Source organism: Solanum verrucosum, unplaced genomic scaffold (genome assembly GCF_900185275.1).
Source record: "Solanum verrucosum unplaced genomic scaffold, falcon-dt-bn FXZP01000153.1, whole genome shotgun sequence".
Lineage (NCBI taxonomy): Eukaryota > Viridiplantae > Streptophyta > Magnoliopsida > Solanales > Solanaceae > Solanum > Solanum verrucosum.
In genome coordinates this window covers 1231526-1303614 of record NW_026020426.1, presented here as the reverse complement: position 1 = coordinate 1303614, position 72089 = coordinate 1231526, and the positions used below count along the sequence as shown (strand labels likewise).

Genomic DNA, 72089 nt, shown 5'->3' with positions numbered 1-72089 from the left:
CCTTAAGCTCTAGCAATATTGGATCACTGTCTTGCTTTTTCCTTAACTTCTAATACTAAAGAAGATTCTTCCCCATTCTGAACCATTACACCACCATCTGATATGCTCATAAGACGAACTCCTAGGCGAGCAAGTCTGTGAACATCCTTTGCTAGCTCTCTCCTTTCTTCCTCAACATGTGCTACACTACCCATAGATAGTCTGCTAAGGGCATCTGCTACAAACATTTGCCTTACCAGGGTGGTAATGCACACTCATATCATAATCATTGAGGAACTCTAGCCATCTTCTCTGGCGAAGATTCAACTCTTTCTGGGTGAACACATATTGAAGGCTTTATGGTCTGTGAACACATCTACATGAACACCATACAAGTAGTGTCTCCAAATCTTTAGTGCAAACACCACTACTGGAAGCTCGAGGTCATGAGTTGGATAGTTCTTCTCATGCACCTTAAGTTGTCTGGAAGCATAAACTATAACTTACCTCGCTGCATCAACACACAACCTAGGCCGACCCTGGATGCATCACAATAGATCACATAACTATCTGAACCCTCTGGTAGAGTCAAGACAGGAGTTGTAGTCAACCTAGTTTTCAATTCTGTGAAGCTTTTCTCACAATCATCTGACCACTGAAACTTGACCATCTTCTGAGTCAACATAGTCAATGGTGAGGCTATGGATGAAAATCCTTCCACAAACCTTCTGTAATAACCTGCTAGACCTAAGAAACTTTTGATATCTATAGCAGAGGTAGGTCTAGGCCATTGTTTCACTGCTTCTATCTTCTGGGAATCTACTCGAATTCCTTCACTAGACACAATATGCCCAAGGAAGGCAACTGATTGTAACCAAAACTCGCACTTGTTAAATTTTGCAAATATCTGGCGATCTTTGAGAGCTTGCAGAACAACTCTCAAATGACTCGCATGTTCTTCCTCATTCCTAGAATAAATGAGGATATCATCAATAAAGACGATAACGAACAAGTCCAAGTACTGCTTGAACACTATGTTCATCAAATCCATGAAAGCTACAGGAGCATTGCTTAGTCCAAATGACATAACTACAAATTCGTAATGACCATATCGAGTTCTGAAGGCTGTCTTCAGAATGTCACTATCTCTGACTCTAAGCTGATGATAACCTGATCTGAGGTCTATCTTTGAGAAATGACTAGCACCCTGAAGTTGGTCAAACAAGTCATCAATTCTGGGGATAGGATACTTATTCTTGATTGTGACTTTGTTCAACTGCCTATAGTCAATACACATTCTGAGAGAACCATCTTTCTTCTTCACGAACAACACTGGTGCACCCCATGGTGAAATACTGGGTCTGATGAAGCCCTTATCTAGAAGGTCTTTCAACTGCTCTTTCAATTCCTTAAGCTCAGCTGGAGCCATTCTATAAGGAGGAATAGAGATAGGCTGGGTATCTGGAAGGAGATCAATTCCAAAGTCGATTTCCCTTCCGGGAGGAACTCCGGGAAGATCTTCTAGAAACACTTCTGGAAACTCATTGACTACGGGGATTGATTCAAGAGTTGGGGTTTCGAAGCTAGAATCCTTAACCCGAACTAGATGATAGAGATAACCCTTAGAGATCATCAATCTGGCCTTAAAATAAGAAATGAATCGACCCATAGGCGCTAAGCTACTACCCTTCCATTCTAGGATTGGTTCGTCTGGAAACTGAAAATGAACAATCCTAGTTCTACAATCGACTGAGGCATAACAGGAATGTAACCAATCCATGACTAGAATGACATCGAAGTCTACCATTTCTAACTCTACAAGATCTACTGAGGTGACTTTCTGAGAGACTGTGACAGGGCAATTTCTGTATACCCATCTAGCTATAACTGGGTCACCGACTGGAGTAGAGACTGAGAAGGGTTCTGAGAGAGTTTCTGGGCTAACACTAAATTGGACTGCTATGAAAGGAGTCATAAAAGCTAAAATAGCCCCTGAATCTTTCCGTTGAGTGTACCATATGTGAGTCACACCCTTAAGCTGGTAGGATGCCAACTCAACCCTACCATTATCAGTCACTTGAATCACTCTAAAGATTTTCTTAACCTCATCAATGAAGTTTTGTGGGTCTTCACCAACTTGTGACCCTAAAACTCAGGCGGATTCATCCTTATAAAAATCTCAAACTCTAGCTGCCACTAATCCACCAGTTCTATTAGTAGGAACTGGAACATGCTGATTGTTCTCGTTGGTCATACCTGAGCCAAAAGCTGAATTGGCATTTCGAAACTCTGCATTCGAAACATCCTGATCTGGGACTAGAGGAATTGCGTTAGCATTGCGTGCATTAGCATTCCTTGCCTAAGCTCTTTGAGTAGGCATGATCTTAAACGCATAAGGATGGATTAGAAACGAGATCATACCAATGCACGATAAGAATATCAAGAAAGTGAAGTTTTCCTAAAATCACTTTGTAACCTCCCTCTCATTAGATGTGGTGCACTTCACACCCATGAAAAGGACTCTAGTTAGTGCGGCTTTTCAGACATCCTAGGACACTTAAAACTAATGCTCTGATACCAAGTTTGTCACGCCCTGAGCTACCCCCGAGATGCGGACACGGGACCTAGGACCACAATTGATCCCAAGCTAACCCTGCTAGCATGATCATGAGCATACTAAAGATAATAAACTGATGCGGAAGCTAATTCATAAATAAACTGAAAAGATGGGGAATACCCATATACTATAACTGAATATATCAAATCTGAGAGTTTAATACAAAAGAAATATCAAACTCAAAATACTAAGTTGAATCTAACTATGTCTGAAATAAGCCTTTAAACTGACTAGAAATGTTGGGACATGCCCCAACTAGGTCTAGCAAAACTGAAACTAAAGACTAAAAGCGATAAAGATAAACATGTCACTGGTCCTCGAAGAATGAGGACTCACCACTGATGTTGCTGAACTGAAGATCGGGAATCGATCTAAGCGTAATCTGGTGCTGAGAACCTGAACCTACATCACGAGAAGATGTAGCGCACGTATGCGTCAGTATTTGAAAGGTACTAAGCATGCATGATAGAGTAAAGCTGAAATAACATATAACTGAACAAAGCAATAAAGCAATGAAATAATCTGAACATGATATAGATACTGAATAACATGCTAAGACTGAATACTGACTGTACTGAAATATGGTCAATGCAAAAGAGTCTAACTGAACTGTGGGAGCTACTAATAACCGACATAAAACCACATGAGCTAAATGTGGAGTCCGATGTATACGCCCCATCGAGAGGACCCAATATACCCTGCCAGAGGTATAAAGGCATGTTGGCGTGATCACTAAACTGATGTTGCCCACAGAGGGGACTTACACCTACGTGGCTCGTAGTTCTGGGACTATATGGGTACGCTGAACCCTAGTCCAACTCGGTATTATGCTACTCCCAATGAATTGAGTGATTAACTGGTTATGACTGAATTTTTGTTAATACTGGATAGCTCGAAACTAAACATGCAAACTGAGAATGTAACAATTAATCTGATAATGATGCATTCATAAACTGAGGCATGTAAAACTGAATACTGAAATATCTAATCTAGCATGTGTAATTTAAGAACTAAACAAATACATAACTAGGGTTCTGAAATTTATGCGATAAACTGAGCAATAACATGATAATCTGATTTGGAATATTTAAATAACTAATTCATGATGATCTGCTGTAATTCTAGAAACCCTAAGTCTGTTCATAATCATGGAATCAAGAAACTGACTGAATTCTAGGGACCCAATGGGCGAAAGGAACCCACTAGTGAAATCCCACATACCTGGTGACAAATTCCACTAAAAAATCTTTCGATTTCGGGGCTGGAAATGATGGAACCTTGCTGCGTTCTTGAACTAGGGTACTTGACCTTTTTCTCCTCTCTTGATTCTAATTTTCTAAGATTTTGATTAATGAATTGACTTGGATAAGTTCTAGTTATGTTTCTAGGCTTAAATTGATTAAAACCTCTTGATTTAGGGTTTAAACGACGTATCTAAGGGGTTAAACGAAATAGGAAAAGAACAAAAGACCCCTGAATTAACTGTTGTCGGAGTGACTGACGGACTGGACTGACGGGCCGTCATTCAATCGACGGTCCAGGTATGTGTGATTTCACTAGTGGATTCCTTTCGCCCATTGGGTCCCTAGAATTCAGTCAGTTTCTTGATTTCATGATTATGAACAGACCTAGGGTTTCTAGAATTTGAACAGATCATCATGAATTAGTTATTTAAATGTTCCAAATCAGATTATCATGTTATTGCTCAGTTTATCACATGAATTTCAGAACCCTAGCTATGTATTTCTTTAGTTCTTGAATTACACATGCTAGGTCAGATATTTCAGTATTCAGTTATACATGCCTCAGTTTATGAATGCATCATTATCAGATTAGTTGTTGCATTCTCAGTTTGTATGTTCAGTTCTAGCTATCCAGTAACTTATAGAAATTCAGTCATAATCTATTAATTACTTAATCCATTGGGAGTAGCATAATACTGAGTTGGACTAGGGTTCAGCGTACCCATATAGTCCCAGAACTACGAGCCATGTAGGTGTAAGTCCCCCCTGTGGGCAACATCAGTTTAGTGATCAGCCAGCATGAATTTACCTCTGGCAGGGTATAGTGGGTCCTCTCGATGGGGCGTATACATCGGACTCCACATTTAGCTCATGTGGTTTTATGTCGGTTATTAGTAGCTCCCACAGTTCAGTCAGACTCTATTGCATTGAGCACATTTACAGTACAGTCAGTATTTAGTCAACATGTTATAAATTGGTCATTGCATCAGTTAGCTCAGTATTCAGTATTTTCAGTATCTCTATCATGTTCAGATTATTTCATTGCTTTATTGCTTTGTTGAGTTATATGTTATTTCAGCTTTACTCTATCCTGGATACTCAGTACCCTTCAAGTACTGACGCATACGTGCGCTACATCTTCTCGTGATGTAGGTTCAGGTTCTCAGCATCCAGATCACGCTTAGATCGATTCCCGATCTTCAGTTCAGCAGCATCAGTGGTGAGTCCTCATTCTTCGTGGACTAGTGACATGTTTATCTTTATCGCTTTTATTCTTTAGTTTAAGTTTTGCTAGATCTAGTTGGGGCATGTCCCAACATTTCTAGTCAGTATAGAGGCTTATTTCAGACATAGTTAGATTCAACTTAGTGTTTTGAGTTTGATATTTCTTTTGTATTAAACTCTCAGATTTGATATATTCAGTTATAGTATATGAGTATTCCCCATCTTTTCAGATTTATTTATGATTTAGATTCCGCATCAGTTTATTATCTTTAGTATGCTCATGATCATGCCAGCAGGGTTAGCTTGGGATCACTTGTGGTCCTAGGTCCCGTGTCCGCGTCTCAGGGGTAGCTCGGGGCGTGACAATTATCTATCTAACCATAGGTCATGGGACACATAATTCATTTTGTGCTAAGAGTTATGACCATCTGAAGTTGACTTGACCAAAATTTTCATCTAACTGACTGCTGACCCTCACTTACGGTCAGACCTACAGACCGTGCATCGAATGACAGTCTGTGTTGGTCGACCGTAGTTTGTGTCAGAGGCTGGGTAAAGAAGTCTCAATCCACGGACCGTGGTCTGATCTACGGACCGTGGGTCTGTCCGTGAGTCGGGACTTAGCCAATTTTCTGAGCTGGTTTGGGGAGAGGTTGCAGTGGTGAATCACGGACCACCAGCACGGGCCGTGGTCTGACCTACGGTCTGTGGATGGTGACTGTAAGTTGCACCTACAACTTCTCAAAATCTGCATTTTTGGCCTGATTCGAATACGGGGTGTTACAGGTGATAGACTTGTCTCCCGAACGCGGCCCCGACGAGTCTCCAGAGTACCACCCAATGCCATATTATGATGGGAATGATGATGCCCCAACCTGGCCATAGATTTGTCGCTCTTCTTTGAACTCGTTTTAAGCTCCTCAAAGTGCCATGTGGTCTATCCCTCTTGTATGCCTTATGGCCCCCCGTACTTTCATTTCTTAGGTTTCTGATTACCTACCTCAATGTAACATCCAACACTACCCTAATCAATGAAGCTATGTTTGCTCCAAAATCTAAAATGTGTTTAAATGGATCATTTGTTATCAAACTAATTGCAACGTAGGTCAACCTCAGGCAAAAAGAGGTTCTATATTAGGACGCTTTTCGAATGTCGCCAAATTGGTGTATATATGTGTTAAACTTACATATTTGTTACATCTTTCAATATTTCCCAAACTAACATAGTTTTCCTTTTTCTTTGTTTTCTTTTCTTTTTCAACATTTATCCCCAAAGTATGTTGATTTGTGTCGACTTGCAAACTGGCTGACTCACGATACAACCTTCGATCAAAAGGAAAGATGACTGATAAAGACAAGTTCAACGTTGTTGCAAGCATAATGATACCTATTGAGAACCCCGTAGGTTCTCGGAGCATGATGGACATCCAAAATGAAGAGAAAATGGCTCGCATAGAGCAAGAACTCGAGATCTTGAGGGAAGAATTACGCCAAGTGCGAGACTTGGCCAAACTGTCAGCTACCACTTTCCCTACTTTCAAGACGCCTATCTACTTCGGAAAGGCTGACTTGCCTTCTGCCGACTTGCCAAATCAGCCAGAACAAACTCAACACGCTCCCGCTCACGGTCGAGTTCCACAAGCTTCTCCAATCGCAGTTAGGACCATTCCCGACCCTACCATACCTACAATGCAGCAGATACTTGGGGCACATGTTGTCGCTCCCTATGAGCCACATGTTCAACCGGTATATGCCGCTGGAGCTCCTACCTTCACTATCCCAGCAGTGGTTAATGTACCATATGATGTCGATCAATATGCAGAAATAGAGAAAGATACCCAGCTGAAAGAAGATGCATCGATAAATTCCCAGCTTCAGGGCCTAAGAAAGGCATTGAAAAGCTTACAAGTTACTAGAGGAACGGAGAGTCTAGATTATGATGACTTGTGCATCTATCCAGACATTGACATGTCGGTAGGGTACAAACCACCGAAGTTTGACATGTTCGATGGAAAAGGTGACCCTCACGCACATTTAAGGGCATACTGTGACAAGTTAGTCGGTGCAGGGAGAAATGAGAAGTTAAGGATGAGGTTGTTCATCCGGAGTCTGTCAGGAAAAGCATTGACCTGGTATATGTTCTAGGACCCTCGAAAATGGCGTGATTGGCAGGAAATGACTGAGGACTTCATGAATCGCTTCAGATTCAATACTAAAATTGCTGCTGACAGATTCTCATTGACCAACATACAGAAGAAGCCATCAGAGAATTTCCAAGAGTAAGCACGACATTGGAGAACCGAAGCCACAAGGGTGCAACCACCACTAGATGAGAGTGATCTCTCGAAGTACTTTATTCAAGCTCAAGAAGGTGTCTACTTTGACAAAATGATGTCAATAATGGGGCAGAAGTTTGCAGAACTGGTCAAGATGGGAGACTTCATAGAAGAAGGTGTCAAATATGGGAAGATTCAGTCTATGGTCGCATTGCAACCTACAAGTAGGGCCATACAATCGAGTTCCATTGGTGGTATCAAAAAGAAAAGGGAGGATATTTCAGTTGTCACTTACCAACAATGAGGATCGTCCCATCAATACCCCAGTAATCCCCAAATCGTTGTGCATACTTCATACATCCCATACCCAGTATATAATACCCAACCACACTATAATCCACCCCGAGCACCAGCATACCAAAATCCTCCAAGATTATATGTCCTTGTCCAAGCACCAATCCACCAAAATAGACCAGCATATGAACCGAGGCAACATCCAAATCTTGAAGCTATAAATGCTCACACTTACACACCGATTGCCAAACCCTACGCCCAATTGTTTGAGAGTTTGAGGATAGCGGGAGTGCTGCAACCAATTTTGATGGAAACAAGTGATGCGCTTACCACTCGGGAATCCAAACAGACGACACAGAAGATTGTTAAGGTTTGAAGAACCAGATCGAGTCTTTGATCACAAGAGGAGTAATCAAATGCACTACAGCGCCTCCCAATGTGAACAACAACCCCTTGCCAAACCATGAGAATCGGGAAGTCAACATGGTTACTCTAGATGAAGAATATGGGGGGCTTGATTGTCCAGACATAGATGAACTAGATGCCATGACATCTTTGGCGCAACCTGTTATCACTGTTCAACTAAGGGAACCTCTGACTGTTCAAACATATCTCATGAGAGTTGTAGTGACCACTCTAATCACTAGAAAGCCTGAATATGACACCAAAGCAGTCCCATGGGACTATTGAGTGCCCGCCAAGGGAAATATGATCGACACTGTCGTGGCTCAAGGGATGACTAGGTCGGGGAGGTGTTATTCCCCAGAGGATCTAAATCATAGAGCTCTTGGAAAAGAATAGAATCCAAAGAAGAATGTTACTGATGTTGAAGCTGTGGGATTTTGGAAGAAGATGCAGCCTAAAGACTATTCAGTCGAAGAGCAGCTGAAGAAGACACATGCCCACATATCTATTTTGCCTTTACTAATGAGTTCTGAAGCTCATAGGAATGCTTTAATGGAAGTATTGAACAGAGTAAATGTTCCAAAAGAGACCACAACTGAAACCTTAGCTTCAACGATTGGAAGAATAGTGGAAGCTAATAAGATTTCTTTCCATGATGATGAGTTGCTTGCAGAAGGGGCTAGGCACAACAAAGTGCTTCAATGTTGTGATAAGATTGTGACTCGAGTTCTAATTGATGGTGGTTCTGGATGTAACATATGTCCTTTCACCACTTTGAGGGATTTAGGTGTTAATATGGGAGAGATGAGGGAAAGTCGTGTGAAAGTTAGAGCTTTTGATAAATCGCAAATAAATGTCATTGAAGAGATCTATCTCACATTGCAGGTGGGGCCGGCTGAATTCTCCATCCTATTTCAAGTGATAGATGTATCATCCAACTACAACTTGTTGCTAGGAAGACCATGGGTTCACATGGCAAGAGCAGTTCCTTCCATTCTTCACCAATGTGTAAAAATTTAGTAGGGTCGCACTACAGTTACCATCCACGGAGAGCTCAGTCACCCCATCCTTTCTGTTAATTATATCCCAGTCGCTGACGAGTTAGACGGAGCCACCTTTCACACTTTGGAAATTATGCAAGCTATAAGGGTCGGTGAGGAAGCAGAGACAGGTAATACAAAGTTGTCAAGTGCAGTGAAAATGGTTGCGTCAGAGATATTAAAGTATGGATATCAGCCTAAGAATGGACTTGGACCTAAGTCTAATGGCATAGTTGAGCCGATCTAGCTGAAGCATCGGAGAGGCACCAACGGACTCAGATATGAGTCTGCCTCGGGAAGAGACTGTCATGGGTCAAGCGATACAATCTTTGTACCAGAACAAGCTTTGATTCTAGATCAAACTGGCATTGATGACATCGTAGAAGGAATAGGCAATTTGTTCGTGGCCATGGCTGGAGAAGAGAAAGAGATAAGTCTCAACAAGTTGACCATTCATGATGCCGAACCTGGAGAAATCTTGTAGAATTTGACCATCTGCCTATCCTTGTTTCAACCAGAGTCCTGGTAGTGTGGAAAAGTAGTCTTAATTTTAAAATTCTCATGATCAAATTGAGGCTTGAATCAAGCCTAATCTTTTGTTGCTTGCCTCTTCTAAAAACTAGAATGCTTTGAAATAAAAAGTCTTTATTTTTCTGTAAAAAGTTTCTCTTTATTTTAAATATCTATTTATTTTTACTTACCTTTTGCACTTTTCAGCGCTCATATTAATAAAAATCTTCGTTCAACGGTTGTGACGTGTAACAAATCTACCGAGCAAGGTGAAAGTGATGAACAAGATCACGAAGAGTATGATAAGAGCATGATGCCTGAAAATCTACCACATGAGATTGAACAAGTTGAAAGTCAGAAGAAACGCAATATGGATGAAACAGAGGTGGTCAACTTAGGAAATGAGGATATCGTTAAGGAAACACAAGTCAGCATACATTTGGAGGTTGAAAGAAAACAAGAGTTAATAGAGTTGCTTAAGCAGTACATCGGCGTATTTGCTTGGCCTTATGATGACATGCCAGGATTAAGCACTGATATTTTCTCACACAAATTACCAACTGATCCCATTTGTCTACCCATTAAGCAAAAGACAAGAAAATTCAAGCTATATTTGAGTTTAAGGATCAAGGAGGAGGTAACTAAGAAAATTGAAGTGAACGTTATGAGGGTTACAATTTACCCCACATAGTTAGCCAATATTGTGCATGTGCCAAACAAGAATGGAAAGATCAGAATATGTGTGGACTATCGAGATCTCAACAGAGCAAGTCCTAAGGATGACTTCCCTCTTCCAAATATTCATATAATCATAGATAATTGTGCAAAACATGAGTTGCAATCATTTGTCTATTGCTTTGCAGGATATCACCAAATCCTGATGGATGAAGATGATGCAGAAAAGACAGCATTTATCACTCCATGGGGAGTGTATTGCTACAGGGTAATGCCATTTGGTATAAAAAATGTCGGTGCAACCTACATGAGGGCCATGGCTACACTTTTTCACAACATGATCCACAAGGAAATTGAAGTGTACGTGGATGATGTCGTTATCAAATCCAAAAGAAGTTCAGACCACTTGGATGACTTACGAAAGTTCTTTGAGAGGTTGCGTTAGTATAATCTGAAGTTGAATCCAACAAAGTATGTATTTGGAGTACCTGCGGGAAAACTATTGGGATTCATCGTTAGCAAGAAAGGCATAGAGTTGGATCCATCAATGATAAAGGCAATCCAAGATACCTCCACCCAAGACTAGGAAGGATGTGATGAGTTTCTTGGGAATACTGAATTACATCAGTCGCTTCATAGTTCAATCCATAGTGATCTGTGAACCTATATTCAAATTACTGAAGAAGGATGATGCCACGAAATGGACAGAGGAATGCCAAAAGGCTTTCGATAGAATCAAATAATACTTGTCCAACCCACCAGTATTGGTCCCACCAGAGCCTGGAAAGCCTTTGTTATTGTATCTATCTGTTATGGATAATGCATTTGGATGTGTATTAAGGAAGCATGATGAGACAGGTAGAAGAGAGCAAGTTATTTACTATTTGAGTAAGAAGTTCACACCATACGAGGCAAGATACACCTTGTTGGAACGAACATGTTGCGCTTTGACTTGGATTGCGCAAAAAATTAGGCATTACCTGTCTGCATACACCACGTACTTGATCTTAAGAATTGATCCACTCAAGTACATCTCTCAGAAACCAATGTCTACAAGTAAGCTGGCAAAGTGGCAAATTTTGTTGAGCGAGTTTGATATCGTGTATGTGACACAGAAGGCCATCAAAGGACAAGCCCTGGCTGATCACCTCACAGAAAACCCGGTGGACCAGGATTACAAGACACTCATGACCTACTTCCATGATGAAGAGGTTTTGTTTGTAGGAGAAGACATATCAGAGTCGTATGATGGATGGAGGATGTTCTTTGATGGAGCATCAAACTCTATTGGAGTTGGAATAAGAGCAGTCTTCATTTCGGAAACAGGTTAGCATTACCCAATCTCACCTAAGATTAGGTTCTACTGTACCAATAACATGGTGGAATATGAAGCTTGTATTCTCGGACTTAGGATGGCCATCAACATGAACATTAAAGAACTTTTGGTGATAGGAGATTCTGATTTATTGGTTCATCAGGTGCAAGGAGAATGGACCACTAAGAATGTCAAGATCCTGCCTTATTTGCATTACATTAAAGAGTTGAGTAGGAGATTCACAAGGATTGAGTTCAAGCATGTCCCTCGAGCTCAAAATGAGTTTGCCGATGCTTTGGCAACTTTGTCCTCGATGATTCAACACCCAGACAAGAATTACATCAACCCTATCGATATAGAGATACATGATCAACATGCATACTGTTTTCATGTAGATGAGGAACTGGATGGAAAACCCTGGTACTATGACATCAAAAGATTGATAGAAGCACAAGAATATCCTGAAGATGCCACAAGTAAGCAGAAACAGACTTTGAGAAGGATGTCCAATCATTTCTTCCTTAATGGAGAAATCATATATAGGAGAACTTCAGATTTAGGATTGTTGAGGTGTGTCGACGCCGCAGAAGCGACAAGGATTTTGGAAGAAATACATGCAGGAACATGTGGACCTCACATGAATGGGTTCACTTTGGCAAAGAAGATTTTAAGAGCTGGATATTTTTGGATGACCATGGAGAGAGACAGCATCTGGTATGTGCAAAAGTGTCATCAATGTCAAGTGCATGGATATTTTATACGGGTTCCACCGAATGAGCTCAATGCGATGGGTTCCCCTTGGCCATTTGCCGCTTGGGGCATGGATGTTATTGGACCCATAGAGCCTCCCGCATCAAATGCACATCGTTTCATTCTGGTGGCTATCGATTATTTCACAAAATGGGTTGAAGATTCGACATACAAGGCAGTGACAAAGAAGGTGGTAGCAGACTTTGTTCGCAACAATCTAGTTTGTCGGTTTGGAATTCCAGAATCAATCATAACAGATAATGCAGCCAACCTCAACAACGATCTTATGAGGGAAACTTATGAAAGGTTCAAGATTGCTCATCGAAATTCCACAGTTTACCGGCCACAGATGAATAGAGCAATTGAGGCTGCAAATAAGAATATCAAGAAGATTTTAAGGAAAATAGTGGACAGTAACAGGCAATGACATGAGAAGCTACCATATGTTTTACTCGGTTATTGCACCATAATCAGAACATCAACTGGGGTAACTCCTTATATGTTGGTTTATGGTTCGGAGGCAGTAATACCTGTCGAGGTAGAAATACCATCTTTAAGGATTATCCAAGAGGTTGGTCTGGACGATGCAAAATGGATACGTAGCAAGCATGAACAACTTATGCTCAATGATGAAAAGAGGATGGACGCGGTTTGTCATGGACAACTCTATCAGAACAGAATGACCAAAGCATTCAACAAGAAAGTCAAACCTCGACAGTTCACACTAAGGCAATTAGTATTGAAGAAGATCTTTTCTCACCAAGAAGAAGTCAAAGGGAAATTTGCACCAAATTGGCCCCTACATGGTTCATAGAGTACTCTCTAGAGAAACTGTAATCTTAGCAGAAATGGACGGCAGAGTGAGCACAAAGCCAATCAATTCAGACGCCATCAAGATATACTACATCTGAAGACTTTAAGATTAGCGCTTATTTATGGTACTTTTGCATTTGTGATGTAACACAACTACGTCTAGACTTGACTTCCCACGACGGGGTACGTAGGAAACCCATATCGGATCCAATCTTCCTTAGAAAATCCAAAATCATCATTTCCATGTATTTAGAACTATGCTTGACCTAAATTCCCTCGGTGGGATACGTAGGCAATCCTTGTCAAATTCGGTCCCTTACATTTTTGTTTTTTCAATTGTATTTGAACTACGTCCTGACCTAATTCCTCTCGAATACGTAGGCAGCCTGAGTCAGGCCCGATCATTCCATTTTATATTTTCCCCTTTTCATATTGTATTTGAACTACATCCTGACCTGATTCCGCTTGGATACGTAGGCAGCCTAAGTTAGGCTCGATCATTGCATTACATGTTTCTTACTTTTCCTCATATTTTTCACTTTCCTTTAGTATTTGAACTATGTCCTGACCTGATTCCGTTTGGATACGTAGGTAGTCTGAGTCAGGCTTGGTCATTGCACTACGTGTTTCTTACTTTTCCTTCATATTTTTCACTTTTCTATTGTATCTGAACTACGTTATGACCTGATTTCGCTTGGATACGTAGGCAGCCTGAGTCAGGCCCGGTCATTCCATTGCATATTTTTCACTTTCTATTGTATTGAACTACGTTACGACCTGATTCCACTTGGATAAGTAGGCAGCTTGTGTCAAGCTCGGTCATTGCATTACATACTTCTATTTCTCCCACTTGTATTCAAACTACGTTACGATTTGATTCCTATTTTGGGGATACGTAGGTAGCATGAGTCAGGCTCGATCAATGCACTGCATAATTTCCATTTTTTTCTCACCCTTAGGAAGCACTTCATCATAGTTAGTGTAACCTCATAATATGAAGAATCTCGATCGTCGCAGTGTCTGCAAAAGAGCTAGAGAAGCTTCATCAGGAGGGTAAAAGCTACAAGAAGACTATTTGGATATAGTCAACAGAATGGAAAACTCGATCAACTTCGGAACATGTCATAACCTAAAAACAAATGATAAAGAATTACTATATATATGCATACCTAATATATACATAGTATACTTATTTTCTAGAAAAACAATCTAATTATTTTCAAAAGATTTTTTTTCTACTCTTCCACCTACCAAGTCTCTAGGTTAAGAAACTATGTGCAGGCTAAGAAAATTTCGAGGGATTCTAGTGACGAGGCTTCAGTCCGCGAGTTGATACAAATCAACACCCCCCCTCCCAAACTAAAAAAAATTCTTTGAGCGCAGGAACACAAGAATCAAGAAAATAACATCAAGTCTCGGGGCACGACCGGAGGCGCCATTCGACTTCTACAATCATGAGCCAAAATACTCTTTCCCTACTTTATTTCCTGAATGTACTTCAACTTGCATCTTATATCTAAGAACATTTCATTTTTTGTAGGGCACGCTCAAGATCCAGACCAATTACTGAAGAGAGGGACCCCTCGTAGGAAAATAAGATAGTTAGCTTTCTGTCAAAAATAACTCCACCTACTGGAGCTTGTAATGTAACCTCATCAATAACTCCACCGATCAGAGGCTGTACATAGCAAACATCGTCGAACTCTGCCAACCGGAGGCTGTACATAGAAAACATCGATCGAATTCCGCCGATCGGAGCCTGTACATAAGCAAAAGAAGCAACACTCCGCCAATCGGAGACTAACATTGTAGCGATGGCACCGAAGCTCCACCGCTCGGGGGCATGCAAGCATAGCGACGTTGTCATACGCTAACCATAATATGTTACATTACAAGCTTTACACAGTTGGATACAGGCTTTTACATTACAACAGCCCCGCCAAGTGGAGGTCCACATTACAAGTTTTACACAGCCGGATACAGGCTTTTACATTACAACGGCCCCGCCAGTCGAGGGCCTTTACATTACAAGTTACTTTACCTACATCACATTCACAACACAAAAAAAGGGACATCAACAATTGTTTGAACATCTACACTCTACTCTTTACATTACAATTTCAATTCATAATTTTTTGAACCGCAATAGGTACTTTTCACCTTTTTACATGTTTTGCAAGACAACGCATTTCAACGAGGAACTCCCTCTAAGCAGCAAACTAGGGAAAGTCAGTGCAATGTCAAGCATCACTAGCTACGTCAAGGATTCACTTTCAAAACTTAACTCGACTCGATCTTCAAAAATTCAGATTTAAATTTCACTTATAGATCTTTCATGTCTCAGTTCATTATAACTCAAAATTGGGGAAGTCTTTTTGAAAATTCATCTCTCTACCATGAGTCTTTAGTAGAAACTGCTACGAGACATTTCTCATTCGAGTTTCTTTAGAACTATCCCATCCCTCTATTCGTGCCAATCTCTTCATACCTCACCACCAAAAAAAAAATCAGTATCACCATAATTCGACACTGGGCAAATTTTAATCAAAATTTGCTATGCTCCTACACTCTCGAATTACATATGGCCTGATTTCTCATGAAACCTGAGATATGTAGGCAACTCAGAATCCAGAGTTCGGCCATAACTCCATAAACATTCCTTTCCAAGTTTTGCTCAAGGTGTATTTTGGTGGGTCGCCTAAAATTGGATTGTGTCAGTATTTCTTTGTCCACGTCTTCTTTACTCTCTTCCATGGACAAAGAAAGGGGCAAGTTGTTGACACCCAATTTTGGCTCTCCACATTTATTTAACTAAAATAATAATAATAATAATAATAATAATAGAATATATATATATATATATATATATATATATATATATATATATATATATGTTATGAAATTTTTGTAGGAGTACGAAAAAGATTTTTAATTATTTATTTTATTTGGTAAATTTATTTCATAAATACTATTTTTGATATTAAAAAAATTAAATATATTATATAAATATTACTACTTACTTTCTCATTTTTAAATTTCACGTCAAACAAATATTTTTTCTTAAGGGTTAACTCGATTTTTCTAATTAAATATAATTTCTATTATTGCGATAAATATTTTTCAACATTTTTTTAAAAAGTTAGGAAAGCTTAATTAATTAATAAGTTACTAATTTATATTAATTTTATTTGTAGAATGACTAATTTTATCAAATAAGCTAGTCTTGCAAAATAATTGTTTTTAATTTAATAAATTATGGTTATTTAATAAAGAAGGGTTATAATTTAAATGGACTTAATTTGAGAAAAATTTGGCAATCCAATTTATTTTAATTCAGCCAATTTGCACGTGCCACATAAGAAGCACTTGGATTGTGCTTCTTCAGATTCGATCACAACCGTCCGATTTAATCTAAGGGCCAATTTAATTCAACATTTTTCTATATTATTTATTTAACTCTTGATTAATTTTTGACCGTCCGATCAAACGATCAGACGGCCCAAAATAACCAAAGACCTTTCTTCTCCTAAATAGACTCTACCACCGCCCCTACGCTTTTCTTTTCCCAGAATCAGCCGCCCACGCCGCTTCCTCTTCCCCAAAACAACGCCTCAAGCTCCTCTCCCACCTTCTTCCTCAGAACATCTTCTCTATAGACCTAGGCTCCTCTCCCATCACTTCTTCCTCTGACCCTACACTAGCATCACCGCCCATGGCCTCCCCCACGTGATCCCCCATCTCCCTGTCAGAAAATCGGCTCTGCGTCGCCCAAAAATGCCCCAACAGTCACTCAACACTCTCAAATTGACCTGAAAAGGTCGATTCTTGAGAGATTTTTCTTCCTCTTCATGATTACTTTGTCGTTTCCTCTAAGATTTTTGTTTCCAAGAATTCAAATTTTGAATTATTGGAGCCCCTAATTGACTATAAAATGAGGACTTCGGTCCTCATTCAAAGATCATCCATCAACGTCCAAAAACAATCCAGGAACGAGCAAGAAAATCCAATAATCAATTGAGAATCACAAAATATCTTGGCTTAGTTTCTTTTACTTCTATGCTTTTTCGTTTGGCTTCGAGTTTGAGTTGAGGTTAGAATCTTGACAAAACGTTCCTAGTTTGCTGCTCAACACAAGGTAAAAATTCTTCTTCTCACTTATTTTATCATCTTGTTGTCATATGGTTCAGTCCTTTGAAGAAACGATTGGATGTCCTCTGTTTTCTGATATTCATCTCTTGTTTCTCTGAGAGTTTGGGATAACGAATGATATGTTTCCCTCTTGATCCCATTTGTTTTAGCATTTGGTCGTTTTTTTTGTAACCTAAGATAATGGTCTGTGCAAATTTCTTTATTTTTAGCACATAATCTGATTTGCTTCATGTCATTCATACTGGTATGTGTTACATTCAACTAATAAAAAATTGTAATTGACTTTCATGAGGCAAAAATTCCCAATTCGACATAATCAAGTGCCAAGATGATTAAAGTTCATATTGGAGTTTATACTTATCTCATCTAAACCATGTAAAAGTTTTTCTTTACATTTTTGTTGTTCTTGCACATTCTTGTTGAGTTGTTGTACTGTTGTGTAGTAATCCTAAATCAAGGTGTTTGTTTTCTTTCTTTTTTTTCTCTAAGTAAGAATACGAATGCATTCGCTGGCAGTTTCTCGTCTCTCGTATTAATTTCGCTTTTGTAGGTTCCAGCTTCCCACTCCATGTTGTAATCAATGTGTCCCGCCTCTTGATTCTTGGTTGTTCGTGTATTCTTGGTCTTAATTTTCTGAAGTAGTTTAAAAAGGTTTAGAAGTACATCTACCATATCGAGTGTTCAGTTCATGATTTGTTTTTCTTCCCTTGAATATTTTTAGCAAAAGAGGTAAAGTTTTGGAGCAAAATTTGGTTTACTATCAACATATAACTTCTCTGTTTGCAATCTTTTTATTGTGTTAATATTGTTATGCCTCAAACTTCCCATCTTATTGTGAGTTAATGTGCTGATTTGGTTGTTAAAAACAACAATAGACAACCTTTACTTGCATTCTTAAACTAGCAAAAAATGGCTTCCTAGTGTAATGGATTGTTATGGTTTGATTTTAGTTAATTTAAGTTAAATAATGTTACTTCCATGTCTCTTCAATTCCAAAGGTACAGTTTCTCTAATTGAATTTCAAAGGTTTCTGCTTCTAGGGATCCATGTGCTCACTAAATAATGGTTTTTTTTTTTGTTTCTTCAATGAAGTGTCTCTATTTCTCTAAGTGATATAGTGCTTACTGGCGCCAGAATGCTTTCAACTATGCCTTCAAAATTAGAATAGAACCATATAGGTTGGAACTTTGAAGTGTGATTAATTGTCTTGTTCATAGATCAATAAAATTCTATTCCAATATGTTTTGGAAGGTCCAGTGAGATGCCCCACTTGATTAATTGTGCACTTTGGCCGAAGAATGAGCGTCCTTTTTGTTTCCTTTAAACTCAAACTTCTACTAATATGTATATATATTTTATCAATTTAGTTTTGGCATGCTTGATCATTAGATTAAGTTACTAATCTTTATCTCTTTATTTTTTTTATGTTTCATGTACAATCGGAGAGCTAGAGTTTCTACTTTGGAACTCATTTTGGCCTAAAATATTAGGCCAACAGCAATTAGGATCATCGCAACTCTTGGAGTCTCGCAAATTAGGAGTCCAATGTTTTCTTAGCCTTTCTTTCGTTGTCCTACCTATGTTGTTTTGATATGTTGGCTAACCTTTACTTACAAGTTTTTGATATATTGCTTGTCTTTTATTTCGAAGATTATTTATCTGAGCTAATAATATTTATTTATGAATTTAGTTGAAACACTTTTAGAACAAATGATACAAAAAACATTTTCTTAAAAATGGGTTAGCATTTTTATTTATAGCATAATTTCAGGCCTTTTAAGTGAAAAGATGGGGCTTATAGTTTAAAAAGTTTTCCAAATGAAGTTTCAAAAGGGTTAAAATAATTTTCATTTAGGCCTACTCATGGCTTAGGACCTCCAAATAAATTTGAAACTAATTAAAAGGCTAGAATAATTACCTTTAGAAATTACTTATGTCTAAGATATTTACCTTTAGACATACATACTTTTTAAGAAAATAAGTAGGAAAGTAGGCTTATATATTTAACAAAAAATAAATAAATATAACTATAGAATAAGGCTCAATAGTTAGGTCTATTTTTATACTCTTTACATCACCCCTTTATAAAATATATTGACTATTTTTATAAAAAAAATCAAACATTGCTAAAAACATTTTTTTAACATGTTATTTCAAATTTTAGATATGTCAACAGGTTCAAATACAAGGTACATAGATACATAAGTCATACATATAAAGGTATATACTCTATATTTTTCTCTACATAACCTATTATTATCTACTATCTCTTCTACTAATATTATTTATTTATTTATAATTTATAAATTCTTACACTTAAATATACATATTACTTTACTACATATAATCTATCGTCAATTTATCTATACATGTAAATAAATAATAAGTGTTCACATGTTTATATATACTACACTTTATAATAAATATATTTAAGATCACGAACTTTTATATAATATTTTAACATTTAATATCATTATTATTTATTTCATTAAACTTTATTCTTCACACATACTACTCTATATATTTAAACCAGATTATAATCTTATTTTTATTTTTACGTTTTAATTCTATATATAAATAAAACGACAAATTTTCATATCATTTAAATTCAACATTTATTTTGGATACATTTATATAAGACACGTCTATATTTTTCAACATATAAATTTATCATACATTTTAGTACATTTATTTATTTATTTATTACTGTATGATAAACATACTACTAATAATTTTATAGACATATATACATCATACCTTGTATTTTACTCTTTTCTTAAAATAATAAAATTTACTTACCATTGATTTTTATAGAAAAAAATAAATAAACAAGTTTTCCTAATTATATTTTCCTAAATTGAGTTTAAGGACTATATTCGGATAGGCTCTGAGGGATGCCTAACACCTTCCCCTCGAGTAACCAAAACTCTTACTCAGAATCTCACTAGTTTCGCAAATAAAAACAGAGTTTACATTTACATACTTAAAAAATAGTTTCCTAATTTTTTCCTTAAAATTTAAGTGGTGACTCTAAAACAAAAACAAAAATTATTTTCCAAAAATCAGAGTGTCGGCCATATTATGTTGTGAACTGTTTCGGCTAGTTCGAAATAGAGGTGTGACACACCTCTCTTCTTTCCCCCAACAGATTCAGGAAGTAGCGATATCCCCATGGAACAACCCGATGGAGGAGCAAGAAGAGAACCAGGACAACAGGACGGAGGAGGGTCTGAACTTGAATATACCAACCCATGTAGCATCATCCTCACAGGTACCACCTCACCCCGTCCCCCCCTATCCCCCTTAGTCGTAGGTCCAATCATAGAACCAAATCCAAGTATGCAGGAACTAGAAGAAACGATGGAATTGATGAGGGAAACACGAACAGAGATATGGGTTTTAAAAGAGGTTAAAGTAATGTTATTCAAAACAATTCGAAAAAAAGTGCATCCTACTTTGTCCTCCAAATTTAAGAAAAGCATCTATAGACATACGAGCCCCCCGCTCAACGGGGATAGGGAACTTTATTGTGGTAGTGAATCCAACTTTGAGGGTTTGGACACCCTTGAACGAGAGGCCAGTAACAATGATAGTCCCACCCAACTAGAATAGATCAATGAACTTAATAATCTTGAATTGTAGGGGCAGTAATAATCAAGATTTTCGTAGAAACTTCAGGTCATTAATAGATTGGCATAAACCTCCACTAGTTGCTCTAGTAGAAACAAAAATGAGCGATCATCAGGTACTTATAGATGAATATCCATTCACTAACATGATCCAAGTTCCATCTGTTGGAAACTCTGGAGGTCTGGTCATTCTGTGGGACGATAGCATTCTGGAAGTGTACAATATCACAACCTCAGGGTAGGATATTCATGCTACGGTGAAGGTACGTACTACTAATGACTTTTGGCTATTTAGTTGTATTTATGCTAGTACATGTAGAAGCACGAGGAATATATTATGGAATAACCTGAAAAGAATAAAAAATACTTATAACGGTTGTTGGTTAATAGGGGGTGATTTTAACGAATTAATGAGTAGCTCTGACAAGTCCAGGGGTAGACCGGCAAATAGATCCTGAATGATTGACTTTTGGGATACAATAAACCATTGCGAGCTCATCGATCTAGGTTTTAAAGGGGGGAAATACACGTGGCTAAATAAAAGGTTTAGGGACAAAGGGAAGCTTATTCTAGAACGACTTGACCATTACCTAGCAAATAATGAATGGCTCCAAAAATTCCCAAATGCCTAAGTAAGTCATCTCCCACGTACCCACTCAGATTACTGCCCCTTGCTCCTATCTCTATTCCAAAATAATCAAAAACGTCGTCACAACATATTTCGTTTTGAATCAATGTGGACGACTCATCCCGAACTAAGGAACATCATTCAGGACTGTTGGGTCAAACACCAGAATATAAGAGATGCAATTCCTGATTTCGAAATAACAATCTCCAAATGGAACAAACAAACCTTTGGGAATATCTTCTATAAAAAAAAAGTAACCTACTAAGGAGAATCGAAGGTATCCAAAACTCAGACAGATATAAATCGAGTACTTTCCTTATAAATCTGGAGTAGGAATTAACTCAAGAGTTTAACCAAGTGTTAAAGCAAGAAGAAGATTTCTGGAAACTAAAATCCAGAGTTAATTGTTTAAACGATGGAGACTCAAATACTATATTCTTCCATATAACTACCTTAAATAGAAGAAGGAGAAGCAAAATAGTAGCGCTAGAAAATGAATTTGGAGTGTGGACTTATGACCTCCCTGGTCTGCTAACCATTACACTTAAATTCTTTGATAAACTATTCCGCTCCTCACATGAAATAGCCCCATACACTGTAAATGCTATGCTAGTCAAAAATAACTTTATAATTCCAAAGAGTATGGGGGACACTCCCACGATAGAGGAAATAAAACAAGCAGTGTTTTCCTTCCAACCCTTCAAAGCCCCAGGACCAGACGGGTTACATCCTTTCTTCTACCAAAAGTATTGGGACATAGTGGGTAAGTCATTCATAACTCTATGTGAATAAGCATTTCAGGAAGAAAAAATGCCTAAGGATATTACCCAAGCACATGTTTGCTTGATACCCAAAGTTAAGGGAGCTAACACCTTAAAATATTATAGGCCTATTATTCTATGTAACACCACATATAAGACCATTACAAAGATTATAGCAAACAGACTTAAATCAATAATGAATGAGCTGATAGGACCCTACCAATCGAACTTCCTCCAAAAAAGACAAGCCACATATAATGCGATAATAGTCCAGGAGGTCATATCATATTTCCAAAGAATGAGAGGTAAAAAGGCAAACATGATGATCAAAATCGACCTAGAAAAGGCTTTTGATAAAGTTGAGTGGTCCTTCATCCGCAAAACACTTATATTTTTTAACCTTCCAACAAACCTTATTAATCTTATCAGGTCATGCGTTTCTTCTAGTAGTGTTGCGATACTAGTGAATGGAGATTGCACTGACTTTTTTTAGCCTTCTAGAGGTATTAGACAAGGGGATCCTATGTCCCCTTACATATTCATTCTCTGCATGGAAATGCTCTCCAGATAGATTGAATCGGAAGTTAGAAAAAATAATTGGAAACCAATTAAAGTTGCAAGAAGAGGGCCTTCTTTGTCCCATCTATTCTTTGTAGATGATTTAATACTTATGAGTAGAGCAGACAGCAAAAATGCTGCAACCATTAATAAAGTGTTAGCTAAATTCTGTGAGAAATCAGGGCAATCAATTAACTACTCTAAATCAAAGCTTATCTTCTCCAAACACTGTGGTAAAGAGCTGAAAAGCAACATATCCAGTACTCTAAGCATTAAGAAAAGTACCTATTTTGGTAAATACCTGGGTTTTCCAATCTTTACAAAAAGTCCGACTTTGAGTGATTACCAATTCATAATAGACAATCTCAGCCAAAAACTAGTGGGATGGAAAACAAAATTCTTAAACATTGCAGGTCGAACCACACTTGCTATGGCATGCTTAAATAACATCCCCATGCATATTATGCAATATGTTAAGCTCCCAACTGCAATTACCAAAAAAATCGACCAAATACAGAGGAACTTGATATGGGGATCCACTAGAGATAAAAGGAAACTACATATGATCGATTGGAAAACACTTACAAATAAAAAAGCTGACGGAGGTTTGGGTGCCTAAAGGGCTGAAGTGAAAAATAATGCCCTACTGGCAAAACTAGCTTGGAGGGCGTACAACAATAGCTCCTCTCCATGGGCAGCCCTATTAATTAATAAATACTCCCCACAAGGGATTAAAACAACCAATATAATTAGAAAGAACAACAATTATAGTAGGACATGGAAAGGGCTAAGCAATGGATGGGAAGTTTGTATGAGAGGACTTAAATGGTCGATAGGGAAAGGGGAAACAACAGTTCTGTGGTATGATAGGTTGTTAGATAATGGTAGCACTCTGAGGGAAGCTATACAAGGCCCCCTGACGGAAGCAGAGAATATTATGAGAGTTATGGATATACTAACTACTAATGGTACATGGAACCTCAACAAAATATCATTCGAGTTACCATGTTCCATTACAAATCAGATTCATGGAGTATACATACCAGTTACAACAGGAGTCAAGGATAGGATATCGCGGTACCCAAATCCCAAAGGGACACTGACGACTAACTCTGTATATCATTTTGCTTCTAAATAATCAAAAGAAGCAAGAGGATGGAGAAAATTTGGTCGCTGAAATGCCCCAACAAGATTAAATTCATTCTTTGGCAATGTTATTTTTGTTACGAACCAGAAACTATAAGACATATTTTCCTTAATTTCCCAAACGTACAGAAGTTCTGGGAAGCCATTGGTCTTGGGAGCACCATAAGGAAAATCAAAAACACTCATGAGCCTTGCTGGTTGGAAGCCATTAATAGTGAAGATTTCATAGTTACCAAGAATCTCCAATGGAAACAACCATTTCCTTTCTACATGTGGAATATATGGTTATTAAGGAATGACAACTATTACAACCGCAAGAAAAACAACATCAACCTTAAAACTCCCTAAATACCTTAGCTTAACCAACTCTCATAAGGTAACAACTAGGAATATAACGATCCAAGTTGGGTGGAAGCCACCCGAAGTAAAATTTAAGCTCAATACTGACGGATCAATGAACACGCCGACTGGCATAGGAGGAATAGGAGGCGTGATAAGGGACAACCACTGATACTGGGTAATAGGTTTAATGGGATCTCTAACAACAACAACACCTATCATAACTGAAATTTCAGCCTTCGTGAAAGGGCTAAGAGTGGATAAACTACACAATCTAACACCGATAGAAATATCCATAGATTGCAAAGAGGTGATCCAATATCTAAAAGTTGATCATCCGTCATACTCTAATATATTATCTGAGGGATCTAATCAAGCAGCTAGGGAGGCCTCCTGTGCAGCATAGCTATCGAGAAGAGAACAAAGTGGCAGATATTCTAGCTAAGGAGGGTGCGAAGTTGAAGAAGACCAATTCTATTTTGATATTATCAGTTCCACCCTTGTTTGCTGTAAAATATCTAGAAGCAGACAAGGCTGGAACTCTTTTTGTTAGGCGTTTATCACCCACTAGTATAAATACTAAGTGTAATCAGTCCCCTCCCCTAACTACACATGATAGCTATAACCATGCGATGCCACTATTTTGTACTGATGCATATTAATCTATAATATATTATTATCGTTTTGTACCAAAAAAAAAAAAAACTAGTTCTCAGTAGGCATCATAGGTCAATCGAGCTTAAGTAGTTATTATATCGAATAAATAATGCTAAAGAAATCTTGCAAAGAAGAAAAGACTCCCCGATTTAATAGCAATATAATAACAAAGAGAACAACAATGGGATATAAGATACAATATATGCAGCGCAATGCAATGACCAATGGTAATATCGGCATACACTCTCTCCTTGGATGTTGAGTGATGTGACCTATGATAGACTCGCTATGTCCATATACCCGTCCAAAATATTACCTCGAACTCACAAACCCAACTAATATCTTACCTCGGACTTAATCAATAAAAGGTGGTACATTTTACTCATGTCCAGCATCTTACCACAGACTAAATCAATAAAATATTAGTGCATTTTTTTTTTACAAAAAAACAGTGTTTTCAATGGTACAATCCTATGATCCTTGAATATGCTTGATCATAATCATAAAGTGAATTCAAATGCAACAACGATAATTCTCAATTCAGAAGCAGAGCTACGTACATATTTTTTCTCAATTTAGAAGTAGATATATATATATATATATTCTAGGGGTTTTTATGTAGATGAGTTATGGTAATCTCTAGGATATTATTGTGTACAAATTCTGATAGTTTTCGTGGAGATCTTTTTAGTTTCTTGAAATTATTTTAACATTGTTCTTGTAAGTAAATATGATTTTTTAATGATCATGTTGTTGATGTTACAAAATATGAGTAGATAAACCCTTTACTGCGCGAGGTTGTGAACTCAACTCTAGTGTAGCGTTCATAATTTTGGGTTTATTGGTATTTGATTATTTCTCTTTTATTATTGATGGGTGGCTACAAACATTAACCTAAACCATATTTCTACCCTCATTTATAGATGTGTAGAAATAAGTTGAATTTACTTTGCATATATATACTGATCATTCTTAATAATAACTCGTGTATTTGAGAAAATTATTTTGCGATAAATTATTAAGAAATAATTAAGTAAAGTTATAGAGATCAAGTGCATATATATGTAGATAACTCTATATGTATTTGCATAAAATTGAAATATTTAGAGTCCATTATTGGCTTTTGCTCCAACTCACCCGAAGCCATCAAAATTCAAACAAAAATATGCAAATCACTCCTAAAAACACGTTACAAACCAATTGAAACTCTCAAAACACCGATCAGATAGGACCTCCAAGCACATTGTTGATCGTGATCAATCCTTAATCTTTAAATTAACTACTATATAACTTAAGTATCTGAATCACCCCCACCCAGCCCCCTTGGACTCGTCCAAATTAAACCATCCATTCAAGTTCAAAATCACCCTCAGAACCTCCAAGAACTTTTAAATCTCAATTTTGAGCTTGTTTACCTCAAATATTGACTTTGGTCAACTATTAAATTTCCAAATTATAACCTTATTTAGTAAATATTATTTTAGATCAAATTTTCAATAAATAAAAATGATTCATGACTACTTTATTTTGATTAATTAAATTGATCAATGAACATTAATTAATTATTTAGTTTTCCTATGTTGGTTTAATTCATACTTTCAAAGCTAATTAACAACTCTCAAATGTAAAATAAGAAGAAAAATATGATTTATATATTGATTTTGTGAAATAACAAATATTAAGAAAAATCTATTTTTAATAGGAACATAGATTATTTTAGAGAGCAGTCTGGACTATGCTCGATGTTGTCTACTTGACTCTGTTAGATTAAATTGTCCGCACATGTCTTTGAGCCCCACCATGAACTATATTATTGTCTTGATGTCACTATCAATATTGCCTGATGTGTTTACTGCAATTTTCAGAACATCAATCTCAGTGTGGATTCTTTAGCAAATATATTAAACAAAGTACCCCCACCCTCCAAAACAATCAAAATGATACTCCCTCCGTCCCTTTTTAGTTGTCCACTTTAGAAATGGCACACAGATTAAGGCAACAATGATTAGCATAGTGAAGTTACAATTTTACCCTTATGACAACTTTTCACTTCAAAATTACAACTACTTATTTGAATTAAAGTGAAATAAATTGGAGGGAAACAACATACACTTTTACAATTTTCAAGAAGTGTAAATAAGGGTATAATAGGAAAAAAATTATTGTCCTTTCTTGATTTGTCAAAATGGACAACTAAATAGGGACAACTAAAAAAGGAAATATGGACAAGTAAATAGGGACGGAGGGAGTACATACTAACTTGTATGGACGCTTAGCCAAGGGTGGCGAATCGGACACGCTTTATCGAAAAATTATAGTACGGAATATATAGGTCAAAAATTATTTTTCACACATATATATTAGATCTTGGATATTCTTAACAAAATTTCTGACTTCGCAAAAATCATTTAAATAAAATTATAAAAAAGAGATGGGGCATTCCGGGAATCGAACTCGGGACCTCTCGCACCCGAAGCGAGAATCATACCACTAGACCAAATGCCCACGATGCATCTGTTTGCTTGAAAGATTTATAAATCCTTATTATCTTTTATAACTACCGTTTCACCAAGTATTTTTGTGGTTTTGTAACAAGGAATCTTCTCTTTATGGTTGGGATAAAGAATATATAGTTGATACACATTTAAGTATTATGATTGTTGAAAAGCTTATTATGTGTTTGCAACAAATTTTAAAGTGACTGAAAATATATTGAAATCGCAAAAAAATATGAAGAAACATGTATATTTTATGGGAAAAATGATAAATATACCCCCGAATTATCGTAAATGTTACCTAAATACCATTCGCTATACTTTTAGGACACTCATGTCCTTAACGTCTAATTTTTAAGTGTATATACTATTTGGACTAACGGAGGGACACGTGTCATGATCTTAACGGCCTATGTAAAATTTATTTAATTTTTATCCATTATTAAAAAATTGACCCGATTAATTAAAAACTTACCCAAATAATTTAAGACCCGCATCAAATTATAACCCCAAACCCCCAATAGACTATCTTCTCGGTTTGGTTAGAGGTTTTTTATAGTTAAATCTCATATTAATTGCTATCCTAATTTAATATGATTCTCATCAACAAAGAACTTTGGAGGTTTCTCAGTTGATGGAATTGAGATTGATTTTTTATGGGTTACGGAGTGCCTTCTTGGCCGCCATTGTTGAAGCTTTGTAAAGAGAGCTAGAGGTATGCTCGCCGGAGCTGTTGGAACAACGTTGAGAGAGAGATGGGTGCGTGGTAGCCGAAGGGTTGCAGCCTCGTTGGTTTCGCCGAATCGAAGGATGTTGGGTTTGGTAGCAGTTAGAGGTGGCTTTGTTTGTGGAACTTCACTGGAGAAGATGGAGTCGCGATGGTGGTGTGTTTTAACTGGTTCGTGCAGTCTTTGGTTGTTGGAACTTGAGAAGAAAGGGAAAATTAGATTTATTGGGTGTGGGTCTTCAAAATTATTTGGTGGATTTTTAATTATTTGGGTCAATTTTTTAATTGTGGATAAAAAAATCACTAAATTTTGGATAGGCTGTTAAGATCGTGACATGTATCTTTCCGTTAGTGCAAAGGGGTATATACACTCCAAAAATTAGACGGTAAGGGCATCAGTGTCCTAAAGTATAACGAAGGGTATTGACATACCATTTACGATAGTTTCGAGGTATATTTGTCCTTTTCTCATATTTTATTGATAAATAGTGCACGTACAAATCTGTTCATCTCTTGATTCTTCTCTCTTAAACTTTCTTCGTGATTCGAGAGTCATGATGGCGTATTTCTCGAATTAGGATGTTATGGACTTGATCTCCGTGTTTCAAGGGTCGTTAGTGTCGTATTTCTTGAACAAGGATGATTTGGACTTGATCTTCATGATTAAAGGGTTGTTAGTGACATATTTCTTGAACTGGCCGGGATGATTTGGACTTGATCACCATGAAAGAATTTGTGTTTGTGGATCTTCTTGAAGTATTTGATTATCAAGAAAAGTCCAACATATTTTTATTTCTTTATGAATATTTCATGAATTCGCGAAATATTCAAGTTGACTTTTTAAGGGAATATATTACCCTTTATATAGACATGAGCTAGGATTTCGGGTAGAGCAGCCTCCAAGAATCCTAACTGATATCGAATACATCTTGTAGAGTCTCAACAAAAATTGAACGAGTCTTGTATTGTCCTACAAAATTTCAATGTCTACTTTGTGAATGTTCATAATTCTTCAAGTTGTTATTTTAATTATTTTTTCTATTATACATGTTGGTATATAATTTTCACACTTCTATAACTTCTTCTTTTTTTCCTTTGAAATCCGCCTTGAGGTGGCGAAAGGTTTGGCATTGACGCCCACCTTGTCTATTATCAAACCAAAAATAAAATACATGTAGGAGGGAGATATAAAACTAAACCTCATTATAATAAGGGAAAATGCGTAAGTACCCCCCAACCTATGCCCGAAATTTCAGAGACACACTTATAATATACTAAGGTCCTATTACTCCCTCGAACTTATTTTATAAATAATTTTCTACCCATTTTCGGCCTATGTGGCACTATCTTCTGGACCCAGCGCATGTTGACAATTTTTTCAAGGATAGTGCCATGTAGGCCGAAAAGGGATAGAAAATTATTTATAAAATAAGTTCAGGGGTAATAGGACCTTAGTATAGTATAATTGTGTCTCTGGGATTTTAGAAATAGGTTGGGGGTACTTATGCATTTTCCCTTATAATAACTAAGTAAGTTGGATAAATTCAACTCTTTACAAGGGAAAAGTTGACAAACAAAAAGCCAATAAAAATATAATTCGTCAACAATGATCTTGTTGATACAATTTTCCTTGCACCATTCCATTTCAATATAGAGAGACAAAAGACTCAACATCATTGTTACTCTGGATACCAAAGAGAGCTGAAAAAACTGAAATAAATTCCCCATGATGACCCACTACTAAAAAAACAGTGAATACTGACCTAAAAATTTCCGACCTCAAATGGAGGTCGGTAATTTCCGACCTCCGGAGGTCGGTATTTACAAGTAGTCGGTTTTTATGCAAAATAAAGCGGGAAAACCAAATTCCGACCTCTGGAGGTCGGAATTTTTCCCGAAAAAGATGAATTACAATAAAAATTGACCTCTTGATGTCGGTATTAAACTAATAAATCTCAATTAAATATAAAAAACAAATAATACCGACTTTCGTATGTCGGTAAAATTAAATAGTATGTAAAAATAAATTGATATAAAATACCGACCTCATGAGGTCGGTATTTAATTGAGAAAATAATACCGACATCAAGAGGTCGGTTTTTATTCTGCGAAAAATTTTGACCTCCTGAGATCGGAATTTGGTTATTTTGCATAAAAACTGACTTCTTGATGTCGGTTATAATACCGACTTCCGAATGTCGATAAAATTAAATAGTATGTAATTAAAATACCGACCTCATGAGGTCGGTATTTTTTCTAATTACTATTAATTAAAGTGACATCCGGAGGTCGGTATTTTTATTTCATATATTACTTTTAAAAGCGACATCCGGAGGTCGGTTTGTTGTTCATTTTACACCTATAACAATTTTGTATACTATGAAATTACGTTGATATGAAAACCGACAAGAAGTAGTCGGTTTTTATGCAAAATAAAGCGGGAAAACCAAATTCCGACCTCAGGAGGTTGGAATTTTTCCCAGAAAATGAATTACAATAAAAACCGACCTCTTGATGTTGGTATTATTTTCTCAATTAAATATAAAAAACAAAATTGAGAAATATATTTTATTTAAATCATCTTCTGGAGGACGATTTTGTGTAAAATAAAAAACAAAAAAATTATAATACCGACTTCCGGAAGTCGGTAAAATTAAATAGTATGTAATAAATTAATATTTTCAATTAACTTTAAATAAATCCTCTTCCGAATGACGGTTTTATACAAGTTAAAAAATAATTTAATATAAAATACCGACCTCCCGATGTCAATATTATTTAATTAACATGATTACTTTTTAATGTGATACCGACCTCATGACGTCGGTATTTTTTATTAAATCTAATTACTTTTAATAAAAGCGACATCCGGAAGTCGGTTTGTTTAAAATATTCCTATTAATAATCATAATTTTGCTATTGTGCATAATACTAAAATTTCATTTTACACCTAACATTTAATTGTTCAAAAACTGTAACAATTTTGTATACTTTTATAAATAAAAAGTTAGAATTCGTGGAATAAAAAAAACAATATCTATAATCCATTTTTAGAGTATGAAATTACGTTGATATGAATTAGGAGATAATTATACATATATTTCTAGAGTAATGTACAAATTCTATCAGTTCGTCGTCTAATCATGAACTTAATATCTGATGTCATGATGTAGAGGTGAAGAGCTAACATATAATTCATTCGAGTATGAAATGCGAGATAGTATTATTATATACGTTCGATCTAATTGAATGGATGTTAAGTGTAGTGATCAGCTTCTAATTATGACGACATGTAAATGATATATATATATATATATATTTTAACTACACATCAACAGAAGTTTAATTTATATATATATATTTGATATTGATAAACTTTTGTTGGTCAATAAAATTAAATTTATATAATTAGGAGTTATATAATTTAAATTTATAAAATTAACTTGATCGATAAATTAAATTTATTAAATTAAACTTCTGTTGATGTGTAGTTAAATCATATATATATAAATACGTTGATTAATTATATACTCCCCGAGTAGATTAACAAATCAAGTCTTATATACTAGTGGTTTAGATATGAAATACATTATCAATTAAAGAAATACCGATGATCAATTCAAGGAGATTTATATATTAAATTTGATATTGATAAACTTTTGTTGATCAATAAAATTAAATTTATATATTTAGGAGTTATATAATTTAAATTTATAAAATTAACTTGATTGATAAATTAAATTTATTAAATTTAATGTCTATATATATATATATATATATATGTATGTATATATGTCGGTGTTTAAATTATTATTTTATTTAAATAATATCGACTTCACGATGTCGGTGTTTATTAAATAATTTTAAATATAGATAATTATTTTTAAAAATACCGACATCTCGTGGTCGGTAAATTAAACAATTCTCTTAAAAAAAGAATGATAATATCAAATCTCACTCCTAAGTGAAGTCTCAAAACCTAAGTGAAGTCTCACTCCCCACCCCGGGCCACCTCCATCGGCGCCCATCCCCACCCATCCCCGATCCGCACCACGCCACGCCACCATCGCAGCAGCAGAGGAAGGTCGTGCGCAGCTGCAGAGGGCGCGCAACTGCAGAGGAAGGTCGCACTGCCTCCATCCCGACCGGCGCCGCCTCCATCCCGACCGGCGCCGCCTCCATATCAGCTTTCTCAGTTCGCGCCACCATCCCTGACCTTCTTACTCAAGGTGAATTTTTAGAACCTCCATAAAAGATTACTTTTGTTTCTATTTAGTTGAAGTATCTCAAAATTAGAGTACTAATATACTTAGTTTTATTGATTGTTAGTTTTATTGATTGTTAGTTAGTAAGTGAATGATTTAGGGTTTTTGATTGTTAGTTTGAATTAGGGATTATTTGATTGTTAGTTTGTGTTTGTTGATTGTGAATTGAAAATTTTAATGTTAGGGTTAGTTTGAATTAGGGTATCTTAAGATTTGTTTGAAATTTGGTATTTCTTGAGTTAATTAGTTTGATTTTGAAATTGTAAGATTAGATTGAATTAGGGTATTTAAGGAGTTGTTTGAATTTGGGTATTATTTGAGTTAGTTTGAATTATTATTGAGATTTTAGGACTAATAGTTTGAATTTGGGATTAGGAATAGCTAGCTAATTTTAATTTAGGATTTTAGCACTAGTTAGATTTTGGGATTTTAGGGCTAGTTTGAATTTGTGATTTTAAGACTAGTTTGAATTTTGAATTTAGGACTAGTTTGAATTATTATTGAGATTTTAGGACTACTAATAGTTTGAATTTAGGATTTTAGCACTATAGTTTGATTTTTGAATTCTAGGAGTACTTTCAATTTGTGATTTTAAGGCTAGTTTGAATTTGGAATTTAGGACTAATAGTTTGAATTATATTTGATATTTTAGGACTAATTAATAGTTTGAAGTTGGGACACTAGCTAGCTAGTTTGAATTTAGAATTTTAGGGATTTGAATTACAACTTAATTAGAACTTATAATTAATTATAACTTGAATTTACTATAAATTGAACTTAATTAGGAATATGAACTTGAAATTAGAACTTGAACTTGGAACTAATTAGCTTGAATATATAACTAATTAAGTTTAGAAATTAGATATGAACTTGAATTGAAACTTGAACTTATTAAAACTTGAATATATATATATATATATATATATATATATATATATATATATATATATATATATAAAACTAATATTCTTGGATATGAAGTTTATATTTAACTAATTTAAGAACTTTTCGTGCTAGGCAATTGAGGAAGCTCAACATGTAAAAAAGTTGATACAAGACTATATTGCTTCTTTCATCAAAGTTGGAGATAAGGTTGGTGCGTCTAAATTTCTTAAGTTCAAGTACAATTGTTTTGAATAATGTGTTTGTGTCCATCTAGTATTAATACTTAGCTTTAATTTTGTGATAATTTTTTTGTGTCCATCGAGTGTTTGTTAAGCATAAGTACCAACACTAGTTGATCCTATTGATGACAAAATTGATTTTCTTGCAAGATCGATTTGTGTCCATCTAGTGTTGACACTTAGCTTTAAATTTAAAAATAATATATTTGTTGAGCATAAGTACCAACACTAGTTGATTCTATTGATGACAAAATTGATTTTCATGTAAGATCGATTTGTGTCTATCTAGCGTTGATATTAAGCTTTAATTTAGGAACAATGTGTTTGTTAAGCGTAAGTACCAACACTAGTTGATCCTATTGATGACAAAATTGATTTTCTTGCAAGATCGATTTGTGTCCATCTAGTTTTGACACTTAGCTTTAAATTTAGAAATAATATATTTGTTAAGCATAAGTACCAACACTAGTTGATCCTATTGATGACAAAATTGATTTTCTTGCAAGATCAATTTGTGTCCATCTAGTGTTGACACTTAGCTTTAAATTTAGAAATAATATATTTGTTAAGCATAAATACCAACATTATTTGATCCTATAGATGATAAAGTTGATTTAGTTGGTGGATTTAGTTGTTGGAATTAAGTCAAAACTAAACTAGCTAAAGTTAAAAAGTTGTTATGTTGTTTAAATAAGTTAAAATAAATAATGTGGTTTAGTTAGTGAATTTAGTTGTTGGAATTAAGTCAAAACTAAACTAGTTAACGTTAAAAAATTGTTAAGTTGTTTAGATAAGTTAAAATAAATAATGTGGGTTAGTTAGTGAATTTAGTTGTTGGAATTAAGTCAAAACTAAATTAGTTAAAGTTAAAAAGTTGTTAACTTGTTTAAATAAGTTAAAATAAATAATTTCGTTTAGTTAGTGGATTTAGTTGTTGGAATTAAGTCAAAACTAAATTAGTTAAAGTTAAAAAGTTGTTAACTTGTTTAAATAAGTTAAAATAAATAATTTCGTTTAGTTAGTGGATTTAGTTGTTGGAATTAAGTCAAAACTAAACTAGTTAACGTTAAAAAGTTGTTAAGTTGTTTAAATAAGTTAAAATAAATAATGTGGGTTAGTTAGTGAATTTAGTTGTTGGAATTAAGTCAAAACTAAACTAGTTAAAGTTAAAAAGTTGTTAAGTTGTTTAAATAAGTTAAAATAAATAATGTCGTTTAGTTAGTGAATTTAGTTGTTAGAATTAAGTCAAAACTAATGTACTTAAAGTTAAAAAGTTGTTAAGTTGTTTAAATTAGTTAAAATAAATAATGTGGGTTAGTTAGTGAATTTAGTTGTTGGAATTAAGTCAAAACTAAACTAGTTAAAGTTAAAAAGTTGTTTAAATAAGTTAAAATAAATAATGTCGTTTAGTTAGTGAATTTAGTTGCTGGAATTAAGTCAAAACTAATGTAGTAAAAGTTACAAAGTTGTTAAGTTGTTGAAATAAGTTAAAATAAATAATGTCGTTTAGTTAGTGGATTTAGTTGTTGGAATTAAGTCAAAACTAAACTAGTTAACGTTAAAAAGTTGTTAAGTTATTTAAATAAGTTAAAATAAATAATGTGGGTTAGTTAGTGAATTTAGTTGTTGGAATTAAGTCAAAGCTAAACTAGTTAAAGTTAAAAAGTTGTTAAGTTGTTTAAATAAGTTAAAATAAATAATATCGTTTATTTAGTGAATTTAGTTGTTGGAATTAAGTCAAAACTAATGTAGTTAAAGTTACAAAGTTGTTAAGTTGTTTAAATAAGTTAAAATAAATAATGTCGTTTAGTTAGTGGATTTAGTTGTTGGAATTAAGTCAAAATTAAACTAGTTAACGTTAAGAAGTTGTTAAGTTGTTTAAATAAGTTAAAATAAATAATGTGGGTTAGTTAGTGAATTTAATTGTTGGAATTAAGTCAAAACTAAACTAGTTAAAGTTAAAAGGTTGTTAAGTTGTTTAAATAAGTTAAAATAAATAATGTGGGTTAGTTAGTGAATTTAGTTGTTGGAATTAAGTCAAAACTAAACTTGTTAAAGTTAAAAAGTTGTTAAGTTGTTTAAATAAGTTGAAATAAATAATGTCGTTTAGTTAGTGGATTTAGTTGTTGGAATTAAGTCAAAACTACACTAGTTAACGTTAAAAAGTTGTTAAGTTGTTTAAATAAGTTAAAATAAATAATGTGGGTTAGTTAGTAAATTTAGTTGTTGGAATTAAGTCAAAGCTAAACTAGTTAAAGTTAAAAAGTTGTTAAGTTGTTTAAATAAGTTAAAATAAATAATGTCGTTTAGTTAGTGGATTTAGTTGTTGGAATTAAGTCAAAACTAAACTAGTTAACGTTAAAAAGTTGTTAAGTTGTTTAAATAAGTTTAAAAAATTATGTGGGTTAGTTAGTGATTTTAGTTGTTGGAATTAAGTCAAAACTAAACCTGTTAAAGTTGTTTAAATAAGTTAAAATAAATAATGTCGTTTAGTTGGTGGATTTAGTTGTTGGAATTAAGTCAAAACTAAACTAGTTAATGTTGTTAAGTTGTTTAAATAAGTAAAAATAAATAATGTCGTTTTGTTGGTGAATTTAGTTGTTGGAATTAAAATTATCATTATTGTTTGTGTAGATGGATCCGGATCGTAGTTGGATGTATAATAGAAACAATCCTGGTCGAGCGGGTATGATTCCAGAATTCGTAGAAGGTGTCACTAGATTTATAAATCATGCAAAGACACTTGATGATTTTTTTACTTCAAGATTGATTAGGTGTCTGTGTGTTATTTGTGAAAATGTGAGATATCATACAACAGAGACTGTTGCTATGCATCTTATGATGAATGGATTCAAACCAGGGTATACTGTTTGGACTAGTCATGGTGAGGTGAAAGTGACACTATGTTTAATAACTTTGTTGTCGGTGAAAGTAGTAGATCTACCGAGCATAATTATTTTCAAGGTTCTAGAATGTCAGATATGGTCAATGATGCTTTTGGGATGCATTCTGATTTTGAACAAGGAGAAAATGTAGAAGAAGCAAACATCTTTTATGAACAATTGCGTGATTGTAGTAGTCCTTTGTTCAGCGGGAATCAACACTCTAAATTGTCTGTTGCAGTTAGATTGTTAAGTATCAAATCTGACAATAATATTTCTCAAGGAGCAATGGACTCTATGATAGATCTTATAAAGGAATTAGTTGATCCTAATGTAGAGATTCTTGATTCTTATTATAAAGTAAATGCATTGGTGTCTAAGTTAGGACTCTCCTCGATAAGAATTGATTGTTGTGAAAAAGTTTGCATGTTATACTATAAGGAGGATGTCGATCTAGAGTCTTGTAAGTTTTGTAGTCACCCTCACTATAAGACTGGTTCTACCGGAAAGAAACTTGCTATTACGGTGATGCATTATTTACCTCTTATACCAAGATTGAAGAGGTTGTATGCATCAAATAACTCTGCTCCTCATATGAGATGGCACCGTGAAAATAAAAGGCCACCTGGTGTCATGTGTCATCCATCTGACGGAGAGGCTTGGAAACATTTTGATAGAACTTATCCAGATTTTGCCGTTGAACCAAGGAATGTTAGGCTGGGTTTGTGTGCGGATGGTTTCACCCCTTTTTCAGTTGGGGCTGCACCATATTCTTGTTGGCCTGTGTTTATTACACCTTATAATCTTCCATCTGAGGTGTGTATGACAAGTCCATATATATTTCTGAATTGTGTCATTCCTGGTCCGAGTAATCCAAAAAGTAAGATTGATGTGTACTTACAACCTTTGATTGATGAGTTGAAATTGTTGTGGTCTGAGGGGGTAGAAACATGGGATATTTCTCGTAAACAAAATTTCAACATGCGTGCTACTTTAATGTGGACTATTAATGATTTTCCTGCCTATGGAATGCTATCTGGATGGATGATTGTTGGAAAGTTAGCATGTCACTACTGTATGGAAGATACTAAATCATTCACATTAAAACATGGCCGAAAAAATTCATGGTTTGATTGTCACCGTCGGTTCTTGCCACCTGATCATAAGTTTAGGAGAAAGAAATATGCATTTAAAAAGAATAAAACTGAACGAGATGGTCCACCCCCAATATTAACGGGTGATGATATTTGGGAAAGGGTTCAAAATTTTCCAAAGGTAACTGAGGAACCACCGTACAAATTTGATGGGTATGGTGTTGCACATAATTGGACTAAACAGAGTATATTCTGAGAGTTACCTTATTGGAAGGATAATTTGCTTAGACATAATCTTGATGTCATGCATATTGAAAAGAATTATTTTGATAATTTGTTCAACACTGTAATGGATGTGATTGGCAAGACAAAAGATAATGTTAAGGTGAGACTTGACTTACCAGAACATTGTAGACTACCGGAGTTGCATTTACAGGAGTCTGCCAACAACAAGTTACTTAAGCCCAAGGCTAGTTATTCATTCACAATGGAACAAAAGAGAAATATTTGTGAGTGGGTGAAAAGCTTGAAAATGCCAGATGGATATGCCTCAAATTTGGGAAAGAGGGTTGACATTGAGCGTGGAATATTACATGGGATGAAAGTCACGACTGTCATGTTTTCATGGAACAATTACTTCCGATTGCTTTTTGTGGATTGCCTGAAAACATATGGAAACCGATGACAGAGATCAGTTTGTTCTTGAAAGACTAGTGTTCCAGCATATTGAGAGTAGAGAATCTGGTTCGGATGGCCAAAAATATCATTGTTAGTAGTAATAAGTTGGAGAAGATTCTTCCACCTGGGTTCTTTGATGTGATGGAACATCTTCCCATTCACCTTGTTCATGAAGCCCTACTGGGAGGTCCAGTCCAATATAGATGGATGTATCCTTTTGAGCGGTAAGTAACTATAACATATTTATTCATTTTTCATAAATCGTTCATATATCTTTTGAAATTATATATCTAATATAAAATTTTACATGAGCATTGGCAAGTCTAAAAGGGGCATTAAGAATAAACATAGGGTGGAGGGCTGTATGATTCAAGTATATCTAGCTAAAGAAAGATCCCACTTTTGTTCTTACTACTTTGATGATTATGTGTCGTGTTTGAGAAACAGACCTAATCGACATGATGATATTGGGAATGATTCTGCAGTACAATCATTATCAATCTTCAACCAATTGGGTATGGGTTCAAAAAAACATACATTGCGCAAACTTACCGAAAAGGAGAAAAAATCTGCAGAGCTTCATGTCTTGTTGAATTGTCCAGAAGTCCAACCCCACCCTTCTTAGAGTAAGAAAATTAAATATGTAAACAACATATATTCAACTCCGATTTTATTAAGGAAACTAACTGTATTTTCAATGTGATTCTACAGTTATTTTGTGTGCCAATATGGTCATGATCAAGTGTTTCCATCATTTATAATGTGGTATAATAATTGGGTAAGTGTTGTAATATATACACCTATTAAGAGATTAGTGTACTCTTCTTTCTACTAACATTACTTTTAATTTACTAACCATATATAGGTCTACAATTCAGAAAATGCCGCCACATTTGATCAGTTTTTCAAGGATATTTCTTGGGGACCGATTACAGTTCACACAATGTTCCAATATAACGTAAATGATTTTAAATTTTCCACAGAGAAATACTCAAAGAATAAGAAAACTAATAATAGTGGTGTTTGGGTTAAAGGTGATGATGGAAATCAAAATAAGAATGTTGATTTTTTTGGCGTCCTACAGGAGATTGTAGAGTTGGAGTATTCGGGTTGACCAATCAAAAGAATAGTACTTTTTCAATGCAAGTGGTTTGATCCAACTTCAAGAGGTACGAGGGAGCTTAAGCAACATAATATCATTGAAGTCAAGCACACTAGGAAATATGAGACTTATGATCCTTTTATTATTGCACAGAATGTTAAGCAAGTGTACTATGCTCCTTATCCGTTGAGTAGGGATATGTCTGATTGGTGGGTTGTAATCAAAACAAAATTGATGGGGCGAGTGGAAGTTGAGAATGAATTGCATGTTGCATATCAAAATGAAATATCAAGTGTTCATCAAGTAGTGGATGCTGAGTTAGAAATGAATTTGGAGCATCCTGATCACATTTTAGAAGAAGTTAATAGAGAAGAGTTAGATATGCCAACAAATATGGAGGAGGATAGGGAGGAAACTTTCAAAGAGGATGAATGGATAGATGAGGAGGAAACTTCCGAAGATGATGCATGCGAATGGATAGATGATGAAGAAACCTCTGAAGAGGATGAAAAACAATTTGTATGTTTAGTTGGTGGATTTTTAGCTATTCATATTTGAGTATACTTTATATTTTAGTAGTTTTAACTTTTGTTCAACATTGTGAAAGACTATTTAGTAGTTTTAACGCGTCTTGCAAGATCGATTTGTGTCCATCTACTGTTGATATTAAGCTTTAATTTAGGAATAATGTGTTTGTTAAGCATAAGTATCAACACTAGTTGATCCTATTGATGACAAAATTGATTTTTTGCAAGATCGATTTGTGTCCATCTAGTGTTGACACTTAGCTCAATTAATGACAAGTAGCTCATGAGTCATGTCAAAGAATCCTTAGAATTGCAGAGTTTGATACATAGAAAAGAGTTCAATCTCACAAGTTACAGTTCAATGTAAGCCTTTTACATCGATTTTTAAGTAATGTAGGTAGATATTCTGAAACATGTGAACACACATTCCCTTTATTGATCATTGAATTTGTAGAAACTAAGTGTTGTGACTGGAAATGGAGAAAAAGAGTTTAGGGACAATATTACCACTTCTTTGAAATATAACTTGTAAATTGAACAACATTGCAACAGTTTTCAATAATATTGCCAAAGCAATTTGAATGATAGATTTTGGGGAAACTCCTGTCCACCTCAGTCTGCCCATTTTGAGCTGAAAGCCATTCCAAAAGCCAAAAAAGTTAAACATAAGCTAAAGTGAAATGCCCCAGGTGAAAGTAAATAACAATTTGTATGTTTAGTTGGTGGATTTTTAGCTATTTATATTTGAGTATACTTTATATTTTAGTAGTTTTAATTTAACGTTTGTTCGACATTGTGAAAGACTGTTTGGATTAAGCCTTACGTTATGATAACTTTGTTTGATATATTTGTTCGACATTGTGACATTATTTTGTACTACTTTATTTTAATCTTTATATTTAATTGATATAGATGGTAGATAAAGACAAGGGTAGATAAAAAAAATCCGCTAATCCAAAAAAGAAATTTAAGGCCAATGCTGTCAGAAGGCCCATTGGGGTCGTGATATCTGATGAGCCCTCTTGAGTTAATATTTCAAAAAGAGCCTTAGTTTCAACTACTCACTTGGCACACCAGTCACATAATGTCTCTACTCATGTGGCTCCACAATCTGGTTATACTATATCTACACCCACTGTGGTACGTAGTTCGGGTTACCAAACATTGCAGGGCTATTCACATCTTGGTCGTGGGTCTACCATACCATCAGCTAGTGCTAGTCAGTGCAATAGTTTGAATACTAGTAGTGGATCAATTGGACTTTCCAATCTTCATCTTGAATCCAATGGCTCAGAGCCTAATACTCCCACCACCCAGCACTCAGATGCACATGGTCCTCAGCCAGGCGATAGAGACAATTTTCAGAGACTCGTCATCGAGCCATTAGGATACAAGTATGATTTACTTATGTTTCATCTTTCATTTATCTATTTATATTTTAATTGATTGATTATTTTTCTGTTTACTCTACTTCGTCAATGAACTCGTATTTCAGCTTACGTCCGGATGTGGGTATGGCAAAAATTATTTTAAAGTGCATCAAAACTCACTATAATGGTGTGTATCCGAATTGGAGTTCGATTCCAGTAAACACCCAAGGACAGATGTTCAATGAATTTAAGGTAAGAATATATATAAATTAAATTCACATCATATACATTTAAATTCTCTAGTCATTTGAACAATAAATATTTAGTTATTTTTTATTACAGAAATATTATGTATGGGCTCCCGAACACGAGGATGACGTTCAAGTGAACTTCAAGCTTAAAGCTTCAAAGTTGCTTTCTAGCATATTTTGTGACTGTCGAAGAGAAAACAAAATTCCTAAGTTCATGTTACCGGATCGATGGGCTCTGTTACTGAAACATTGGAGTACTAAGGAAAATTTTAAAAAGAGGAGTGAGATTGGGAAGATGGCTCGCGCATCAGAAAAGGGAGGATCTTTGCACACTGGTGGAGCTATTAGCCAGGTTACTAGGAAGGAAATAATGGTATACTTTCTTAATTTAGTAAAATATTTTTTTCTATTTTGATAAGTACTTTTTGGAGATTAATGAAATCAAATTCTATATATGTTATTTGCAGGAAAAAAAGTTGGGTAGGCCGGTAGCTGTACCAGAGATGTTCAAGGTTACTCACGTCAAGAAGAGTACGAACCCACAAAAGAAGAAAGATGGATTGAGCCATGTGCTCAAGAGACATATGTAAGAACTCCATTCAAACTAATCTTTTTTTCTTTTCCTTGTATATATTACATTCTTAATCGTAGAGTTCTTTGTTTAAATTACAGGATAGGTATATACGAATATCTCAGGAATATCGTAGTACTCTACCTCTTGAGAGTTAGGACAGACCATTTACACAAGAAGAAAACGAGAATCTTTGGAAACAGAGTGCTGGTGAACCGATTAGAGGTTCAGTCTATGGCTATCCAGAAAAGGCGTATCAGAAGAAGAAGTCTTGGTATTGTGGTTCATCATCCTCAAGCTTTGATGGCGGGGATAGAGAGACAATAGCTGCAATGGAGAGTAAGATAACTTATCTCAATGCCGAGCTTGTTGTTGTAGCCGAAAGAGAGAAGAAGAGATTGCGGCAGCAAAGGAGGTAGAGAACAAGAGGTATGCAGCGCTTCAGGCCCAACTAACTTTTCTTTTTGAATCAGGAAATATTTTTCCTCCATGTCCGGCCAGCAGTGTGGATCTGATCAGGAGGATGATGAGAATGATAAGTCTGATAAGGAAAGTGAGGGTGATGAGAATGGTAAGTCTGATAAGGAGAGTGAGGGTGATGAGGAGTAGTTGTATCTATTTGACATTTTAGACTTCTATATTTTTGGAATTGTTTAATTTGATCGTATTTTAGTTTATTTTGAAGTTGGGTGAAGTTTATTTTGAAATAGTTTAATGTATATGTTGAAAATATTGTGTTGTTTTGGTTGGATGAAGTTTATTTGGCTTTGGGTTGTTTTGGTATAAATATGCAGGTGGGCAACTAAAATTTGCAGCAATTTGCTGCTTGTTTTGTAGCAGAAAACCGACCTCCGGAGGTTAGAATTTCAAAAATAAGAAATAAAAATACCGACCTCCGGAGGTCAAAATTTTTAAAAATAAAAATAAAAATACCAACCTCCAAAGGTCAGAATTTCAAAAATACAAAAATAAAATATCGACCTCCGGAGGTTAGAATTTCAACATTACAAAAAAAAAATACCGACCTCCGGAGGTCAGAATTTCAAAATACAAAAATAAAAATACCGACCTCCGGAGATCAGAATTTCAACATTACAAAAATAAAAATACCGACCTCCGGAGGTCAGAATTTCAACATTGCAAAAATAAAATACCGACCTCCAGAGGTCAGAATTTCAACATTACAAAATAAAAATACTGACCTCCGGAGGTCAGAATTTCAACATTACAAAAATAAAAATACCGACCTTCGGAGGTTAGAATTTCAACATTACAAAAATAAAAATACCGACCTTCGGAGGTCAGAGTCTCAAAAATAAGATTACCGACCTTCGGAGGTCAGAATCTCAAAATGCAAAAATAAAAATACCGACCTCTGGAGGTCGGTATTGAACAGCGACAAAGCTTTTTCCGACCTAAGCTGGGATGTCGATTTTAGGTCGGTATTTCAGAGAATACCGACCTCCGGAGGTCGATATTTGTAGGTCGGTATTCACTATTTTTTTGTAGTGACCTTTGAAAATTTAGTTTGCCCTTGATTGTTTATCTTTTTTGTTGTCATTGATGTCAATGTTGTTAGTTTATGCACAACGGAAGCATTATTCAGAATCACAAACTTACATAATAGCATAATAATGCAAACTAAATAAATTGTGAAACTCTAACATTTTGTAGCTTTCACACAACTCGTTCAGGGACTGAGACTCCAGGATCGCAGCCTTCTACTAATTCCTGACTAACTCTCTCAATCAAGTCTTGTGTGGGTAAGAAGATTTTCAGAAAAAAAGGATGATCTTTCCTTGAGAATCACCACCCATATTTATACTTTTCAGCAAAAGGGAAAGGTTTGAAAGATGAAATTTTTCTTGTCGTAATTAATAGCCATTAACAGTCATTAAATACATTTAAGTGTATTTAGACATTGTTAAGTGTATCCAACAACCATGATCAATAGTCATCAACAACCATTAAATATCATTTGGTGTATTTTGACACCGTTAATGTAACCAACAACCATGATCAATAGTTATCAACAACCACTAAATACCATTAAGTGTATTTTGACACCGTTAAGGTATCCAACAGCCATGATCAATAGTTATCAACAATCACTAAATACCATTAAGTGTATTTAGATAGTCATTAAACACCAAGGATATTAAAACACCATCAATATCCATCAATTACCAATAACAACAATATTTGTTTCTTTCATCTTTTAAGGAAACAGAGAAATCCAGTATTTTCCTCTTTCTTCTTTTAAGGAAATAAAACTTTCTTTCTCGTTTACACTAATAAAAGTCAAAAAAGATTTATTCCTAAACTGAAAAAATACTAACAGTCCTTTTCTTTTTCGAACTTGATCAATTAATCAGGCATAGAAGGGACCGCAAATTAATTAGCAGAGGCTTCCAATTATAATATTTAATTCGTAAAAGCATGAATTAACCATATCATAATAAATCACAGATTGTACCACCAAAAATTTGTAACTGCACTCTTCTATTTAATTTCAATTTTTTCCGTTACAACTTATTTAACTCCCCATGTTAGAATTACCAACACCAATCAATTAAATCAAACTTCTGAAAAATTTAATCCATTGATTAATTTAATCCTTTATCTTTATGCTTAACTTAATTCACTTGACAAATATACATATATAATCCACCAGCAGGATTTTCATGTGACTACTTATAAGAAACCATAAAGGGGTGTCTTCTTTCTCATATCCGAGATATGATTCTATCAACTAATTATTATTTCACGAATGTAATTTGTTATTATCCTATCCATTAGAAATATTTTGACTCATCATAGAGTCTCACCTTCTAATAGATTAAAATAATAAAGCAAACTACACAGATCATAATAACTACATCAAGATTAAAAGTATAAGCTCATGTAATGGACTAGAGATATTTATTCATTGAAATTCAGAACTTAAATACATATCTCAATTAGGTCCGTTCAATACATTCAAAATGTACCAACACAAGAAGTTGAAATTTTACCATTCTCATAATTAAGATTGAATTATATTTAATCTTGTGTTACAATCATCAAGATGATTGTCCAACTTCATCTTTGATTGTGAACATTTAATTTATAAATTATAAGAACCGACAATTTTAATTTTCCGCGTATGAGTTAAACAACTACATACCCAAAAATCATCTATTATATAAGACTATAAGTAATCACTACAAAAAAGGCATCTATTGCTATAAAATTTGTTCTAGCTAAATATGAAATTTTCTGTAGCTAAACACTTTAGCTACATTGTTTTTGTCAGTAGCATTAGTAGCATTCGTAGCAAGATGTAGCATGGCTAATAGTTATAGCTACAAACTTTACATGGTCTGTGGCTAAGAATTTATACTTACTGCTACAAAATAAATTGTGTTGTAGCTACAATAGTAAAAAGTTTTTGCCTCCAAATATATACTTATAACAAATAATTTTATTCTTGTGCCACGACAAATAACTTTTGTAGCTATTTTCATATAGTAGCCACAATGTGTTGTATTGTAGCAAACAAAATTATTTTATTGGCCATACAAATTCAAATTTTATGGCTATTTGTATAATTTATTCTCGTGACAATATTACTCACATCTAGTTACAAATTAACAAATTCATAGCGATGAATTAAAGTACTTGATACAAATATTTTCATACTATAGATAAGAATCCATACTCAGCCATGAAATATACAGTACTATAGCTAAAAAATTCTACATTTGCTACAAAAAATGAATTGTTTTTAGCCATGTTCTTGATACGTGGAAATTATAAGAGTATATGTTGAGCAACAAATTCTGAATTTCATGGCTAAAATTACATATTTTTTGTCACGAGATATAAATCGTAGCAAGACATTTTCTTCATTTGCTATGGAAATGAAAGTTATTATTTGTGTGGCAATTACTTACTAATTGAAAATGTTACCACAAACATTTTTGGCCACAATAATTCATATAATTAGCTGAGAATTCATTTTTGACATGCAATGTAAAGACAATTGTTGTAGAATATCTTAAATTGTGCAATAAATGTAATCTATTAGAGAAAAAATTTAATAAAGGTTTAACAATATCATTCAAAATAGTGAAACATCATTTTACTCAACTTTATCAATGTACACAAGAGAAAAAAAAAATTCATGTCCCCATCAATTTTGATTTTGTCACTCCTCCATAAGCTACAATAACATCAAAAAACCAAATAAGAAAATGATATAATAAAGTATTCATTTAAAAAACTAAATTATTTGTTAATATAAAAAATTCAATACAAGGAGGAGCTTTTCAATCTTTTTTCCTCGTGATAGAAAAAAGATACCTAGTGAAATCCCACTAAGTGTAGTCTAAAGAGAGTAAAGTATATGCGGACTTTACTACTACCTCATGAAGGTAAAAAAATTGTTTCCAAAAGACGCTCGACTTAAGTGCATCAATCCAAGTAAAATAAGGGTGCAAAGAAAGCATAGCCAAGAAAGATGGGAGTGTAAGAAAATTTTGGATGTATTCATTATGTGGCAATGGGAAAAATTTTGAGACAACATTGAGTGACAATGTGTTCAACAAACACTGAACACCATGGCTAGCCTTTGAAATGTGCATAAGTATCTTTCAAAGAGTGATGACAGATCAAAGCATCATGTCTCACCAGTTCATTTAACTATAATACACAAAAAGAGCTAGCCACCAAAAGGAGGGTTTGGTTCAGTCAATCCCACAGAAAAGTCTCAAACTTGTGGCTGATCAATGTTTATATCGTGTCTAGAGGGAATAGCCCCAACCTTAGTTCAAAAATATTTAAATTGTCTTTGCAGTCCTAGATCGATGTGTCTATGATGCAGAAGTGCAAAAGAGAGGAATCAGAACCTGGTTTGATAATTCTATACTTTGTGGCAAAGTTTGAAAATCCCACCTAGTTAGGGAACTCAAAGATACTTAGGTGAATAGCAAGATGCTCTTATCAACTATCATTAGAATTTCATGTAGAATGACCTAAATATTGTCCTTTCGGTAGGCTATACCAATTATGTGCCTGCATATCAACTATACAAAGCTTCCGTTACATCGCAAATTTTCAAAACCTAACCATACCAAAAGTACATTCTGCCAAGAGGAGAATAACTATCAAAATTCTAATTTAGTATGTATAGTTACATATTAAAAGTATCTAGACCGGCAGTATGCATTGTAAAAGCTTTCTAGTTTTATGAATAAGAAAATGGTACATATTGCCATCAATGAGTTTGAAGTATAATAATTGATAAGAAAATAAAACACAACTATCTTTCACATTGTAAATCTCTTTCAATAAATATTTTTAATGTTAAACAATTCTAAGCAACTGACCATCCATAGAAGTAGTCACATAGTGGCAGATATTGTTTTTAGTTTATAAGTAAAGTAAAGATGGGAGACAGAGGAAAGGTTCTGTAGTGATGAACAAAAGAACTTGGCTCTAAGCACAAGATGGATATTGAGAAGAATAAACAGGATATTCAGATAACAAAACAAAAATAAGAGGTGAATTTGAAATTAAAGAAAGTTTTTGTAAGTAAATTAACACTTGAAAGGGTGATCGAGAGTGTAGAAAGTTATCAATGACATATGGACTAGTTCGTTGTTCCCATCATCAACACTAATCAATATCTTGTAATCTAAAATTTCATAACCTTAGAGATTGTAGTTAGCAACAAGGTTTCTCTAATAAACAATTTAGAAACAGTGATCATCATAATTGCAAGCGACTAACTATAAAGTTATAAACAAGAAAAGGGGTAGTAGTTCTTACAAATTGCTTAGAACCTCGAATGCCACATGTTGTGTCTATATAGAGATGTCTCTGTAATATGTTTACTTGAACTGTAATATATACGCATAGCGGTGTTTCTGCCCATAGAGACAATATCATTCTTGTAAAACTTAAAATTTTGAGTCTTCTAAATTCTCCCTACTTTGTTCTAAATTATAATTCATGTGTACCATTTGAATTTTGTCATGCATCTTTTAATTAAACCATTTAAGGGCACTCTATGTTGTTCGGACTCTTCAAAAATGTAAATGGTCGTGTGTGCTGGATTCTCCAAAAGTAGTGTATTTTTTAGAGAATCTGACACGGGTGCGACATCGAAAATGAAGAGTCTGTGCAACTTAGATGACATTATCATTTTAGCAAAGTAAATATCACACTACAATTAAACAAGTTCATGGAACACTTATCATTTTAGTGTTTCTCCTTGAAAATGAAGAGTTAATCTACAACATTGTGCTAACTAAACAATCACTTAGTATATAAAACATATGGATGTGAATACTTATGAGCATTCTCTTTTCAGGCAGAACAATTTTTTTATGCATATATGATGACTCCTTTATTTAAGATCATGCAACTGATGAATAGCTTGTGTTTTTCTTAGTAAATGTGAAGGAATTCAAATCCAATGCAAAGGAGGTTTCCAACTCTTAGGCCGAACAATTTTACAAATACCATATTTCTCAGCCTCGGGCCTGATCTCTTATATAAGTTCTAAAGGGTCCTTAAATTCATCCTCAGTTGGATAATACACTGAACTTGGTGTTATATTCAATAACCCGCTTAGGGATGCACTTGTATTTTTCCCTAACACCCCTTTCTAGGTCTAGGCATCCCTCTCCCCATTAATGTTAACTACTATGGCATCAAAATAATCAATACCTAATAATAAAATATGTAGGAAAAGAATTCACACATGCATATATATGTCAAATCACTATAAAATGAAAGATTCTTGAAATGTAAAGGAACAAAATCTATTAAACTGAAACACTTTTCATACCTTTGGGTAAAGAAAACATACAAACATAGAAAGAAGAAATAATTCAGATCCAAAAAAATAAATTACTTACCCGATATTATTTCAATGTGTAGTAGATGAAGAGAACACATTTATGCAGCTATTGTTTTACTGAGGGGTTTTGGGCGAGAGGGAGAATTGGAAAAGGGGGAATATTCTGATTTTGAGAGAGGGGGATAGGGTTGTGTTTTTGGGAAATTTTGGGAGGGAAGATTTAAACAAATAATTTTAACCACATTTTTAGTCCTAAATTCATTAGTTATTAGTTATACTAGTTATGTACCTGTGCGTTGCGCGAAAAAAATAAATTTAAGATTATATTTATTTCATAAAACATCAAATAGTTCAAATATTCTTACATATTTTTCCTTTATTATTTTTATGATGTATTAATGAATTAACTTTTTCTCCATGTTAACAATTTATCAATTCTAACTTTCCACATGAAATATTAAATATCATAAGATTAAGGGTGTGTTTGGTATGAAGGAAAATGTTTTCCTAGAAAATGTTTTCCTGGAAAACAAGTTGATTTTTGACTTATTTTCTCATTTTTTGGTTGGTGAGTAGAAAATATTTTCCGGAAAAGATTTTTAGTGTTTGATTTATGAATGATTTTTTTTTTGAGAAATATCTTTTATTTTTACTAGGGTAGAAATAATTTTTGAAATTGAAAATATTTTTTAAAAACAAACTTAAATTTTTTTGGGGGTGGGGTGGGGTGGGGGATGGGTTGACGGTAGGGGTGAAAAATTGAAATTTTGAAGTTGAAAATATATTTTTTTAAAAAACTTAAATTTTTTTTTTTTGGGGATGGGGGCTGGTAGGGGGTGGGTGGGGGGGAGGGTCGAGGGTTGGGGTGAAAAAATAAAATTTTGAAGTTGAAAATATTTTTTAAAAACTAACTTAAAATTTTTTTGGGGGTGCTAGTAGGGGGTGGCTGGGGTGGGGGGTGCTGGTACGGGGTGGCTAGGGTGGGGGGGCTGAGTAGGGGTGAAAAAAATGAAATTTTGAAATTGAAAATACTTTTGAAAAACAAACTTAAAATTATTTTTGGGGGTGGTGGTGGTGGGGGGGTGGTAGGGGGTGGGTGGGGTTCAAGGGTAGGGTGAAAAAATGAAATTTTGAAATTGAAAATATTTTTTAAAAACAAACTTAAATTTTTTTTTTGGGGGGGTAGAGGGGGGCTGGTAGGGGGGTCTGGGTAGGAGGTGCGTGAGGGGGGGTCAAGGTAGGGTGAAAAAATGAAATTTTGAAATTGAAAATATTTTTTAAAAACAAACTTAAATTATTTTTTTTGGGGTAGGGGTGGAGAGTAGGGGGGGGGATCGAGTGTAGGGGTGAAAAACTAAATTTTTTGAAGTAGAAAATATTTTTTAAAAACAAACTCAATTTATTTTTTTTGGGTGGGGGGGGGGCAGGCCGGGGAGGGGGTGTGGGTGATCGAGGATAGGGATGAAAAAATAAAAAATTGAAGTTGAAAATATTTTTTAAAAAACAATAAAAAAATTGATGGGGCGGGGGGGGGGGGCGAGGGTAGTGGGTGGGGGTATAAAATAAAAAATTGAAATTAGAAATATCTTTTAAAAATAATTTTTAATATTTTTTTGGGAGGGGGTGGGGGTAGGGGTAGGGGTGAGGGTGGGTAAAAAAATTGAATTCAAAAACAAGCTTTAAATTATTATTTTTTTGGGGGGGTTGGTTGGGGGGCTGGTTTGAGGGTAGGGACAAAATAAATTGATTTTTTCAACAAAAAAGTAATTGTAGTTTAAAGTTGGAAGAGAGTTTTGGAAAATGTTTTCCTTAAGTTTTGAAGGGAAGTCATTTTCCTTAAATTTGAGGATAATGAGTTGATTTGAAAAACATTTTCCAAAACATTTAACCCAACCAAACATGAGAAAATTGGAAAACATTTTCCGGAAAATGTTTTCCTTCATACCAAACACACCCTAAATGACATGTTGATTCATTTTAAATATGTTTTCTTTGAATTCCAAAAGTTCTAAATATTTTTTAAAGTCTTAAATTCGTGTAAAATTATAATTAAAAAATAATTAAAACTACAGTGGATATTAAATAATTTAATAACAATACAAAAATGTAATCACAATTCAGCACATAAAATTAATATATATATAAATTTCTTATTAATCATTAAAACTAATTAAATATAAATAGTGAATTAAATACTTGTTATATTATATTGAAATTATTAATTCAGATTTGTAATTTTTTATAGAAGAAATAATTGTTTATATCTTTATCAACGATTAGATGTCGAGGAACTTACCAATTTTTTAGTATTCTAATATAATAATTAATGGGTAAATTCCTTTTATGACTATTATAAAGTTTATCATTATTTTTAGTACTTATTATTTTAATAATATGTGTATTCTCTGGTTATTATTTTAATAATTATTTAGGTAGTTACTTTTTTATTTCTTTTTGGTTAATTTAAGTTACAGATTTAAAAGAATTTTAAATTAACTTTTTAGTTTTAAAATTATTGAATTTTTGTGGTGCTGACGTGTGGCACTTTTTACCTCTATTATTATATATAGATAGATCGGTATTATTATAGTAATAATAATAATAATAATAATAATAATAATAATAATAATAATAATAATAATAATAATAATAATAATAGTAATAATAATAATACTAATACTAATAATAATTATAATAATAATAATTATTATTATTATTATTATTATTACTTTAAAAAATTGCCTTTTATATTTAAATTGTATTTCAAAAAAGGAAATTTTAAAATCCAAATTAAAAAACAACAACCAATTTTTAAATTTAGGAAAAAAAGAAACATAGAATTATTTAGTCCATTACTCTTTTTTTGTTTATTTTTTGTTAAGATTCATATTCAAACGATTTTTGAATTATTTAGAAACTTATAATTAACGCCAAGGATTGCTCAGTTGTTTTAATTAACTATTTATGAGATATTTTGTCAAACCAACCATAGTCATAAATAGTTTTAATATCAACTTTAGGAATAGTCCATTTGTTTAACAAATCAAGGTTTTGATAATAATAATATTAATAATAATAATAATAATAATAATAATGCGATTGATGGTAAATATGAGAAACGGAGTTCCAAGATGTAAGTTATATGATACATCTGACCAAACTATTTTGGTGGAAACTAATTTCGCTAAGTCTAAAGTCACTACTAGAAGACCTATAAAATGGGAAGAAATTAATTTTCCTACTACTTGGACTTTGGATTCTGTTATACCTCCTGAGCAAATGACTGATGTTGTCACTAATTCAGAATATTCTCATATTACACAAAATTCTGACGGAAAAATTTGCATTCAGTTTGATAAAAAAAGTGTTCCTTATAATAGACATTCATTTTTTGATAGAAGATCTCTTGCTATACAACATATTTCACCAATTGAACCGTTATATGGTCCTGCTCGAAATCGTGCTGCTTCTTTGCATACTTTATCTTCTGTTATTTCTGATAAAAATAAGATAAAAATTGATCCTCGCTTGAATATTGTTCGAGCTAATGATAAATCATCTGATATTTCTGATAAGAATATTCCTTCTGCATTCGAAATGGATTTTAATCCTAATGATACTTAATGATGGATGCACACCAAATTGATTTTAGTCCAGGTTCACTGGCAAGAACATATATTCAAAATGAATTTTCAATTGATAAATGGAACCGGTTTAAAGCTTGGTTTTTTGACACTTATAGTGATGATGACCTAAATAATATCTCTCAAGAATTCTATGAAACTTGTGTTTTGCATAATCATATTATGTTCTTTGTACCTTGGTTTATAACCACTTATTTACCGTTATTCATCAATGTTCTTGAACGATCTTATAAAGATGAATCACGTAATATTGTCAAAGCTATTTATCCGCCTCAGGCATCTTTTACCTTACCAAATAATACTGGTATTACTTTTACTACCTTTTAAATTTTTGTTGAAGAAGATGTGGCGGCAGTAAGCATCAATGAAATTAACTATTTGATTTCTCAAAATAATTATTTGGGACTTTATGTTAAAGTTTTGGGTGAAGATATCAGTTCTCTTGATAAAAAGTTAGATGAACTATCTGCTTTGCTAATTCAGATAAAAACTGATTTAAAACCTTCTGAGAAAGTTTCTACTTCAAAACAGTCCTCAGAACTTTCTACGCATATTTAGAGGCCTCCTGGGATTCAGGATTTTATAATAAAACCTGTTTTTGATCTAGAAAAACTTCTTGATAAAAAATTTGCTGAATTTAGTGCTAAACCAATTGATTTATCTGAAACTTTTGTTGATGAGCTAGAACAAGCTTTTGATTTTAAAGAGCATATTGCATTGGAAGTTAATAAACTTCGTGGTTTTCCTAAAAAGAATAGTGGTGATTCTAAATTTTCTTATAAGCCTAGTATGCAAACATATTACTATTCTCGACCGACTCCTTAAGATGTATTGATAGAGGAACGCGACTGGAATCAGACCAATACTTCTTATAGTGGTTCTGAAATTTATGAATGGAATCTTGATGGTCTGACTAATAGACAATTAACTATCCTTGTTCATCGTATGTTGATGTATACTACTATCTGTAAAAATACCAAAAATACATATAGAAATATTTGCAAAATGATTATTGCAGGTTTCACTGGCCAACTTCGAAGTTGGTGGGACAATTATATGAGCTTCGAGGCAAAAGCGGTTGTAGTAAATGCTACTGCAGATAACGAAGGCGTTGATAACTTGGGCATGGCTTTAGTCAAAAATAGGGAAGATGATGTTTATACCCTAGTATTGACTATACTAGAACATTTTAATGGTAGATTCACCAACCAATACGAAACTGTTCGCAGTTTGCTGAATGGTCTACGATGTAGACATTTGGGAGAATTTCGATGGTATAAAAACACCTATAGTCGGGTGATGGAGCTACCCGAAAATTTCCTTGAGCATTGGAAAGCTAAGTTTATAGATGGCCTTCCTCCTTTATTTGCTGAAAGAGTTAAAAAAAAAACTCTAAGGACTCCACAAGGAGCTATTCCTTACAACACTTACACTTATGGGAAGTTAATAGGAGCTTGCACTCAAGAAGGCATAAACCTATGCAATGAATTGAAGCTATCTAGACACCTTAAGATAGATAAGCTTAGAGAAAGGTCTCAATTAGGAGACTTCTGTACCCAGTTTGGATTACCTGATTCAGGAAAGCAGACCAAACATAGAGATGCTAGCGGTTCTACTCCTGATAAACCTTATAGGAAGAAAAGGTCTAGACGAAGATCTAGGGAAGAACGAGAAGAGCGAAGAGCTCATCGTAAATCTAATAGATTTACAAAGAATCGGTCTAAGCGAGAACTCGCTAAAATCAAGTGCTACAAGTGTGGTAAATTTGGACATATAGCCCCCAATTGTAAGGTTGAAAAGTTGAAGTCTCTAGAACTGGATGAAGAGATTCATGATAAGATGTATAGTTTCTTATAGACCTCTGGTTCTGAGTCCGATTATGATTCTGATTCCGGCTCAGAAGAAGACATAGATTTGCCTGAGTCTTCTTATGATAAGCAGCATGTTACTATGAATGCTTGCAGGTGCCACAGTGATATTTGCTCATGTGAAATGATGAATTTTATAAATTGCAATCTCAATTTGAAGATTTGAACATTCATACTATTACTTCTGATAATGTGATTGAACTTCTGAAAGAAGTTATTGATAATGATTTGCGTGATAAAATTATTCAATTTGCTATTAATAACAGTGCCAGTTCTTCAAAACCTATTTTAAACTCGAAAACAGATTTTTAATTTGAGTATTCTGCACCATATTCTTTGTCTGAAGTTAATACTAGACTTGCTAGACAACGTGTTGTTATACGTGATACTTTCTTTGATGATTTAAAAGGAGAAATTGAAAATCTGAAAAATTAAATTAAATCCCTTAAACAAAATCAAAATATTTGTGATCATCGCATTACTCAGATTGAGGCAGCTAATAGCAAAGGTAAGAATGTTGTTGAAAATAATAATTCTGAGAATAACACTCTTACAAAATCTATTAAACTTGATCCTAAACAAGATATGTTTTTAGGAATGATGCAAATTGTTACTGCTCATAAATGGTATGTTAAATGTACCATACTAATTGATAATACTTTCTCCATAACTGATATTGCTATGATTGACAGCAGAGCTAATGTGAGTTGTATTCAGGAAGGTCTTGTACCTACCAAGTATTTTGAAAAAACTACTCATATGGTCAAATCTGTTTCTGGACATGCTTTAGATATAAAGTATAAACTGCCTAATACGCGTATTTGCTAAAATAAAGTTTGCATTCTACATTTCTTTTTCTTGGTTAAAAATCAGTTATACCATCCAATTATACTTGGAACTCTGTTTAGAAATGCTATTTATCCTTTTACAAGTATAACTGCTAAAGGTTTTTCTGCTACTTATAAAGACAGAGATATTAGTTATACTTTTATCACTGATCCTGTTTCCCGTGATATTAATGCTTTGATTAATATGAAACAAAAGCATGTTGATTCATTACAACTTGAAATGTTTAGCATAAATATATTTGATACTTTGAAATCTACCAAAGTATAGGAAAAAATTAAATTGATTTCCAAACAAATTATTGTTGATATTTGTGCTGATCCTAGTGCTTTTTGGAATCGAAAAAAGCATATTGTCACTCTTCCATATGAAGATAATTTCTTTAAGGATAATATTCCTACGAAGTCTCGCTCCTGTCGGATGAATGTTGAATTGGTTGAATTCTGCAAAAGAGAAATTGATAATTTATTACAAAAGGGTTTGATAAAACCTTCTAACTCACTTTGGTCTTGTACTGCATTTTATGTCAATAATGCAGCCGAAAAGGAACGTGGTATTCCCAAGTTAGTCATAAATTATAAATCTTTAAACAAATTTTTAAAATGGATTAGGTATCCCATTCCAAATATAAAGGATCTTCTGTCAAGATTATATGACGTCAATATATTTTCTAAATTTGATTTAAAATCAGAATATTGGCAGATCCAAATATTTAAAGAACATTCTTATAGAACTGCATTTAATGTCCCGTTTGGATAGTACGAATGGAATGTTATGCCATTTGGTTTGAAAAATGCTCCTTCTGAATTTCAGAAAATCATGAATGATATTTTCAACTCTTATTTGGACTTCATCATTGTTTATATTGATGATATTTTGGTTTACTCTAAGACTCTTGAAATGCATATTAAACATTTGGACATTTTCAAGAAAATAGTTATACAAAATGGTTTGGTGATTTCTAAATAAAAAATGAGGTTATTCCAAATTGAAGTCTGATTTTTAGGACATCTTATTTGTCAGGGGAAGTTACCCATATTCAGCGTTCAATTGATTTTGCTTCAAAGTTTCCTGATGTGATAACAGATAGGACGCAATTGCAAAGATTCTTGGGAAGCTTGAATTATATTTCTCCCTTCTACAAGAATTTATCTCGAGATCTTGCCCCATTATATGATAGGCTAAAGAAGGATCATAAGTCTCCTTGGACTAATAGTCTCACTACTTTGGTAAAGAATATTAAACAACGTGTTCAATCTTTACCATGTTTAACTCTTGCTAACCCAGCATAGCAGAAAATAGCTGAGAAAGATGCGTCTAATATTGGCTATTGAGGAATATTGAAACAAATCAATCCTCATGATAAAACTAAATATTTGATTCGATTTCATTCAGGAAAATAGAGCGATGCTCAGAAAAAATATGTTATGGTGGTCTATGAAATGCTAACCATAGTTAAATGTGTTTTGAAATTTCAAGATGATTTATATAATCAAAAGTTTCTTATAAAAACTGATGCTCAATCTATCAAATATATGTTTGATAAAGATTTTAAGCATGATGCTTCTAAATTAATATTCGCCAAGTGGCAGGCACAATTAGCCCCATTTGATTTCGAAATTCATTATAAAAAAGGGAGTGATAATTCTCTTCTAGATTTCCTATCTAGAGAATATCTAACTTCTTAAGAATGAGCTTTCTCAATCCCTTCTTTACCGATAAAACATTGGTAACTATCTTAAAGATGGTTCCGCTAATCCAAGACGTACATGAGATTATTGTCACGCCCCGAGCTACCCCCGAGACGCGGACACGGGACCTAGGACCACAAGTGATCCCAAGCTAACCCTGCTGGCATGATCATGAGCATACTAAAGAAAATAAACTGATGCGGAAGCTAAATCATAAATCTGAAAAGATGGGGAATACCCATATACTGTAACTGAATATATGAAATCTGAGAGTTTAATACAAAAGAAATATCAAACTCAAGATACTAAGCTGAATCTAACTATGTCTGAAATAAGCCTCTAAACTGACTAGAAATGTTGGGACATGCCCCAACTAGATCTAGCAAAACTGAAACTAAAGACTAAAAGCGATAAAGATAAACATGTCACTAGTCCTCGAAGAATGAGGACTCACCACTGATGCTGCTGAACTGAAGATCGGGAATCGATCTAAGCGTGATCTGGATGCTGAGAACCTGAACCTACATCACGAGAAGATGTAGCGCACGTATGCGTCAGTACTTGAAAGGTACTGAGCATGCAGGATGGAGTAAAGCTGAAATAACATATAACTGAACAAAGCATACTGAGCAATGATATAATCTGAACATGATATAGATACTGAAATACTGAATACTGAGCTAACTGAATGCAATGACCAAATTTATAGCATGCTGAGACTGAATACTGACTGTACTGAAATATGGTCAATGCAATAGAGTCTGACTAAACTGTGGGAGCTACTAATAAACGACATAAAACCACATGAGCTAAATGTGGAGTCCGATGTATACGCCCCATCGAGAGGACCCAATATACCCTGCCAGAGGTATAGAGGCATGCTGGCGTGATCACTAAAATGATGTTGCCCACAGAGGGGACTTACACCTACGTGGCTCGTAGTTCTAGGACTATATGGGTACGCTGAAACCCTAGTCCAACTCGGTATTATGCTACTCCCAATGAATTAAGTGGTTAACTAGTTATGACTGAATTTCTGTAAATACTGGATAGCTCGAACTGAACATGCAAACTGAGAATACAACAATTAATCTGATAATGATGCAGTCATAAACTGAGGCATGTAAAACTGAATACTGAAATATCTGACCTAGCATGTGTAATTCAAGAACTAAAGAAATACATAGCTAGGGTTCTGAAATTCATGCGATAAACTCAGCAATAACATGATAATCTGATTTGGAACATTTAAATAACTAATTCATGATGATCTGCTATAATTCTAGAAACCCTAGGTCTGTTCATAATCATGGAATCAAGAATCTGACTGAATTCTAGGGACCTAATGGGCGAAAGGAACCCACTAGTGGAATCCCACATACCTGGTGACGAATTCCACGGAGAAATCTTTCGATTTCAGGGCTGGAACTGAAGAAACCTCGCTGCGTTCTTGAACTAGGGTTCTTGACTTCTTTTCTCCTTTTAACGTTCTAATTCTTCTAAGTTTGATTAATGATTTGACTTAGGTAAGTTCTAGTTATGTTTCTAGGTTTAAACTGATTAAAATCTCATGATTTAGGGTCTAAAGACGTATCTTAGGGGTTAAACGAAATAGGAAAAGACCAAAAGACCCCTGAATTAACTGCTGTCGGAGTGATCTACGGATTGGACCTACGGGCCGTAGGTCAATCTACGGTCCGTAGATTGCGTCCGTAAGTCAGGCCTGTTCGATAGGCCTTCACTAAAACGGGCATAACCTTTTACTCCGAGGTCGGAATTTAGCAAACTCAGTGGCGTTGGAAAGATAATTCAATTATCTATCTAACCATAGGTCATGGGACACATAATTCATTTTGTGCTAAAAGTTATGACCATCTGAAGTTGACCCATCAGAATTTTCAGCTAACTGGCTGCTAACCTTCGATCTACGGTCAGACCTATGGACCGTGGATTAAATGACGGTCCATGCTGGTCAACCGTAGTTTGGGACTGAAGCTAGGCTTTTGGGGCATCGATCCACGGACACGAACTACGGTCCGTGACCTGACTAAAGGACCGTAAGTCCGGCCGTGGGTCAACACTTAGCCAAATTTTCTGAGCTGGCTGGGAGGGGTTGCAGTGGTGAACCACGGACCACCAGCACGGGCCGTGGTCTGACCTACGGTCCGTGGATGGTGACCGTAAGTTGCACCTGCAACTTCTCAAAATCTGCATTTTTGTCTATTTTGAATACGGGGTGTTACATTATCTCTCCCTTGGGACCATTCGTCCTCGAATGAAGACTAATCTAGCTGAAATAGAGGGAGAGGGCTGCAATCCCTACCACTAAACACTGAGAACTGAATTTCTGACTGAACTGAGTTCCAAGAACATGCAAATACGCTGAAAATGCAAGTACAAACTGAAGGAACATGATTCTATGACTGAATTTTCGCATGAATGACTGAAAAACTGAAGAGGAACTATTACCTCAAGCTGGAATGGAATCGGAAGGAAAGAGGTGAGGATACTTGGACTTCATGGCTGCTTCTGCTTCCCAAGTAGCTCCCTCTACTGACTGACTCCTCCACAAAGCCTTGACTGAAGCGACTTCTTTATTCCTCAACCTTCTAACCTGACAATCGAGAATCTCAACTGGTACATCCTCATAAGAAAGGCTATCTTTCATGGCCACACTCTCTAATGGCACTATGAATGCTGGATCACCCACACACTTCTTCAAAAGAGAAATGTGAAAGACTGGATGCACTGCTGCTAAGTCTGCTGGCAACTCTAACTCATAAGCCACTTTACCAATCCTTTTCAAGATCCGGTAAGGGCCTACATATCTGGGACTGAGCTTTCCTTTCTTGCCAAATCTCATCACCCCTTTCATAGGTGACACTTTCAAGAAAACCCAATCATCAACTTGGAACTCTAGTTCCCTTCTTCTCACATCTGCATAAGACTTCTGGCAACTCTGAGCAGTCTTAAGTCTATCTCTAATGAGTTGCACTTTCTCCATAGCATCAAGGACCGAATCTGGTCCTATCAAGGCTGCTTCACCTACTTCAAACCAACCAACTGGAGATCTACATCTACGCCCATATAATGCCTCATAAGGGGCCATCTGAATGCTGGAATGGTAGCTATTGTTGTAGGCGAACTCTATAAGAGGAAGGTGATCATCCCAACTACCCTTGAAGTCGATCACACAAGCTCTCAACATGTCTTCTAAGGTCTGAATGGTACACTCTGCCTGACCATCCGTCTGTGGATGAAATGCTGTGCTAAGGTTAACCTGAGTACCAAGACCCTTCTGAAATGACTTCCAGAAATGAGAGGTAAACTGAGGACCTCTATCTGAGATGATAGACAAAGGAACCCCATGCAACCTCACAATCTCATTTATGTAAAGCTTGGCGTAATCCTCCGCCGAATCTGTAGTCTTGACCACCAAAAAGTGAGAAGACTTAGTAACCCTATCAACAATCACCCAAATGGAGTCATGTTGTCTGCGAGTACGAGGTAAACCTGTGATGAAGTCCATGTTGATCACTTCCCACTTCCAAGTAGGAATGTCAATCTCTTGAGTTATACCTCCTGGTTTCTGATGTTCTACCTTGACTTGCTGGCAATTGGGGTACTTAGCCACAAAATCTGCTATATCTCTTTTCATACCATTCCACCAATAGACTTCCCGCAGATCGCGGTACATCTTAGTGGCGCCTGGATGAATAGAATATCTGGAATTATGGGATTCTGCAAGAATATGCTGTCTCAATTCACCCACATCAGGAACACACAATCTACCTTGATAGCGAAGTACACCATCTCCCCCTTGGGAGAAAACCTCCACTCTCTGATTGTGGACTGCACCCTTAAGTTCAAGCAAGATTGGATCACTATCTTGCTTTTCCTTAACCTCTACTACCAAAGAAGATTCTGCCCCATTCTGAACTGTTACACCACCATCTGATATGCTCATAAGACGAACTCCTAGGCGAGCAAGTCTGTGAACATCCTTTGCTAGCTCTTTTCTTTCTTCCTCAACATGTGCTACACTACTCATAGATAGTCTGCTAAGGGCATCTGCTACTACATTTGCCTTACCAGGATGGTAATGCACACTCATATCATAATCTTTGAGGAACTCTAGCCATCTTCTCTGGCGAAGCTTCAACTCTTTCTGGGTGAATACATACTGGAGGCTCTTATGGTCTGTGAACACATCTACATGAACACCATACAAGTAATGTCTCCAAATCTTAAGTGCAAACACCACTGCTGCTAGCTCGAAGTCATGAGTTGGATAATTCTTCTCATGTACCTTAAGTTGTCTAGAAGCATAAGCTATAACCTTACCTCGCTGCATCAACACACAACCTAGGCCGACTCTGGATGCATCACAATAGATCACATAACCATCTGAACCCTCTGGTAGAGTCAAGACAGGAGCTGTAGTCAACCTAGTTTTCAGTTATGCGAAGCTTTTCTCACTGACCACTGAAACTTAACCTTTTTCTGAGTTAACTTAGTCAATGGAGAGGCTATGGATGAAAATCCTTCCACAAACCTTCTGTAATAACCTGCTAGACCCAAGAAATTTCTGATATCTGTAGCAGAAGTAGGTCTGGGCCATTGTTTCACTGCTTCTATCTTCTGGGAATCTACTCGAATTCCTTCACTAGACACAATATGCCCAAGGAAAGCAACTGATTGTAACCAAAACTCACACTTACTAAATTTTGCAAATAACTGACGATCTTTGAGAGTTTGCAAAACAACTCTCAAATGACTCGCATGTTCTACCTCATTCCTAGAGTAAATGAGGATATCATCAATAAAGACGATAACGAACAAATCCAAGTACTGCTTGAACACTCTGTTCATCAAATCCATGATAGCTGCAGGAGCATTGGTTAGTCCAAATGACATAACTACAAATTCATAATGACCATACCGAGTTCTGAAGGCTGTCTTCGGAATGTCACTATCTCTGACCCTAAGCTGATCATAACCTGATCTGAGGTCTATCTTTGAGAAATGACTAGCACCCTGAAGTTGGTCAAACAAGTCATCAATCCTGGGGATAGGATACTTATTCTTGATTGTGACCTTGTTCAACTGCCTATAATCAATGCACATTCTGAGAGAACCATCTTTCTTCTTCACGAACAACACTGGTGCACCCCATGGCGAAATACTGGGTCTGATGAAGCCCTTATCTAGAAGGTCTTTCAACTGCTCTTTCAATTCCTTAAGCTCAGCTGGAGCCATTCTGTAAGGAGGGATAGAGATAGGCTGGGTATCTGGAAGGAGATCAATTCCAAAGTCTATTTCCCTTTCGGGAGGAACTCCGGGAAGATCTTCTGGGAACACTTCTGGAAACTCATTAACCACTGGAACTGACTCAAGAGTTGGGGTTTCGGAACTAGAATCCTTAACCCGAACTAGATGATAGAGATAACCCTTAGAGATCATATTTCTGGCCTTAAGGTAAGAAATGAATCGACCCATAGGCGCTAAGCTACTACCCTTCCATTCTAGGATTGGTTCGTCTGGAAACTGAAAATGAACAATCCTAGTTCTACAATCGACTGAGGCATAACAAGAATGTAACCAATCCATGCCTAGAATGACATCGAAGTCTACCATTTCTAACTCTACAAGATCTGCTGAGGTGACTTTCTGAGAGACTGTGACAGGGCAATTTCTGTATACCCGTCTAGCTATAACTGGGTCACCGACTGGAGTAGAGACTGAGAAGGGTTCTAAAAGAGTTTCTGGACTAACACTAAATTGGACTGCTATATAAGGAGTTACAAAAGACAAAGTAGCCCCTGGATCTAACAATGCATAAATATCAAGATCAAAGACTCGTAACGTACCAGTGACTACATCAGGGGAATCTTCCTGATCTTGACGAGCCTGAAGAGCATAAAGCCTGTTTTGGCGCTGTCCGCCACCAGTACCAGAAGAGTTACCCTGCTGAGTCGGGCGACCTGCTGGTGCTGCTGAAGTTGTAGACTGAGCTCTACCATTATTTCCTCCTTGACTCTGTCTAGAAGGACAGTCCTTCAATCTATGACCAGACTGACCACACCCAAAGCATCCTTCCTAACCTGCAAGGCACTCGCCCGGATGGTTCTTACTACATTTCGGGCAAGTTGGGTAAGTTTTGGTGCCTGAAACACTACCTTGAGACTTAGAGCCTGATGCCCTACCTTTCTGATCATTACGGAACCTGGGGAATGGAACACTAGCTGATGAAGGGGCTAGAGTCGAAGACTTCTGCTGAAAATGCGAGCGGTTTCCACCACCTGATTTCTGGTGGGGATACTCGTAGTTACCTGTTCTTGCTTTCTTAGTCTCCTTAGCCTGTTCCCTAAGCTTATCACCCTCAACCTGCTGAGCATGAGTCATGAGCCTAGAGATGTTCATGTCTCCCAACAACATAGCATTCCTGCACTCTGTTTTCACTAAGTCTGACACTCCATAGAGAAACTTATTCATCTGAGCCCTGGAATCAGCAACCATGTGAGTAGCATACCTGGAGAGTTGGTTAAACTTGAGCCCATACTCTTGGACAGTCATGTTACCCTGCCTTAACTTCATAAATTCCTGGGCCCTTGCTTCTCTCAACTCTATGGGGAAAAACCTGTCTAGAAAGGTTTCGCTGAAACATTCCCAAGTAATAGGAGCAACATCTGTACCCCTGTTCTCCTTCCACTGAGTTTACCAGATATGAGCGACATCCTTAAGTTGGTAAGATGCTAACTCAACCCGATCATTCCCAGTGACCTGCATCACCTCAAAGATCTTCTTGATCTCATCCAAGAAATTCTGGGGATCTTCACCAGTCTGCGATCCTAAGAACTCTGGAGGATTCATCCTAACAAAGTCACGGACCCTTGCTGCTGCTGATCCACCATTTGCATTCACGGGAGCTTGAACCCGCTGATTGTTCTGGTTAGCGACACTCTGGGCCAACATCTGAATGGCATTCCTGAATTCAGCATTTGAGACTTCCTGATCTAGAACTGGAGGAGCTGCATTTGCGTTCCTGGCATTCGCATTCCTAGCATAAGCTCTACGAGGAGGCATGATCACTGAAACGTAGAACGTCGAGTTAGAATGGAATTTAGATCATACCTTACGCACGATAAGAGTAACAAGGAAATGAAGATTTTTCCTAAAGACACTTTGTAGCCTCCCTCTCATTAGATGTGGTGCGCACTACACACCCATGAAAAGGACTCTACTTAATGCGGCTTTTCAGACATCCTAGGACACTTAAACCTAATGCTCTGATACCAAGTTTGTCACGCCCCGAGCTACCCCCGAGACGCGGACACGGGACCTAGGACCACAAGTGATCCCAAGCTAACCCTGCTGGCATGATCATGAGCATACTAAAGAAAATAAACTGATGCGGAAGCTAAATCATAAATCTGAAAAGATGGGGAATACCCATATACTGTAACTGAATATATGAAATCTGAGAGTTTAATACAAAAGAAATATCAAACTCAAGATACTAAGCTGAATCTAACTATGTCTGAAATAAGCCTCTAAACTGACTAGAAATGTTGGGACATGCCCCAACTAGATCTAGCAAAACTGAAACTAAAGACTAAAAGCGATAAAGATAAACATGTCACTAGTCCTCGAAGAATGAGGACTCACCACTGATACTGCTGAACTAAAGATCGGGAATCGATCTAAGCGTGATCTGGATGCTGAGAACCTGAACCTACATCACGAGAAGATGTAGCGCACGTATGCGTCAGTACTTGAAAGGTAATGAGCATGCAGGATGGAGTAAAGCTGAAATAACATATAACTGAACAAAGCATACTGATATAATCTGAACATGATATAGATACTGAAATACTGAATACTGAGCTAACTGAATGCAATGACCAAATTTATAACATGCTGAGACTGAATACTGACTGTACTGAAATATGGTCAATGCAATAGAGTCTGACTAAACTGTGGGAGCTACTAATAAACGACATAAAACCACATGAGCTAAATGTGGAGTCCGATGTATACGCCCCATCGAGAGGACCCAATATACCCTGTCAGAGGTATAGAGGCATGCTGGCGTGATCACTAAACTGATGTTGCCCATAGAGGGGACTTACACCTACGTGGCTCGTAGTTCTAGGACTATATGGGTACGCTGAAACCCTAGTCCAACTCGGTATTATGCTACTCCCAATGAATTAAGTGGTTAACTAGTTATGACTGAATTTCTGTAAATACTAGATAGCTCGAACTGAACATGCAAACTGAGAATACAACAATTAATCTGATAATGATGCATTCATAAACTGAGGCATGTAAAACTGAATACTGAAATATCTGACCTAGCATGTGTAATTCAAGAACTAAAGAAATACATAGCTAGGGTTCTGAAATTCATGCGATAAACTCAGCAATAACATGATAATCTGATTTGGAACATTTAAATAACTAATTCATGATGATCTGCTATAATTCTAGAAACCCTAGGTCTGTTCATAATCATGGAATCAAGAATCTGACTGAATTCTAGGGACCTAATGGGCGAAAGGAACCCACTAGTGGAATCCCACATACCTGGTGACGAATTCCACGGAGAAATCTTTCGATTTCAGGGCTGGAACTGAAGAAACCTCGCTGCGTTCTTAAACTAGGGTTCTTGACTTCTTTTCTCCTTTTAACGTTCTAATTCTTCTAAGTTTGATTAATGATTTGACTTAGGTAAGTTCTAGTTATGTTTCTAGGTTTAAACTGATTAAAATCTCATGATTTAGGGTCTAAACGACGTATCTTAGGGGTTAAACGAAATAGGAAAAGACCAAAAGACCCCTGAATTAACTGCTGTCGGAGTGATCTACGGATTGGACCTACGGGCCGTAGGTCAATCTACGGTCCGTAGATTGCGTCCGTAAGTCAGGCCTGTTCGATAGGCCTTCACTAAAACGGGCATAACATTTTACTCCGAGGTCGGAATTTAGCAAACTCGGTGGCGTTGGAAAGATAATTCAATTATCTATCTAACCATAGGTCATGGGACACATAATTCATTTTGTGCTAAAAGTTATGACCATCTGAAGTTGACCCATCAGAATTTTCAGCTAACTGGCTGCTAACCTTCGATCTACGGTTAGACCTATGGACCGTGGATTAAATGACGGTCCGTGCTGGTCAACCGTAGTTCGGGACTGAAGCTAGGCTTTTGGGGCATCGATCCACGGACACGAACTACGGTCCGTGACCTGACTTAAGGACCGTAAGTCCGGCCGTGGGTCAACACTTAGCCAAATTTTCTGAGCTGGCTGGGAGGGGTTGCAGTGGTGAACCACGGACCACCAGCACGGGCCGTGGTCTGACCTACGGTCCGTGGATGGTGACCGTAAGTTGCACCTGCAACTTCTCAAAATCTGCATTTTTGTCTATTTTGAATACGGGGTGTTACAATTATCCTATGGAAAATCATTGATAGTATGGTGATGGATATTTTCACCATTTATAATTGTGAAGAAGTCATCGATTTTGATGATCAAAATTATTATTATCAGGATTATTTTGATTTCTATGATCTTATAGATGATTAAAACAAAATGCTTTGTTTGTAGGATGGACCCTCCTTGGGTAACCAAGGGTCGCGGCAGAGGGAATAACTCTCGAGGAAGGGGCAGATCTTCCCAGGTTCCTCTTCAGGGTCTTCATAAGGATCCTCGTCAAACTCCCCGATATACAATGCGGAGGCATGAGTTTGTTAAACTTGCACTCAAAAGGAGCGCAAAAGGCGACATCATCGTCAGTACATTTGGAAGATATTCCAGAAGGTAGCCCATTATATGCAGAGCTACAGGCATATTTGTCACAAAAAGAAAAAAGTGATAGCTTTGCCTCTATTGCCAAAGACGATGTTGATGATATTAAATCGTATGAAAAGGTAGTTAAAAAAGAAATAATATTTCTTTTGGAAAACTCTGAAATTCAGAGGAAAGACGAACCCTGGAAGATATTCCAGCATTATCTGATTAACAGATTATATTTCCCGGGTGAATCATATAAAACCCGCTCATATTATGAGACCATTTTGATAAGCACTGGTAGTGTTGATTTTCAGCACTTTTCAGGATACAATACTAGCGAGAATGTTTATAACTTCTCTAAAATGATCATAAAGTAGATTATTTTGATAGAAGATTGGGGTATTTCCTCAATGAAAGAAAGAAAGATCAGTCTAAACAAGGTACCCACTAATTATACTTATTGGGATTATATTAACGCTTTCAGTAAAGTCCTCTACTATAATAATGAGAGGTATAAACATACTTGGTTTGTGAAGGTTTGTTCAAAGATATTTGATAAACCAATCCCTAATTGGTTCTTGAACTGGTGGTCATACCACGGCCCGACTATAAAGATTCTACCGGATCCTTTCTTAAAATTATATAAAGAATGGGTTAAAGATTTCACCGGATTTAAATAAATTATATCACGCTGATCATATTTGTTATATGGAACAAATTGAACATATCTATTTTTTCATAGAATTCTCTATCCCTTGGATCCATAAATGGACCCCAGAAGTCGGTTATACCGAAGAACAAATTTCGTGTTTATACCGCATCTATTATAATCATTTTTGGGACAAATTGATGAAAAAAGATCCCAAGACGAAGGTATTATATGGTCAAGAATTGCTAGACCTTATCACTCAAAAAATCCAAGATTATGGTACTAATTCTCACAAAGTGCTTGTCGCAGACAACTCTGTTAAGCATATTGCTAGAAGAATTTCCATTCAAGATGGAAACACAGAAGATATGATAAAAGAATACCTATAAGAGGTTAGGAGAAATATTCTTCTCAATAACACTCACTATGCAAAGTCAGATGACACTTCTATCAAAAGTGAAATGAGTGAGGATGCTCAAGAAGATACCCAACCATGTGGAGGAGATGCACTAGAAGATTTCCTAATCAACTTAAAAAGAAAAGACGTGTTGTAAAACTTATCTCGAACAATGAAAAGGCACTATCAACAGTAGAAATACTGTTGAGAAACAATAGATATACTGTTCATAGGACCCAAATAGGGATCCAGTATCCCTGTACCTAGATGCTTTTCTTTTTCTATAAATAAGCTTGTTTTCCTTAGTTGAGAGACGGGCTTGAAATCTCTCTCTCTCTCTTCTTCTCTCTTGAAAAGAACACTCTCTCTTGTATTGTAAGCTTGTTGGATACTACCGGAGTTGTGAAATAAAGTGTGTTCTTCAAGGTACTTTAATTCTTCCTTTCTTTTACTTTATTTACTTCTCATATCTAAGCTGTGACTATGTGCGGCTAAAGAATTATATCTATGTCGGATAACTAACTTCACTTTTATATCTACCATGAAAGATCTAGACTTTATCTAAATATGCATAAATTTATATATGGTTTCTTGACTTGGTTCCGAGATGGTGGTACTGTCAGACTCAATACAACAAGTTAGTGGCATTGTCCTAGTGACTCTGTCTAGCCAGCCGTGGTCTCAGCCCGATAAGGAGTAAAAAAAAGGGTGCCTTATACCCGGTTAGAACTGCTAGACACATGGGCTCACTAACAATACATATTTGAATCTCGACAAACCCTTTGCTTGGGTAAAAGGATCAGATCCTTCCATACAGTCATCAAACTACATAAAAATTTGTATGTAGCTTGTCAACATTCGAATTTCAAAGAAAAAATCTGAATCGAAATACATACAATTTTTTATATAGTTTGATGACTGTATGGAAGGATCTGATCCTTTTACCCAAGCAAAGGGTCTGTCGAGATTCAAATACGTATTGTTAGTGAGCCATGTGTCTATCAGTTCTAACCGGGTATAAGGCACTCTTTTTTTTACTCCTTATTGGGCTGAGACCACGGCTGGCTAGACGGAGTCACTAAGACATCGCCACTAACTTGTTGTATTGAGTCTGACAGTACCACCATCTCGGAACCAAGTCAAGAAACCATATATAAATTTATGCATATTTAGATAAATTTAGGCAAAAGTTAGATTACGATTTTACCCCTAAATTAAATTAAAATGTTATAAACTATTTAATAAATTAAATTTTAAATGATAAATCATCATATTAGTACATGAATCATCTATTTCAACTAACTCTCCATTATGTAAATATAATTACTCTCACTAATTATGTTATTATGATTTTTACTCCCCCATTATATGTTTATGAACAGAAGGCTATATATAGAGAGAGAGATAAAAAAAAATTATTACAACTCTATTCTACAAGACTTTCATTGCACAAATTCAATGAAACCTTAAAACTCTATTAATCAATTTTCCATCTCCCATTATAATTATCTTCTTTATTAGATTAGCTATGTTAATATGCATTTATGTATTGAAAGAATAACTATCTTGAATAAATACATTAACCAATTACACGAGGTATTTATAATATGTAAATATGATACAGAAGACTAAACTATCCTTGTAGCTATACATAAATATTTATCATTCCACCTCAAACGATGCTGGGTTTCGACAAATGTTGAGCTTGTCACGCAAAAATGAAAATTAAGCATAGGGAAGAGACTTCATCAGTAAATCTGCAAGTTGATCCACACTTGGCACATAGCGAACCTATAGAACACCAGAAGCAACCTTCTCTTGAACAAAGTGAATGTCAATCTCAATGTGCTTAGTGCGAGCATGATGAACAGGATTGTGAGATAAGTATATACTAATGATGTTATCACAGTAGATTGTTGAAGGAGAGGATTGTTGAATATGTAGATCACCAAGAAGAGAGAGCAACCAAGATATCTCAGCAGTACCATGGGCAACAAAACGATATTCTGCCTCAGCACTCGAGCGCGATACAACACTTTGCTTCTTAGAAGACCAAGAAATAAGATTATTACCAATAAAGATGCAATACGCTGAGGTAGACCTACGGGTGGTAGGATAACCTGCCCAATCTGCATCAGTATAACATGTTAATGAACCAATTGAGCCGCCTGGAATGAATAGACCATGATTTATGGAACCACGCAGGTAGTATAGAATACGTTTCACTGCAGTAAAATGAATGTCCAAGGGAGAATGCATGAACTGAGCAACCTGACTAATAGAGAAGGCAATGTCGGGTCGAGTAAAAGTTAAGTATTGAAGTCCACCAACAAGACTACGATATAAAGACGGATCAAAAAATGGAGGAGATTTATCAAAAGCAATAAGAGATTTCGGAGAAAGAGGAGTATTAATTGGTTTAGATGAGAAAAGACCTGCCCGATTAAGAAGATCATGAATGTATTTGGATTGATTAAGAAAATAACCACCCTTACATGTGGAGACAGAGATTCCAAGAAAAAAATGGACCAGACCGAGATCTCTCATGGAGAATTCAGACATAAGAGTCTTGATTATAGACTTCGGTAAAGAACTCAAAGACAAAGTGATAAGAATATCATCCACATATAGAAGAAGAATGATTATGTCCGAAGCAGATTTGTAAATAAAGAGAGAATTATCAGAAAACTATTTTTAAAACCATGTTTGACAAGAAAGGAGGTGAACCAATGAAACCATGTTTGTGGAGCTTGTTTTAAGCCATAAAGGGCTTTGTTCAATCGACAAACATGAAGTGGAAATTGCGGATGAACAAAACCAGTAAGTTGTTTCATATATACCAGTTCATTAAGAGTGCCATGTAAAAAGGCATTCTTAACGTCTAATTGATGAATTTCCCAACCTTTGGACGCCGCTAAAGCAAAAACAGTTCGAATGGTGACTGGTTTCACCACAGGACTAAACGTTTGATCGTAGTCTAATCCATGTTTTTTATTATAACCTTGAGCAACCAGACGAGCTTTATAGTGGTCAAGTGAGCCATCAGATTTTTGTTTCACTTTATAAACCCATCAGCAACCAATGGCATTTGCATTAGTAGAGGGCAACACTAAGTCCCAGGTGTTGTTGGCGATGGGGGAGTTGTATTCATCTACCATTGCCTTTTTCCAGTTTGGATTTTTATTGGCCTCAGAAAATGAATTGGGTTCAGGAGGAAGAGAAGGTTAAGATGAATATGAGATATGTGGGAAAATAAAGAAGGAAGAATTTTGGGTTTGAGCTTTCCAGATTGTGCTCGGGTGATCATCGGATGTACTTTAGAATCAAGAGATGAAACGTTTTGCATTTGAGATACAGAGGGATCTGTCCGTGGATAGAGTCCTTGTAAATTAGGAGTAGTTATTGGAGATAGAGAAGATTGAGAAGGACTAAAAGTTGGCAGCGGTGAGGATGTTACATTAGGATAAGTACTAGATGGACGTATTGGAGTAGGTGAGAAAGACGAGGAATGTGTTGGCAGGTGTCACGCCCCGAGCCTACACCCTGGACGTGGCCGGCACTCGAAGACCATTGCTGGTCCCCAAGCGAACCCTCATCCTGGCTGACTCCAAGAGGAATACTAACTTAAGCATACAAGAGCTTAAAACTGAATAAGAGTTTATAAACTCAACTTTATAAATCTTTAACTCAAAAGAAAACTCTGTATAATAGAATATATATACAACTCGCCATAAAAGGCAACTTTAGTCTTCAAAACATTTAACAAAATAAATGAAGAGACTTCTGAAACTCTATTGTCTATCTATGAAGCCTCTAACTGATAAAGATGGAAGCCGGGACAAGACCCACGACCTCCTAACAACTGATACAACTGAAAGGTAAATGAAATCCTCCGGAAGCAAAGAGGCTTGTCATAGCTAACTGGAACTCCCGGATGTATCAACGAATCTCCTGTTGATGATCCTGAATACCTGTGTCTGCATCATAAAAAGATGCAGGCCAAATGGCTCAGTACGTGGAATGTACGAGTATGTAAGCTGGAAAGCTAAACAACATAGGCTAGAAGAAAAACTGGAATAAATTGAATAACTTACCTCTTTTCAAACTTTCTCAACTCAAGGAATACTCAAAACTACTCAAACTTACTCAACTCAGAAGATAGATACTGGACTCAGAGACAGATACTCAACTCAAAGATATATACTCAACTCAAAGATAGATACTCAACTCAAGATAGATACTCAACTCAAGGATA

At 35.5% G+C, this 72089-nt stretch overlaps 2 protein-coding genes, 1 non-coding gene and 1 pseudogene across 3 annotated transcripts; 3 read left to right on the top strand and 1 right to left on the bottom strand.

Annotated features, from left to right (window-relative positions):
* The first annotated feature begins 11640 nt into the window (after positions 1 to 11640).
* LOC125807268 (uncharacterized) lies at positions 11641 to 13143 on the top strand. The gene is made up of 2 exons (XM_049486979.1): positions 11641 to 12749; positions 12804 to 13143. Exons 1-2 carry the CDS (start codon positions 11641 to 11643, stop codon positions 13141 to 13143), a joined length of 1449 nt encoding a protein of 482 aa, XP_049342936.1.
* Positions 13144 to 27442: 14299 nt separating this feature from the next.
* TRNAP-CGG (transfer RNA proline (anticodon CGG)) lies at positions 27443 to 27514 on the bottom strand. The gene has a single exon. It is a non-coding gene; the product is annotated as a tRNA-Pro (tRNA).
* A 9087-nt stretch (positions 27515 to 36601) lies between these two features.
* LOC125807267 (uncharacterized) lies at positions 36602 to 37852 on the top strand. The gene has a single exon (XM_049486978.1). It carries the CDS (start codon positions 36602 to 36604, stop codon positions 37850 to 37852), a length of 1251 nt encoding a protein of 416 aa, XP_049342935.1.
* Positions 37853 to 52568: 14716 nt separating this feature from the next.
* LOC125807265 (uncharacterized) lies at positions 52569 to 56592 on the top strand (annotated as a pseudogene).
* Positions 56593 to 72089: the final 15497 nt, after the last annotated feature.

Bases quoted from the DNA above. Each gene is read 5' to 3' on its own strand.
- LOC125807268 (XM_049486979.1), top strand. From the start codon at position 11,641: ATGGTGGAATATGAAGCTTGTATTCTCGGACTTAGGATGGCCATCAAC. The intron at 12,750-12,803 runs GCAATGACATGA...CACCATAATCAG, and splicing joins AAAATAGTGGACAGTAACAG to AACATCAACTGGGGTAACTC.
- LOC125807267 (XM_049486978.1), top strand. From the start codon at position 36,602: ATGGTCAATGATGCTTTTGGGATGCATTCTGATTTTGAACAAGGAGAA.